Source organism: Sinocyclocheilus rhinocerous, unplaced genomic scaffold (genome assembly GCF_001515625.1).
Source record: "Sinocyclocheilus rhinocerous isolate Xijiao unplaced genomic scaffold, SAMN03320098_v1.1 scaffold20, whole genome shotgun sequence".
Lineage (NCBI taxonomy): Eukaryota > Metazoa > Chordata > Actinopteri > Cypriniformes > Cyprinidae > Sinocyclocheilus > Sinocyclocheilus rhinocerous.
Genome location: NW_015640468.1, coordinates 869,662 through 926,086, shown reverse-complemented (window position 1 = coordinate 926,086; position 56,425 = coordinate 869,662). Strand labels below are relative to the sequence as shown.

General features: G+C 36.6%; 4 protein-coding genes across 6 annotated transcripts; 1 reads left to right on the top strand and 3 right to left on the bottom strand.

The window, feature by feature from the left end:
* Positions 1–2,081: 2,081 nt before the first annotated feature.
* Positions 2,082–17,871, bottom strand: cabp1a (calcium binding protein 1a). The gene is made up of 7 exons (XM_016569215.1): positions 16,956–17,871; positions 4,839–4,869; positions 4,516–4,659; positions 4,322–4,431; positions 4,173–4,247; positions 2,306–2,378; positions 2,082–2,197 (listed from the first exon to the last, which is right to left on the bottom strand). Exons 1-7 carry the CDS (start codon positions 17,637–17,639, stop codon positions 2,172–2,174), a joined length of 1,143 nt encoding a protein of 380 aa, XP_016424701.1. The 5' UTR covers positions 17,640–17,871; the 3' UTR covers positions 2,082–2,171.
* A 4,142-nt stretch (positions 17,872–22,013) lies between these two features.
* asphd2 (aspartate beta-hydroxylase domain containing 2) lies at positions 22,014–32,033 on the bottom strand. 3 transcript variants are annotated; one of them, XM_016569213.1, is made up of 4 exons: positions 31,936–32,033; positions 26,282–27,501; positions 25,060–25,173; positions 22,014–23,198 (listed from the first exon to the last, which is right to left on the bottom strand). In XM_016569213.1, exons 2-4 carry the CDS (start codon positions 27,174–27,176, stop codon positions 23,089–23,091), a joined length of 1,119 nt encoding a protein of 372 aa, XP_016424699.1. In that variant the 5' UTR covers positions 27,177–27,501; positions 31,936–32,033; the 3' UTR covers positions 22,014–23,088. The 3 variants fall into 3 exon arrangements, with proteins under 3 accessions (XP_016424699.1, XP_016424700.1, XP_016424698.1); XM_016569214.1 differs by lacking the exon at positions 31,936–32,033 and adding an exon at positions 29,288–29,543; XM_016569212.1 differs by lacking the exon at positions 31,936–32,033 and adding an exon at positions 28,201–28,505.
* Positions 32,034–32,174: 141 nt separating this feature from the next.
* On the top strand, positions 32,175–38,434 carry ggt5a (gamma-glutamyltransferase 5a). Its single transcript, XM_016569211.1, has 12 exons — positions 32,175–32,405; positions 33,703–33,830; positions 33,927–34,022; positions 34,234–34,423; positions 34,556–34,716; positions 34,796–34,942; positions 35,510–35,640; positions 35,952–36,136; positions 36,270–36,361; positions 37,730–37,842; positions 37,922–38,032; positions 38,123–38,434. The coding sequence occupies exons 1-12, from the start codon at positions 32,239–32,241 to the stop codon at positions 38,267–38,269; spliced, it is 1,668 nt and encodes a 555-aa protein (XP_016424697.1). The 5' UTR covers positions 32,175–32,238; the 3' UTR covers positions 38,270–38,434.
* Positions 38,435–41,959: 3,525 nt separating this feature from the next.
* On the bottom strand, positions 41,960–50,151 carry ggt1a (gamma-glutamyltransferase 1a). Its single transcript, XM_016569288.1, has 13 exons — positions 50,074–50,151; positions 49,098–49,274; positions 48,874–49,004; positions 48,259–48,348; positions 46,643–46,835; positions 46,208–46,368; positions 45,961–46,110; positions 44,380–44,516; positions 43,968–44,155; positions 43,624–43,751; positions 43,420–43,532; positions 42,793–42,906; positions 41,960–42,651 (listed from the first exon to the last, which is right to left on the bottom strand). The coding sequence occupies exons 1-13, from the start codon at positions 50,100–50,102 to the stop codon at positions 42,505–42,507; spliced, it is 1,758 nt and encodes a 585-aa protein (XP_016424774.1). The 5' UTR covers positions 50,103–50,151; the 3' UTR covers positions 41,960–42,504.
* Between the last annotated feature and the right edge of the window lie 6,274 nt (positions 50,152–56,425).

Genomic DNA, 56,425 nt, shown 5'->3' with positions numbered 1-56,425 from the left:
TCTCACGCTTGAGGTATTCGGCTAATCACAACGCACTGGATAGCTGGCTAATCAGAGCACACCTCGCTTTTCAGACCGATTAGTTTTGTAAAAATCGACGCGTTTCAGAAAGGCGGGAGAGAGAGGAGAAACAATAATGTACAGTATGTGGAAAATAATGTGTTTTTTTAACTTTAAACCGCATAAACACATTTCATTACACCAAATACACAAAATAATGTTCTTTTTAGCAGCATCATATGACCCCTTTAAAGAAACAGAAAAAGAATGTTATCTCATTCATCTTTTCTTACTTATAATTATTTATTATTACTTATATAATAATAATTCATTGTATAATGAAAACATAAAATAGCGAAACTCACATTAAAATATTTTACATGTAATTACGCAATTATGTACACATTGTAAGTAAAATATAAAATAACATTATTTTATTTTATTTATTTTGTGAAATTATGAAATTATTGGATATACTCTACTATTCAGGAAGTTCCACGTTTTTCTTGCGGAATGTATGTTTTATTCAAGTTTATTCTGATTAGTTAAATTAATGCAACTACACATTCCTTTATAAATGAAATTTCTTCAAAAACGCAAAATATAGGCTTCTTTTAAAGAGCCTATATGTAGTGAGCATCATTTTTAGCATATTTTGTCAGATTTAGTAGTCCCTGATGTGACAAACCTCCACTTTAGTGATTTTTGTGATTGATATTAAATATGGGAAAAAAAGATGATTGAAAGTATGAATTTTAAGAGGAACCTTTCTTTTACCATGTTTACAGCGGTGATTAAAACAGAAATGCATGCATGTTTTAATATAAAAACCACCACCATGTCAATCGCCTGTTTTTACCACACGGCGGCGTTAGTTTTCGGTCTCTATCTTGCATTCATCATTGAAAAAGCAGGAAAATTCTGTCCCGTTTTGGGCCGGAGGAAAAAGCCCGTTGCCATGACAACACGAACATTCTGTTCCAGCCGCTGGGAAAGTGATGCTCGCTGCTGAACGATTTGGAGAACAGCTGAACAGACACCAATAAAACTGTTGCTCCTTATGCATATAAATAGCATTTCTTTAGAGGAGGTGTAAGCAAACCTTTTGTTGAGTAATTAACTAATGGAGGAACTAATAGAATAATGAAGCTTACACAAGCGTGGGGATGAAAAATATATGCTATTACTAGACACAGTTTTATTTGCTTATTTTGTAACAATGTATTAAAACCACTATAATACATATGAAGGTCTTTTTGGCATGCAAGAATCTGGTCAGATAACAATTAAGACAGATGTCTCTGACACTGGTCACACAAACAGACATAAAGAGGCTCAATTCAAATAAATAAATCTATTTCTTAAGCTTATAGTGATCGGGTTTTGAATGTTTGTAATATCTGGATGTTGTGCATTAATTCAAATGAGCCTGTGTAGAGTGAAACTGTGCTCTTGAAATTAGTTTTCTGACAAGTATGTCATGATAACTAAAAATAGTGAATCAAACATTTCTAAACTTAGAAACCACTCAGTTATGTATTAAAATTAAATGTTTAAAACTATAGAGGCTAAAGTTAACCCAGCAACAAAATTTGGTTCCGTTTTAGCCCCATCTTGCACAGTGGTTTATATATGTTTTAAAGGCATGCACTGTGATTTTAGAATGGAAACAGGCAAACTGTTTGACAAGGACAAGTAATAGAGTAAAAACAAATGGATTTAGGTAGCTGAGCTTGACTTATATAACAAATTATCTGGAAGTCAATGAATTTACACCGTTACGGTACTGCAAACAAAAGAAAACCCGTTAAACATCATTTTTTTCACACACAGAGACACATTTATACGGGACAACAAGGACAACACTTAATGTAATATTGCCATAATCAAGCATGATACTCTCCTTCAAATGTGCATGTAAAAAACAAATATTGTTTGGTCTTGCATGGTTGAAAGTGCAGAGACTCTTGGCTACAGTATTAAGTGTATACTTTTTTGTTTGTGTGTGTGTGCATGATTTTTTTTTCTCCAAAAAGTCCAGTTTTTATACCATGCACTGGCTCAGCAAGGCTTTTCTTGCAGTAGTCTAATAGTCTGTCTACTTTGACCAGCAGGAAGCAGTGCAGCATCTCACTTTCTTCTGTTGGAGACACCATATGAACGCTGCCCTCTCAGCGGGACACCATTCGCACAAACTCTAAAAGGCACAGACCAAAAAAATACACAGACTTTAACTGAAAACTACTGCACATTTATGTCTGCTTTTGCTTTTTTTATTATTACGTAGTGATTCTGACATTTTTACCTTCAAAGTCTACTCGGCCATCTCCATTCAAGTCAATGTCTCTCAGTATGTCCTCTAGGTCTCGATGACCAACCTAACAAACACAGGAATATGCTGTTAAAATCAGATGACAGGAACCGTTCACCCAAAAATGAAAATTCTTTCATTTTGAACCCCAAAATATGTTATTGTATATGAAAGAATCCTTCTGTTGGGCATGTTCCTTTCAGGGTGATTTGGTTCAGAAATTCTAAGGAATGATTCTGGTCTTTTCCTCAAACAAATTTTTCATAACACTTTGTAACACAATTCATATGGACCCCTTTAATGCTGCTTTTATTTTTGGTTTCCAAACATGGTCACTAGATCTCATTATAAAATAATAATTTTGGGTTCCTTTCAGTATGAACATTTTATTTTAGTGTGAAGAACATTTTAATAATCTAAAGAACATTTTTTTCCACTATAAAGAACTTTTTGTGGAATGGAAAGTTTCCATCAATTTTAAAGGTTCCTCATGGAACCATTGATGCCAGTATCGAACCTTTATTTTTAAGAAAGTTGCAATTCAACAGAAGAACCATTTTAGGTTCCTCAAAGAACCTTTTACTGAACTGTTCTTAAAAGAACCGTTATTATCTTAGTGTAAAAACATTTCAATAATCTAAAGAACCTTTTTCCACTATAAAAAACTTTTGTGGAATGGAAAAGTTCCACGAATATTAAAGGTTGGTCATGGAACAGTCAATGCCGATAAAGAATCTTTATTTTTAGGAGTGTATGGAAAAGAATTGTATGCAGATTCTTCAGAATTCTTCTTAGTAACAGCATTACAGGTTTGGGAAAACATGAGGGTGAATAAGGCCCCAATATACTTTAAGCGAAATCAAAGAATAAACTGGTGTGATGTAACTTCGAACAAAATCAGGTCAAAACGCAGTTCATTTGTAGAGTTCAAAACAGCTTGCCAAAGCGAACTTTGCAGAAAAGTTTGCTTCGGCTGGTTAACACCTTCAAACTACCATTGTTTCCGCGGCGAATACATAACCAGTAAAAATATGAGTGAAAACATGAACACATTGGAGAGCTGCTTTCGTATTTAAGTTGTAATTCTAATTGAAAGCGGCAATGACACTGTTTTTTATGTTTAATACTGTAAAGCAAACATATCCACATCTCTATGATCACATGCTTTTGAAACTGCCGTTTAACCCACCACGGCCATTTTTGTTGTTAATTTTGTTATTGAGAGGAAAGCACATATTTACTAATATTCATCTAAATTAATATTCATCTAAATAGAAATTCATCCAAATGCCACTCTTAGCAGCATGGGTAGCATTGGGATGTCCGATAACAGTACACAGCTACTCGCGTATTTCGAATTTCTTTTTCCCCCAAACAAAGAATGAAACAGAACCTCACAGGGAGTATATCAGGGCATTTAGCAATCACAGATATTTCAGTTTTGGTTAAACTATCCCTTTAAAGCTGCTTTGAGACAGACAGATCTTTTCTTCTGTATTGTGAAATACATTTGAGTGAAACAGATTATCCAAAAAAAAATAAAAAATGTAGGGAGCCTTGGTTTTATTCATCAGATGTTGATTGGATGGAGGCAGATCTTAATGCGAGCTTGCAGTCAATTGTATAAAAGGGGCAGAATTTAAGCGGATGAAATGATTGGAGAAGTCCTGCACACGTCACCAGAGAAAAGTCTGTCGTTTCACCGGAAGTTATAACATTTCGATCAAACATCATGAGGTTAAAATTAAAAAAATGTATGCATGGATGAATCGTTCACAATAAGATCAATAACATACGTTTAGAAAATAGTAATGTCACTTTCATGTCATTTTAAGCACACAAATGTACCAAAAGCACTAACCTGTTGTCCCAGCAGCTTCCTCATAGCTTCCCTTAGCTCTCCTGTGCTTATTTCGCCATCTCCATTTGTGTCAAACTGTAAGGCATAATATATCATTTTTATTTTCATTTTATATTTTTATATTACAATCTTTTGAACTTTCCACTCACCTCTTTGAAAGCATTTCTCAGCTCTTTTATCCCAATCATGTCTGCTGTCTCTGCTAGTAGTTTAGGTCCCATCAACCCTACAAAGTCCTCGAAATCCACATGGCCACCTACTAAGAAAAACAAACTGATGTCAGTATTTTGTATTGAATTGACATGGCTGATATGATAATGGATGTGTGCACACATAAGCTTACAGTTCATGTTGATTTGTTGGCTCAGTTCTATTAGTTCCATCTCGGTGGGCATGTAGCCCATAGTTCTCATGCAGTTCCCCAGGTCTTTACAGCTGATAAAGCCATCTTTATCTTTATCAAACTCCTTAAACGCTTCTCGTAACTCTTCACTCGTCGAGACAAACCAAACACATGAACGGCATGTTAACACACAGTAAAAAAAACAGACTAAGTGAACCATGAGCTCTAATAAAACAATAAGAATGTTTTTATTATTGTAGTTCGGTTTATACAGGTTTGAAGAAGCTAAAGTAGCTAAATAAACAACAGATTGAAAAACTTACCATCAATCTCCTCTGGTCTCAACTCTCGATTCTGCAACAACAAAAGATGAGGAAGAAATGGTCAAAACAACACTAGCAAAGGTCAAATTTTAAAGACATAACACCCAAAAATCAAAACCTTAGTTCCTCACAATAAAATACAGGCCATCCAGGAAATGAAGTTCTTCTGGAGATGGATCCATTACCAAAAAACCTTTAACTAATGGTGCATCCAAACCAGTCATAGCGGCTATTGTTTTATGCCTCTAGTCGTTCAAAGTCACTCAACGTGTAGTTAGTGCTCGTTTTATAGTGTTAAGAAAGAGCAAATGCGCGTTACTAAAAGGTGAGGTGGTCCTGGTCACATGGCAATGGCATTTCTCCAGCGTCACAGCTAAGTGAACAAATCCCGACAAGTGAGACAGAGAAACAATCTGTCTTCACCTAACAGTGACAACCTTTAAAGGCGATGGAGGAAAGAGAGGGAGAAAGATGGAGAACAGAAGCTGTAGCATTCACGAGGGAAGAAATTAGTATAAACATGCAGGCTTTACTGACGTAAGACCATGACATTCACACACACACACACACACACACACACACACACACACACACACACACATGCAAAAACATGCAACCTAAATTGTAGACCAAAACAAAGGAGCAGCATTGTATGCGATATAAATACATATGCCTACGCGGCAGCATGCAGAATAAGAAAAGCTAAATTGCTTATATAAGTAGCATCAAACATTCCAGGGCAAAGCCACACATAAGCAAGCTTTTTTTGTGGACTGTATTTACAGTAAAACATCATTCACAATGTGCATGACATTGCAGCAGGTCTGTGTTAGTGTTTGTGTATTTGTTGAGTCTAAATTAGAGTTTGCATATTCATTAATTTGTTTGGCATATGCATAGCACGTAGATGCATATTTAGGGTTATGAGTGACCTGGGACCCCATTTCACCCCCTCTACTACATTCACTTTGTGGTTTTAGACCCCTTAGTATTCCTCAACCGTTTTTGCACAAAAAAATGCACACACACACACAAAAAAAAAACACTTGTGAAATAAAATAAAATGAAATGATATATAAGTATTTTATATATTTGACAACATGTGTGCAATTTAATTCCAAAAGAAAGGCTACATGGATTTTTAATTTTTAACTATAGATATTACATTTTTTAATTGTAAGAAAATTCACAATATTTTATTCGTTTAAATTATGTATTATTACGTTAGCTATTTTCTATTTTAATATAATTTAGATGTAATTTATTGCTGTGGTGGCAAAGCGGAATTTTCAGCATCATTCTTCAGTGTCACATGATCCTTCAGAAATCCTTCTAATATGCTTATTTGCTGCTCAAGCATTAAGTTATTATTATCAATGTTGAAAACAGTTGTGCTGCTGCTTTATAAATTTGTGGAAACTGTGATACATATTTTTTCAGGATTCTCTGATGAATAGAAAGTTCATAAAAAAAGCAATTTCTTAAAAAAAAAATATCTTGCCTATGACAAAACAAATTGGTATTACCCGAAATATATTATATTAATGATTGTGAAACACATATGCATTAAAGGGTTAAAATATTTACAGTATTTTAAGGTATATATTTTATGTCTTTTTATGTATGTTATGTATATACATACGTTTTATTATGAGAACCTACAACTGGTTTTCTGGTCATTTAATTTTAGATATAATATGTCTGTGCTATAATTCCATGTCCTAGAAAGCCATGTCTTTGTATAGCTCAAAAACATATTATAAGGCCATTGCCCTAAAAATGTCCCTCTTCCCTTTGTCTGTCTCTCTGTGAAAAAACTTTTACAGCTGCACTCTTCTACACATTTCCAACACTTTTTCCCCCCCAGGCTCTTAAACATGCTCTATAAAGATAACAGATACTTTGTGTTGAGTTGAGCAGACAGACACTCCTGAGGGTGAATAACAGAGAATAGCTCATGCTATGTTCGACCAGGAGCTCAGGAACAGAGTCACTGACAGAAACACCTCGTTAATGAGGTTCCTAAGAAACATTTAAGAGGAACATGTTCATATAAGCCCACAAATCACAACAATAAGGATATGTTAACATCTAATTCAGCACTATTCTCGCTTTTCTTTGCATTGGGTGTCACAATTAAGCCTTATACTCAAAACCATCCATTAAGAAGAGTAAGTCAAGTCTGTATATCCATTTCAAAATTGTTCTTATACATAACACAAACGCATGAACTCACAAAGCATTGCTTATTTATGTCTATACACACAGCCATATATGTTGTGATTGTGAATGTCACAGAGAAAGGGCTGTATGCCTATGTGTGAGAAAGACAGATAGAGAAAGAAAACATTCCCATTAATAAAAAATAAGCAATCCAGCCAACATTTTCCATTCATTCATCATAACAGTTTACTGAACACATTGTGAAGACTGGCTCTTCAGATCTATACACTCTCACAGCGACTATAAACAGAGAGGAAGGGAAAGCGAGAGTGAGATAGATACAGAGAGACAATAAAAAACACCAAAGACATAGAAAAGACATTATCTGGTTTAATAGCATTGGGAAACCAGATCATTCAGCTAATGCACTCAGTATGATTGTGTAAGCCACAATGGGACATATCTGAAAAAGACAGAAATGTGTTTTCTCAAAAAACAGCTCGTAGATTAGAGAGAGACAATATGTCAACATTCAGATCACTTAGATGATACATTGTAAAAAAATCCTTAACTTTATGAATTCTAGAACTCTAGTAAAGTATAAGTATGCAACATGAACACACACGTGTGTGTTCTTTTCTATATAGTAAGTATTTAAGTTATGGACTAAATTGGGATTTTTCTGTAATCTAGATATTTTTACCTGATTTAACCAATATAAATGAGCTTTGTTGGTATGAATTTAGGTTGATTCGGGTTGATATTGAATAATATTTTTGACTTGAATTAAACTAGTTAATTTACATGTTACCATTAATGTCTGCTGAGTGCACTACTTATTTCATTTAAAACTATTTATAAATGAAATAAAATAAATAAATGTATTTGAACATGTATTTAATACATACAATTATGCTGTGCCTGCTTGTCGCTATGTGATTGCTCGGGTGTTCTGGGTGTATTTTTACTTGTCCAAATCAACAGAGCACCTCCAAATCTCCATTATATTCTACTGTCTACTAGATATGTATTCAGTTCCTCTTGCAATTTCTTTGAAACTGACGTGAAACTTGAACCAAGACATATGCAAATGAAAATAACTGGGGCACCTTTCAAAATGTAAATTCACTCCCTTCCTTTGTTTTACGAGCAGAATGAGGTTACCAGGCTTCCACAATCATTATGGCGTGTTAGTCAGCATTCATGGAGGCTTTGAGATTATTCAAAGATCTCCCTGAAAGCCTGATTTCATACAAAGTCTGTATGCCCAGATAGTACAAAAATGTGATGGTCTTTACTGATAAGCTAAAACTAGGACACTCTAACCCTAACTGTAGCAACAGAAAAATGGGGCACAAGAAAATGGGGCTTAGATCTCAAACACGCTGGGAGAAAACATCATGAAGCAACAGAATTTTTCATCTTTTTGTTAGAAATATTTCTTCTGTAAGTGTAGACATCATTAAATAGGGTTATGAAGGGCTCTTTCAGTAAATTGGGAATCAGTTTCATTAGTCTTATGTGCAGAAGAAAAGCAGTGGTTTAAGATAAATGAATTATAATACAATATAATAATAAAAAGCTAAAGCTCTGCAAAAAGGATAGAGGAGGGTCTAAATGAGAAACTGACTGTGTGTGTGTGTGTGTGTGTGTGTGTGTGTGTGTGTTTAGAGGAGGGGAGGAGAGTGGGTCTCATTCAGACATATTACCATTCTCACAGCTGGAGGCCTTGTTTCTAATCCAAACAATTATTTATACACACAGCTAAAAATACCACACACACTCACACTCACACACGTAGCTTCAGATTGTTCACATGCCTTGTTTCAGTCCTGCATTGACATCCTTGTGTTTTTTGAAGTACCTTATAGATCAGTGAATCTCTGGTTCCCTTTCAAGGGAACTTCGAACTGCGTCCTCTAGGTTTCCCCATAGCGACCCCTAGAGGACGCAGTGTCTCGTTCCCTACTCAGGGAACCATGGTTACATACGTAACCTGAGACGTTCCCTTTCAAGGGAACTTCGAACTGCGTCCTCTAGAGGTCGCTATGGGGAAACCTAGAGGACGCAGTTCGAAATTCCCTACTCTGGGAACCATGGTTACATACGTAACCTGAGACGTTTTCTTACCACTTTAAAAAATCCTTAACATAACATTCTGGATGAGTGGTTTATTGCATTTATTTAGATAGGAGGACAAAGAGGAAATCACAGGAGGGGAGATTTGGTCCAGAAAAGGACCTGAAAATTGGAACTCAAACTCACAACTGCCGATAAGCAGAACCAGTTTTAGTTGCTTTATTTCTGATAACACAATAATAAACTGAATTATCGATAGAATATGACGATATAAATATCATATGCATTATGAATATAAAATTAAGCCATTACCCAAACAATTCATTAAATAGGATGCGTCCTTTGTGAATACTGGTGCATTAAAGTCCTCTTGGAAAGTTTGTATTTCAGTAATTATGACACATCAGGTGTGTTTTAATAAACTTTTCTGCATTAAATTCCATTTTAACTCTACATACAAAATAATGAATGAAGAATGTGCATCAGGTGGGATTTTGCTTTGTTGTTTTTATTCAATTTATGAAGGTGCTGTAAATTGAATGGTTATATATTTTATTGTAATTGTATAATAAATGAAAAAAAATTATTTAATCAATTTTAACAAATTTACCATTAATCCAGACACTTCATCCATTGTATCCAACATGTTTTCTCACTGACACCACCCACAACTGTTCATGTCCATGTGTGTTCAACTAATAAATTAAATCTTTCCAACATGACTTGAATGCACCAAATGGTGCTATTTATTGGTGAAGAGTAAATATTGGTTCAAATGTGCACAACTCATTTTTCAGTTGCATCCCACCATTTGAGAACTACTGCAACTAAATACCATGGTACATGACTATGGTAATCATTCATTACTAGTATTTATCAAAGTACCATATTACTGAATCATCAACGAACTGACCTTAACTGAAAAATTCTCTGTTTGTTATTGTCCTCTTGCTTTATTGACAAACTATTTTCCTGTTTGACACTGTAAAGCTGATTTGACACAATCTGTATTGTATAAAGCACTATATAAATAAAGATGACTTGACTTGACATGGTATACCATCTGAGTACTCAAATTATATTATTGCAGGTTGCACTTGTGCAACTGTCCTTGTCCTTTGTTGTGAGCTTAAAAGTATTCATAAACCTTTCAGAAATGTCATAGCCATGCTTTTATATGCAAGCCATAACTATGACATCAAAGCTTATTGAGTGGATACAGAGGCCAATTAATGATGCTTCTGTTTATGTTGCTCGGTTTTCTGTGACACACAGATAAATGTTATTTTCTGGCTCTTGTTTTGTTCCTTACAAATCACTTTCTCTCACACACACATGCACATCTTTTTATCTGTCATCTTCCATCCATCTCTATTTTCCCCTCGTTTTTCTCCATTAGATGATTCATCCTGAGAAACAGATTCAGGGACAGAAGCCCTTCTCTGCCTCTTCTTCTCTGATATGTTGGTTTTATTTATCCCTCCATCCCCTTTTCAAGCTCTCTGTGAACTTCAGTGTGCAACCTACTTTTAACTGTCACCTCTCATCCTGCCAGCAGACACAGTCACAAGCTCAACATGCACTCAAATGCACACTCATTGCAATGCAATGCAAATTATCACACAATGTCTTACAGAATCCTTGAATGTACACCTGTTTCCACCTGTACAAAAACAAAAATGTGCATAGGCAAAAAATTCAACAGTAAAAGCATTTCCTAAGGTCATAATACTTTGCATTATTGCAACAGGATAAGACTTGAGAAAACACTGAATCTCAAGCAGGGGGCACTTTGGCAGTTTCCAGGGGGTATTTGTTGGAAAGATTTTGAATATGTGTGGCAATTTAAATATCTAAAATAGAAGAAAATTAATAGATTAAAATAACTAATCATGTTTTGTTCAGTAGTTCCTTTTAAAAACAATATTTCACCCCAAAAAAAATTAGCTGAAATGTACTCACTCTCAGGGCATCAAAGATGAGTTTGTTTCTTCATCAGAACAAATTTAAAGAAATTTAGAGAGAGAGTCCAAACTGTTGATAAAAACATCACAATAATCCACAAGTAATCCACGACTCAAGTCCATCAATTAACATCACAAACAAATCCATCATAAGGTGTTTTAACTATAAACTGCCAAAATATTAGTCCATCATTTATAATAATGCTTCGTCCAGTGAAAAAGTCCATCCCCTGTTGCCGTCTTACATCAAAATCCACTGACATATTGGTTTAGAACTGTTTTGGACTGTTTTCACTTGTAAATGGTGCTTGATCTGTGCACATTTCCCTCCTGATTCAGACGAGATGACTTTTTCACTGTAGGAAGCAATATTGGAATACAAATACAAATATGGTTTATGGAATCATATTTTAGCCAAAAGCAACTGTTTGAAGTTAAAAAACGTCTTGATGGATTTCTAAAAAAAAATTTCCAAACACATCTTTTCACTTCACAAGATGTTAATTTATGGACTGGCGTCATGTGGATTACTTGTGGATTATTGTGATGTTTTTATCAGCTGTTTGGACTCTCATTCTGACGGCACCCATTCACTGCAGAGGATCCATTGGTGAGCAAGTGATGGAATGCTACATTTCTCCAAATCTGTTCTGATGAAGAAACTGATCTATGTCTTGGATGGCCTGAGGGTGAGTAAATTTTCAGTAAATTTTCATTTTTTGGATGAACTATAAAATATTTTATACATATTTTATAGATGACATTCATAATAGAATATATGCGTTACTTAGTGAGACTGTTTTCCACCCAAATTATTGATTGTTCTTTTTTTGACTATAATATCCTTTTGTTATGAAAGGATATTTGAGCCTTACAGATGGGTCCGATGAAGACATAAAGGTTGGGAAAAACTGTTTTAAAGAATGTATGCTATAAAAAAGACATGAGAAAGACCAATTAAACTGGTAAGAGAGACCTGTGAATGTGTGAGGAGATGAAGATATTCAGTGAACCTATACGTATAAACACTTCTTGACTGAGAGAATGATGAATTTGTCACTGTAAGTTATCTAATGATGTATGATCTAATGATGTGAACCTATAAAGCTCTGTCCATATTGTCTGATGATGTTTAAAGTTGGCATGACAAGAAAATTCATGATTCATCTTTAAAGTTTTTTTTGGAGCCTGTAGTTCTTAATCATAATGTTGAAAAACAGTGTAATGACAGGCGTCACTCTGGTTGCGTATGCTGGAATTTCCCAATCATTCAGCCCACTTAAACCCTTTCTTACAGTCGACTCTCTTCATCCAAGCAACAACCGGTTTATAGAACCAAGTCCCCACATGTGTTTCTTTTTTAATAATCTGTTACACTCAGCTGTATGTCACAATTCAAAAGAAACAATCTTTCGCTACTTCTTTTTATTAAGGCTTGAATCTGATAGGATAACATTTGTGTTTCAGTCTTTACACTTTTATGTTATAATTATCTACACATTTTTTATGTTTGCGAATCCTCATAGTTATATTATTGACAGCATCTAGAATGTAAGTGTTTTACTTACAGTACATAGAATATTGAATTCATGGAATTAATATTATATATACAGTATATATATATACTGTTAAGTTTACCTACATTTGTAGTTTACCTACATTACCATTTCTGTTAAGTTTACCTACATTTCCTTCAACCCTAAAACACAATTCAATGCGTATTTCAAACAGGTAAATCACCTGTGAAATATTAATACAGAAATATAATAGTACATCGGGTTGTATAAAGTGCAGTTTTGTTCTGTTCTGTGAGATTTACTTACAGTACATAGAATATTGAATTCATGGAATTAATATTATATATACAGTATATATATATACTGTTAAGTTTACCTACATTTGTAGTTTACCTACATTACCATTTCTGTTAAGTTTACCTACATTTCCTTCAACCCTAAAACACAATTCAATGCGTATTTCAAACAGGTAAATCACCTGTGAAATATTAATACAGAAAAATAATAGTACATCGGGTTGTATAAAGTGCAGTTTTGTTCTGTTCTGTGAGGTTTCTGGTGCCATATTCAACTCTTTCCAAAGTATTTCTTCACTTAAACCAAACTTTAACATGTTAAAATGAATGAAAAGTCTTTCATAATGATGAGTTTTTACATTTACAGCAATAAACACATATTTCAGCGTCTATAGGCAAGTAAACACTCTGAATCGATTGTTAGTGAATCACAGGACTTTTTTTTAATATTATATAAATCCAAATAGTCTGCAAAAACTGTGCAAAAACAAAGATAATTTGTTGCACATTCATCATATATACACTTCAGCTACAATATTTACACTAGATCCATTCAATTTCCTTCATCTTTTCATCTTCACACCCTCACTCTCAAGTATCTGGTTCTTGATCTCCCAGAAGAGCATGGCAAGGTCATTGTAACCTCAAAAAACACATTAGTAAGAGAAAAGAAGGAGGGGCGTGTTTGACAATAGACACAAAAACATATCAGAGGAACGACAGTGAATGATGCACAAAGGGGTGTGAGACTAAAAATAGCACTAAAGGGAAGTGGAGACCATATCTGGTTTAACATCTACAAGATTTATGGAGGGGAAGAGTTGCATTGTCATCCAAGGACATTTTTGTCAGTCTTATTTCAACACCCCATCAATACAAGTGTTGGGAATTCAGACAGACCGATAGGGAATGTGTCACCCCTGTTGATCTGAAGCCTATTACACTGCATTTCTGGTAAATTGTGTTTACACACACACACCCAGTGAGAGACTGTAAGCCAGCCTCACTGATTCATACAGCGTCAGCCTAAACAACATACTTGCAAACAGAAGGTTTCTCCCAGTAATGTGAGATTCCCCCATGAATGCCAATGAAATACTCCAACATTTTAGACTTGAATGATGCAGTACAGGGAATAATGGTGACTTTATATTAACTAGGTAGCAAATTAGATTATAAAGGCCTATATAATAACCAGGGCCTTCGAGAAGAAAAAAGAAAAAACACTGAGGCAAATGTAAATGGACCATCACAGTATAAACAATGACAGATGGAGGGTTACAGTCAGGAATGCTCTGACCTTGAAGGCGAATTTCATAATTGGTCTCATTTGCCCATGTTTTCTAACTAGCCGCCAGATAATTTTACCCTTTAATCTAACAAGTGGTGCTTTTTATTATTTGTACATTGAGAATAGCTCTGACCTTGAAGCTGGGTATAATTCATGGGTCTGATCTGCATGGTTTCTGTTTTATGACTAACCCTCCAGTTCATTTCCAGCCTCAAAAAGGGGTTTATCTTATTAACATGGATTCTAAAATGTGGCAATATGTCAGTTTTAAAAGCTTCTGGGATACCGATAATAGTATGACCACATAGCTGCAAATGAATGTGTGTGTTTGTGTGTGTTGTTTTCTAACCGCAGCACAGCATCAAAGTCATTGTGGCGGTGCCATCAGACAGCTTTTAATCATTTATGCACCGAATCTCACAGAATCGGATATGCAAAAGATTTACATTTCACAAACAGACATTGTATTCTTCAAGCCTTTCAATGTCTAAAGCAACAAAGGAGCACCCTCCCACCCAGAGCTCATCCTTCCAGCAAAGGACTCCTTTATTATTAATGCAATTGATTTTCAAAGTTCTGTGATACGTGTACCGAAGGCAAGCTTCCACAACGTTCTAGACATCCAATCCTCCGAGGAGCACATTTAATCAGTGGCAGCTAACAGCTGTTTACTGTCAGAAAGCATTCGATCAGGAATGAAACTCTGGGACACATTGTGAAAATAAATTAATATTCATTCTGATAATATTCCTTATCATAAATTTCTTAATTAAAAAATCATCTCAGTCAATTAAACATGCAGATTCAGGTACACAGTACAGAGATACTGTTGCAAAATGTGGTATCAAATGCCAAACTATTGTGTGCGAGATATCATGATGCTCGTCTCTTTAGATTCATCGGGTCACATAGAGTTGAATGATAAACAAGTCTCGGCGGCCATTTTTTTGTAATTCCCATAGGCAGCTATTTTCAGATTTGAATGGGGAAAGAACTAAATAATTTTACTACAAAACAATAATTTGACTAAATTATGTTTCAATATCATATGTCAAATCAGTAATATCTGACAATGGCATCGTTAATTGTGTTTCTATATGCACAAACAAAACAGCAAGTGTAAAGAGTACCTAAAAATCATACTTGAGTAAAAGTACAGATACCTTACAGTGAAAATTACTCCACTACACGTTACAAGTCACCAATTCCAAAACAACTTGAGTAAAAGTCCTCATTTCAAATGTAGTGGAGTAAAGAGTACAGATACTCATTCAAAAATGTAGTGAAGTAAAGAGTAAAAGTTGCTAATATCTTTGATACTCAGTACAACTACAAAGTACCCGAAAAGATACTCAAGTACAGTAACTAATTACATTTACTCCAATACTTTACACCTCTGCAAAACAGCATTTTTCAGGATAGTTCAGCTATAAGGTGTGGTTACATTTACAATTGTTTTGCAAATTTTTGTGGATAAAATCCAATGATTTCAATAGGAATGTACATGATCGGGATTTTCACACAGATTTTGCTGCGGGGTGAGCTTTATGTTAATAATAGGCAAGGGGCCTTTTTGGCCCGCAAAATTTCGCTGAACATTTTTCAGAAATGTTGCTAATGTGAATAATGCTAATGCATCTTAACGAGGAAGACGACATACTGCGTAAGGATTTTGGCCATATATATGTACAAGTTGACCGTCTCTGCCCAGTATAGCCAATTTTGTGGGAAAAAACACTGAAACAACACTATAGCTGCACCTGAAATCACATACTGTCTATTTGTGACCATTAAAAAGTATGTTCTATATAGTATGAGTTTGGGTATCATGCATGAAATCCGGCGTACTATATCCGCCACTGTCACGTGACCTATACCAGGCTCAATAGTGTTGCTTCACTGTCATTCACAACTCGTCTTTTGTGGCCTCATGGAATAGTAAAGTGTCCCCTGAATTCGAAGAATCTTGGTGGAAGTAGCTGGTCATCCGTGAATTTTTCACCTACTATTTTTTTTTTTTTTATTCAATGAATTTACTCTTTTTTGCTTACTGTACTGATGTAATAAGACACAGCATATGCATATGACAAAACTTGTTACATGTGTGCCCTGGGTACCTGAAAGGTTCAGTGACAGCACCAGCTTAAAAACACTAAACTGATAATATGTTTGAAACTTTCTGATTCATTTTGCCCTCTTTTGATTCATTTGATTATATGGAATATGATAACATCCGTTTTTTCTGCACAAAATGGCATTGCCTGTCCACCATTTTGAATTTAATTGAAAACTTTTTGAACTCACATGGTTATTAGATTTTCAACGCATTTGTGTCTGATAAGGCTGGACAAAATATATCAAAAGCTTTTCGATAGACTCTAATTCTCATGGAACACATTAAAATAACTGAAACCCTATACCTATTTAACTCAAACCTATTCCTGCCTCTAAACATACCATAACTCTGACTTTATTACTAGTATAGGCAACTCTCGCGATACTTTTATCAAGCGTTCCCTTCTAAAACCGAGTATTTACACGAAACTTTTTCTCATTAGCAAAATGCTCAATGACTAAACCATTTAAACTTGGTAAGTTAACTGTAAGCATTTGTATTATACGTAATTTTACCTATAAGACGTTTAGGGCTTTCTTAACTAAAATCACGACTGTCTACTGACATTTAGCCTACTCGTAGCATAAATTTTATGTCGATGTCTGTTGGGCCCCATAAAAGCATCTTACAGCTATTTAAATAAGACCCATTATAAAACCGGTATTCTCATCATCGCGTGTTCAGGCCTTACCTGTCCAAACACTGAGCTGAGGAACGGCCGCAGGTTGAAGTCTGCTTCAGAAGATGCTGCGCTGGACCTCCCCGATCTCCGGGAGGAGCGGCTGGAGGATGCGGGCACCGGCGAGGATGAGGCGGTGGAGGCTGGACACGCCTCTCTGCTCGATGAAGACCCCGGTCGAGCCAGTTGAGGTGATTCAAAAAAGAGAGCCGTTTCGTCCCTGGACTCGGAGAAAGACTGAGTTCTGGTGGGCATGCGAGCGGCGTGAGAGTGCTTGGGTCGGGGCTCCTGAGGCAGGTCGTCCCGGGTGGATCGGTGGCGGTGATGGTGATGGTGATGATGACGGTTGTGGTGATGGTGGTGATGATGATGGTGGTGTCGCCTGGCTGTCTTGCGCTCCCTTTCACTTGGAAGCTCCGACAGGTCCTCCTGACTGTGAGCCGTGGGAAGAGCGTGTCCATGGGAGTGGGAGTGTTGTGGGTGGCTCTTCTCTGCGCTATTCCGAGTACCGACCAGTGAGGGGTGACAAAGGGGTCTCCGCGAGCTCGCATCGCAATCCGCCGCCTCCGCTCCAGATGTCACCGCCGCGGAGCGCTGATGGTGTATCCGCCGGACTCCGGGATGATCGGGCGGCTGAGCCGCGCTCCTGGCCGGTGCGGAGGATCTCGATTCGCTTTTGGGGAGTGTGAAACTCATCTTTAGCCTAGTAAGATGCCCTTGAAGGTAAAGGCTGACCTCTGAGGTGTCACATTATTATCGTTTGAATATAATAGCCCGGTGTGGAGTGCTGAGAGTACATCGGAACCTCTTCGATGTCATGTTGCGCTTGAAATGATGCTGTCGAGATCTTCTCCTCTTGGAGTTGGTGCCACCTGATTGCTCCGTAAGGCGGTATAAGCGCTATTCTGGTAGGACGCGTAGGTAAGGGGAGATGGGCTAGGAAATAAACAAAAAAAGATTCAGAGAGAGAGAGAGAGAGAGAGAGAGAGAGAGGACACGCGGAACGTATGGTGTGCATCATCAGATGCCTGTGGGTGGCATAACACAACATGCAATGTATGGACCAAAACATATGGAAAGGATCTCTCTCATTGTCTAAGCTTCATTTGTGATATTTGTTTATAGCCTAAAGGGTACTTATGCAAAAGAGAATTGGATTGGACAAAAAATGCATTGTGACCAATGTCCACCCCCTATTGACATGATTAAAGACTTTCCTGGACGTTTAGAAATTAAGCAAATTAAGTATTTATTCTGAGACATGAAAGCAAGTAAAGCACATTTATTCATATGCAAATTTCTGAGCTAACACGTGTATCAGATAAAGTATCATTAGAATAGTTTAATGTAAAACATGTATTTAATATTTAATCATGTTCTGTGTAAACTTCAGAGGTATCAGGTTGATCAGATATACATAAAATAGCATATAATGCATGTTTAATGAAAAACTTGCATTTAATATTCAATTATGTCCTGTATATAATTCTGAGTTAACAGGTTTATCAGATAAAATATAATTAGAATAGTTTAATGTAAAACATGTATTTAATATTTAATCATGTTCTGTGTAAAATTCAGAGCAGGTTTATCAGATATACATAAAATAGCATATAATAAATGTTTAATGAAAAACTTGCATTTAATATTCAATTATGTCCTGTATATACAACTCTGAGTTAACAGGTTTATCAGATAAAATGTAAAAAAAAAAAAAAAGTTTACAATGCATGTTTAATGAAAATATGTTAAATATGTACTATGTAAAATTCTGAGCTAACAGGCTTATCAGATAAAATGCACATAAAATAATAGTTTACAATGCATGTTTAATGAAAAACGTGTATTTAATATTGAATTATGAGTAATGCTGATAATCACACTTTCATTTAAAATTGTTATAGGCCTTTAAAAATCTATTCATAAGAGTAACCTTCTATAATGACAAATATAAAAATTACATCATAAAAAATGCTGATCATGTCGGCGTCATTCTTATAACCTAAACTTTCTGATTGTATTTCTAACCCCCAAAATCTTCCACTAATGACCAATTAATATTATGAGTTTGAGTTGAGTCTGATACATGGCAACATGTACTGTTGCTAAGAAAATCTAAAATAAAATAAAAATAAAACAAAAATCTAAAATCAGTTACTCGCTTTTCTTAAGTAGATTCAGTGATTACTTTTTACAGTGTGTGCAATATACTATACTATGTATAATCGGCTTGAAGTAACCAGATCCATGAAGTATGACTGTAACAACAATCAGCATTCAGATATTCAGAAAAGTGATTGATTAATAATGTTTTTCATTGTTTACATTTTATTGTTCAGTTCAGTTCTTACTATTTTTCATTAGACTTCCCCAGTCTTAAGTGTTTGGTAATGTAATTGCCTTAAACTAAAAAACACATTTTCATGAACTCCAAAAAAAAGCCTCCCCATCCACTCAGGGTTTTCAACCATCTAGAATGTGCTCTGTGTCCCCAGGGTGATAAAGTTTTCAGAACACATCATGTTGAGGAGTTCTCTTCTCTCGCCCACAGATTTTCACTTGATTAAACACAGCACCCTATTGCGCTGCGTGTGCAGGACATCCCAGCCTCAGGCCACTCCACGGTCCATTTATTCCTTATGAACCAGAACTGAGACAACCTGCATAAAACATGACATTTAGACCCAAAATTCCACCTCTGCCTTGCTCATTCCAAGCCTTATTTTTAAAAGCCATCTTCAAATGTATGCAAACATTCACAACATTAATCCAAAGGGCAAGGCTATAGTTCAGTCTATATATAGGGTCGTAGTAATATTAGGAGACTGGGATATTATTTTTCTCTTCTGCAATTGTGCAGCAAAACATGCATGAAAAGAAAGAGTAGGCCTAATTAACATTTTTATTAGATTTTTATTATAATAGTATAAACTACTAAAATGATTCTGATTATCTTTCAGTTTAAAATTAACCTATTTCTCAGTCAAAATGCATAAAAATCTACTTCATTTTCCTTTTGTTTAAACGTGTCTGATCATTTGAATGTATATCCGTTTTTTGTTTTGTTCTTTTTTCTTCAGCAAAGGGCCTTTAGTTCGTAGGCCTTTTTTAGTTAGGCCTTTAATAACAGGGGTTGATGCAAATTACAGGCTTATGATGTGGTAATATCTGCCCTTTGAATTTGCAGATATCTAAACAGATGGTTAAATTGTTCTAAATATTCATGAATGTTGCCAAAATAAACGTATTGTAATACAAAATTTCATTTGATATTATTCAGCATACTTTTCTCCTGCCTTTCTCACATCTTTTGCATTCAGCAATGCAGGGTTGTTAGGAAAAAAATGGTTGTTGTTGTTGTTGTAGTGTGTGTGTGTGTGTGTGTGTGTGTGTGTGTATGTGTGTGCTGAAGCACAGACTGAGAGCTTGTCTGCTGTAGTGCTCAGAGAATGTGCCCTGCAGTGTCCCTGTCTGCTTCAGAATGTCGCTGCACTATGTTGCCAACCTCCAACATCCGTCACAATTTTCTCTTTCAGACACTGCTATTGGTAAAATGTGCCCTTTTGTGCTGATATAGGCCTTGCTCATCCAATTAAAACTCTTAACCTTCACCTTCAGAAGATGAGTGGAAACATTCATCCAGACTCGTTTTTAGCTGCTTGTACAGTCGCCCTGTCATATCCACCGAGAAATGACTGTCTAGCTCCCCCTTGCGTCAATGATGCTATATTGCAATAGGTAGGTGAACGTTTCAGTGCTGGTACATTCACACAGAACGAGTTTTTTTTAAAAAGAAAACAATTATTTTAATCTAATTTAGAACGCCGTTTCACGCGAGACACGAGCTCAAACGCGAATAGCGTGTTTACACACAAAAACAATGAAAAAGCAGCGCAGTGTGGTGCGGTATGTAAAGTTTCCTTTTACATACATTTGAATGTATAGTGCTCTTTGCTAAATTTATATGGCCTGGGTCCAAATTATTACAAAACCGACCGCTTGGGAAAATACATTTTCAGTTTTTAGAAAGGTATTTAATCCGACTATTCATCTGAAAGGTAACATCTGTGTCTGCCAAAAGTGGATCAACACATTTTACATGTAGGTTCGAAGTCCATTAATATAAGAAAACGATCATGTGAGCCTTTATAGGGATATAAGTATTGCTTGTAATGCTATTCTAATGATTTTCTGTATTATTAAAGACTTACGAACAATAAACTGAATATTAGATCTGCAATTTCTGCAAAATGCCATCCAGAGAACAGATATAGACCGTAGGTGGATTACATCTGCCGTTTCATTAATCTACAATTTATCTCTCCCCTCTGTGTTAGCAAAAGAGGTTAGTTATGTAAATCTCCAAAGCTGCAGTCTGATAATGGCTGCTGTTTGCAGCACTACCCCTCTATCTGCCACCCCCATATACAAAATCCTCCAAACAGCCAGTGTTAATGTTTGTCGGAAAAGCAGGAATGTTCCTGTGAAGAAGCACATTTTGTTGTTGCCAGATCTCTTTGTTCATAAACACCCAGTTAATTTGCATTAATACAAAACACTATTGTGCGTTATGCTATTTTTGAACATATTTAAATACAAGCACCCACAAATTACACAAATCAAGATATTATCCCTCATGTTGTGTTCCTGTCATTTTGACCCAGAGATAATTTTTTCTTTTTTTTTTTTGTCATCACTTTGGACAAAAACTTACTGACTTTGCTCATACATTGTATAACAATGTGATTGTACAACATTGTGATGTTTCCATTCAAAAATGACCGGCCTACAAAAAAATTGCTTGTAAATCTCTCATTATGCTATATTATCATGAGATACGTTCAGATCAGTGAGGTCTATGATCAATCACTCGCAAAAAGAAATACAAAATCTGTACTAATTGAAAGAAACAAGTTGACAAAAAGACTGAATCCAAGATTTGGTGGTAATAATGAGAGAATTACAAGCAATTTTTAAAAAGGTTGGTCATTTTTGACCAGGAAAACCAAATAAGGTAAAGGATTTTCAGCATGGCACAAGGGTTAAATTAAATCTTTATTAAATCTACAGAATTACTCATCCATTGCAAAGTGAGTCCATGGCACACAATTTGGAAACATGGACGTAGGAACGTTGTCATAAAATTGATCTGCAACTCCAAAAGTCTCACATTGATATAAAATGTCACTTCTCACGAAACGGTCTCAAAACTGCCTGTCGGCTTACAAAAGGAATGTACCAATATCGATGAGACAACCACGAAAGCTCTGCTTCCAAGCAGTACGACAAAGCACAATAAGGTAGAACCTAGCACATATTAACAGCCAGAACGTTGTGTTTTCCAAACTCAATAAGCGTCGTGTCCCTCTTTAAGTTTCAGAGATACAAAGCGATTGATAGCGCGTTTCGATATGATTCGAAAATTCAGGGTAGGAAAGAGTAAAGTGGAAAGCAGGCTGATTTGATGTGCTCGTATTCTTCCCCATTGAAGCGCTCCGACCCTGACTTAGGTGTGGCGGCAAAATAACTTGCCACTAGTGCGTTTAATGGTGGTCATTTTACACAATAGTTGGTAGTGCTTCAGCTCACTTCGCATAACATCTCTGCCATATATCCACGTTCCTTCGCTGTAAATGTCAAATGCCCTGTCATTGCAGCATGTCGTTTTACGACTGTTTAGCTTAGCTTCTGTAAGCCTAACCTCAGTAAAAATGTACAGACCAAACAATGTACTGTGCTTCCTATACAATCCTACCTGGCTGTAATGACCAGGCTTGGCCAAAAGTGCATTTCCATGTGCGGCTGACTGTCAATGCTTTAGGTGAAATGATTCTATGACACTCACTGGGTATAAATGTGACCCTGCAGCTAACAACATGAACACGAGGGCTTCGTCTCAAGCACAGTTCACCAGCAGGTTTTTGCTATGGTTAGATTTGAAGAGTTCTGTAAACACTGATAATGTACAATAGTGACGGTACATTGAAGTCTCTACTGAAGCAGTGGCAATAGGGAACGTGAGAGTAAAGGTATGTATGCTAGAGGAAGAGACTTATGTTCTCCACACTCTGTCTTTCCCTTTGCACTCATCTCATACTGTTAATACAATGGAAATCATTGACCCTTTTCTCTTTACGGCTCTCTTTCAGCGTCCAGGGGTGAAGATGTAGTCCAGTGCCTGTCTCTCGGCTGCGGCCACGTTTGGATGCCACAGGTCCACCATGAATACCACTCTTGGGCCATCTTCTGGAGAACCTGAGCACACATATATGGAATTCATGACGGAAGTGGTAAATACGAACAATGCGTATCATTCACTAAGTGTGTGTATGCACATATTTGTGCATAAAATCTGCAAACGAACTGCTATATTTTCACAAACCAATAGCATCACCAATAACATTCATACTAAAATATACTCTAAATTTATGAAAATTACAACTGAATAATTGAATCCACACTCTGCATAGCTTTATAATCGTGTTTAGATTACATTTTTATATTGGATCTAAAGTATATTCCAATATAGACTATATCTGAGAGGTTTATCTGTACAACACAGATGCGTGTATGTTACAGCTAGCTAATCAGTGGACTTTATGAAAAGTGTTCAGTGTATTTGAACTGGTTTTCAGGATGGCACACTTGGCGTTGCTTGAAGATCTTGCTGCACGTCTCTCAGACGAGAGCATGTCTTTTGAGAGCATCATATGTTTGCTGAGAGTTAAAAAAGACTATAAAGGAAAGTTTGTGTAAAAAAAACTTATTTTGAAATGGTTTGGATGTGTTTTATGCAAATTTCTCATTTAGAATATTCCAAATTTAGTAACATTAGAATGAGGTTAAGAAAAAATTAATGTGCATAAGCATGTGTTATGAATTAGGTGGAAGTACGAAAAAATCCACAAAATTGAATAAAACCCATTTTCTTGCCCCTGAAAATATTTTCAACATGTTGTGAGTGGTTGCCAGGGTGTTGCTTTATGGCTGCTGTTCAGAGTGGTTTAAAGCAGGGATTGTTTTGGGCTGACTACTGTTGCTGTTTATGAATGCAAAAATGCATCTTATGTAAACTCCCCTTAACGGGACTCGTTACAACTGATTTATTGTAGACGCAAAGGAACTCCCATTCTTCAGCTTCATTAGTTTACTCTTTTTGTTTAACAGTTCTGTCTAATAACTGAAAGCTATATATTATAGCAAATGCTATATTTTTTTCATATACTCTCGACATTCAGCAAATATGCATTTTAAAGAAGTCTTTGAATATCTAATGAACATTAATGCTAGGAACCTTGCAAACTTGGTCATATCCAGCTGTTAGAAATTCTAGTGGGCATAGCCTCTGTAAAAATACAATTAGTCTGTGCGTAACAGTCCATCTGTGTGGAGTGGATGCAGACAGGTGCGTTCTGTTGTCACTGGGTACTCATGAACGAGCAACTCTAAATCCTTAATTTCAAACTATGCTTCACACTAGCTGGTTTTTATTTTTTGAAAATAAGATTCCCAGTGCAACACCAATTTACCAGATTACTGAGTGTACCGTTGGTTACAGTTTAATTGCTTTTATATTTAATATTTAAATATTTAAATCTTTATATCTTAAATTAAATAGTGTGATATCAAATATTGGCTTTATTTCAATCACAATGCTATTGAAAAAATATCTTGGGCATCAAAAATCCGTAACTACTGCATGCTTTTTTTCCTTAATACTGAATAGACGCCTTATGCACTACTATCTGTTATAGTTATTCTACACATTATTTATTTTTCTCACCATCATGGAAAGCAGTGTGAAGAAAAGAGTCATCGAACAGCAGGCAGCTTCCCTCAGACCAGCACTGCGGCTCTCCACCTACTACCAACTCACAACCAGAGGGCACCTTCAATCCTGCGCACACACACACACACACACACACACAGAAAATGGCTTACACACCTTAAACAGCCACACAGATCGCTATATATACACACACACAATGCTATTGAAAAAATATCTTGGGCATCAAAAATCCGTAACTACTGCATGCTTTTTTTCCTTAATACTGAATAGACGCCTTATGCACTACTATCTGTTATAGTTATTCTACACATTATTTATTTTTCTCACCATCATGGAAAGCAGTGTGAAGAAAAGAGTCATCGAACAGCAGGCAGCTTCCCTCAGACCAGCACTGCGGCTCTCCACCTACTACCAACTCACAACCAGAGGGCACCTTCAATCCTGCGCACACACACACACACACACACACACAGAAAATGGCTTACACCCCTTAAACAGCCACACAGATCGCTATATATACACACATATATATATATATATATATATTGCTGCACTCACATATAACTCTTACATTACCAGTCAGATGTTTGGAGACATTCAACTGAATTTATGTTTCTCATGATCTTACAAACCTTTGATGCAAATACAAACTGTGCCCACTAATGAAATTCACATTTACAAAACTAAAACGTTCTTTAAAAATATTTTTTTTAGTATCTAAGTGTCTAGAATAAATGAAGACTCCTTCTAAATGGTTTAAAAAGCATCTCAGGATGCACCTCATGAAGTTGCTTGAGTGGGTTGTGAATTTAAACAAGCTCAAATATATAATGATTTGTTTTAAATACATTAGCGTTCAAAAGTTTGGGTTTGGAAAGATTTTTTTAAATCGCTTATGCTCATTAAGGCTGCATTTATTTGAGTAAAAATACAGTAAAACAGTAATATTGTGAAATAGCATTATTATTTAAAAATAACTTTTCTATTTTAATATATTTTAAAATGTAATTTACTCCTGGGATGGAAAGCTGAATTTTCAGCATCATTACTCCAGTCTTCAGTGTCACATGATTCTTCAGAAATCATTCCAGTATGCTGATTTGGTTCTCAAGAAACATTTCTTATTACTATGAATGCTGATTATTATGAAAACAATTGTGGTGTTTAATATTTTTGTGGAAACCATGATTATGATTTTTTCAGGATTCTTTGATTAATAGAAAGTTTAAAAGAACAGCATTTGTTTAAAATATTTTTTGTAACATTATAAATGTCTTTAATGTCATTTACTTTTAGAACAATTTAGTGCAGTCTTGTGAAATAATTTACATATTAATTTCTTGCCAAAAAAGTTCTGATCCCAAATTTGGAATGGTAGCATAATTCCATACATTTTCATAATTTCCATACCTCCTTTTGTGATATATCATAGTTTAGATGACTTTACTTTGATTCTAAAATGTGAAAAATAGTTTTAATAAACAATGAGTAGCTGTGCCCAAACTTTCGACTGGTAGTGCACATATATTCACATCCTTTGACCTCTTACCAAGGTGGCAGCGCAGGCGTACATTGGTTGGCCCGTAGTGCTCAGTGATGGTGGCTCCGGGACTGAGCACCGAGAAGCAGGCGTTTCCAAACACATTATTCGCAATAAAGGTACGGAGCTGTCCGAGGACCCTCCACGTGCGTGGACACCGCCTGGCGTTCAGCACCATCGGAGTACCCTGGTTCACCATATAGAAGGTCCACCACTGGCCACGAGGTGTGCTGTTGGCCTTCCAGCCAAGTGGAAGTGAAGAGCTGGTCCGACTGGACGGCAGCCGATACACGCTCTCAAATTCAGCCAGCAGTGCAGGAAAACTTCTTTCCAGGAGCTCCACGTCATGCTTCTGTGCCTCCCGTGAGAAGAAAGGAGCAGATGGAAGGTCCGGCAGAAAGAAGACCTCGGGTTTTTGGATAGATGGGCGGCTGCAGAGCAGATATCGGCCTTGCTCACGTACGCCCTTGTGCACACGGCCCATGCCGGCCCAGGTGTAGCGCTTGGCGTACTCCTGCAGGCTATGGTAGAGCCGCTGGTTCAGGCCCTCGCCGGGTTTGGCGCAACGGAAGCACTCAGGCGACTGACAGTAGGCGAAGCCGTTGAGTTCTTCCTCGCCGACTCCGCTTCCTCCAACCCCGCCGACCTGACGGAGTTTCAACGAGCCTCCGCGGGCTGAGAGGTCCGAGGCGAGAACTCCACCAGGAACGGCCCCGCCACGTGGCTCTGGGCTGAAACCGCCGTGGAGTAAGGGTGCGGAGTGTTCGCATCCAACACGGTAGCAGTACCAAATAAACAGAAGGGCGAGACAAAGAGCAGTGCCTAGAGCACTGGACTCACACTCTCGCACCGACTGCATGCCACCTGCCACCCATTCCCTCATCCGCTCTAAAGACCACTCCATCCCTGCATACGAAAATACATACACACTCTATCTCAAGCGCACACACTCAGACGTACATGTAGATATGGGTTAGAGATTCTTATTTGTTGGATTGTGCATTTGAAGGCTTGATTTGACGTTTTAGTGACGTGGCACAGCCTTTGCCTGTCATCAAGGAGCTTTTTGTGCAGTCTAATTCGTGCCGACCGCTTTGGTTAACGCAAGCAAGCTTTTCTCTTCCGTTTCAATGCATTTGGAAATGTTGACAGTGTGCCATCGTGAGATAATTCAGTTGCTTCTTGCCTCCTGATCCAGACCAACAGGGACACAGTGCACCCGAGGGCACCTGGGAGAGAGAGAAAAAGCAGATATAGACATTTTGTGATAACGTGCAGCAGAATATCACTACGCCAACATTGCCGTTGAGGCAAACTGCATCACACCTGCCTTGAAGGCCTGGTTTGACCACATGATCATTTCTATATACCACCCACACTCATTCGGCTACCTCTCCCCCTCCCCACACTCAAGCACAGACCGACAAGCAGCTTGATAGAGATCGCAGCACATACGGGTATGGCATTTGAAATTCAGTCTTTGCAACACCTCCGCACTGCACTTTTTAAAATCATGAGTCATGAGAGTATTCCAAGCCATCCTGCAATAAAAGCATGCAGACAGTCAACACAAACCTACAGCAGGGACAAATTTGACCACAGAGCCTAACTGCCTGACATAAAGACAACAGGGAATTGTTGCATTACTGTTGCATTAAGATCCTTCAGATGGAATGCAACCTGACAGGCTAGTAGAAATGAAAGCTAAAAACAAACCTAAGGTTTAATGCAACATCTCACGACGGCTGTCAACACAGATTGAGAAAGAGAGTGTAACAGCAGCAGGGGAATGCGTACAATAATATAGCACAAAGAAAAACTAATCCCAACCACCTAAATGCAACATTTAAATTATAAGATTAAGCATGCAAAGACTATAAAGGACGATGTCAATGCGCTAATTAACGCCCATTCAATTGCATATTTACCGAAGGCTTCTCGGCACTTCGTGTCTGTCAGATTTGCAGCGACTGTTGTTCCGCCCTGCGTTGCCAGTTATCCTGCCTCTACACTTTCCTCTCAGACGCCTCCCTGTCGCTGTGTTTCATTGCAGTCTCTAGTCCTGCCCTTATGTCTGTAAAGCGCTGTCAGGCGACGTCCATAATGCCGAAGACAGCCGGAAAGAAAATACCATGACAGACGTCCGACGTCTCATCTCTGAAATCTGGGCGTTTATATAACAAAGACGCACAACTGACTGACTGGCTACTAAAACCATAACAAATGCTTCATTATACTATTAATATCTATACTACTCCTAGTTAGTAACCACATTAACACGAACAATAAAAAATAATAGTAATAACAATAATAATAATAATAATTATTATTATAAATGTGTAATAGTTATTAAAATAGAGCCTCCTCATACAGCCCACTGATGCATGCAGGTTGTAAACCGCATAAGGAGGGTGTTCACGGGCAGTAGTGGGGGGATTTCGAATCATCCAAGTGAATCGAATCTTCATGCGTTCACCAAAAAGATCCACTTAAAGACAAATTCAGTGAGCCTTTCTGCGTGTTACAGTTTATTTGTGCTATGAGCGAGCCATTGAATCCTACACGCAAACGATTCCTTAAACACCGAGTCGTTGACCACAACAACCCTTATTATCTTTCATCATAATTTGCTTATCTACAAATCTTCAGGCTTTAGAAAGTGTTTAAGCACTCGAAACAGTTTCCTAATAAATGACAAAAGCAATGAATGATTTCTCTTTAATTTTAACATAATTAAAGACACAGCTAAACTGAATACACTATGAATTAACAATAACAATATTATCAGTCATTTTCACACGTTGTTGTGAATTCAGTAACGTTACTCAAAGGTGAAAAGGTTTTCGATCAAAACACTGATCAACTGAAATTCGCAAAAGATGCAATCAATTAAATGCCTTGTTCCTAGAGGCAAGAAAGCAGTCCTGTTCTTCAAATGGTTCAAACCCGAAAAGTGCTTAGAAATCAACGATTTGTTCATTTAAAGATTCATTCAACATCCATCTGCACACTTACCTGTACGGCTGCTCACGTAGCCTTTCTCAGTCAACAGATAAAAACCCACAGTACACGAACTAATCACGAAGAAATATGACAAAGAACAGAACAAAGTAAATTAAACTTCTGCCAGGTAGTTAAGATATACGACAGTTTCACTCTAAGAGTGCGTGTTATTTTATAATAAAAAGCATTAGTAGTTGTTTACAAGTGACACCTCAACGGCCTACAATTCCCATGGTGCATTGTACGCCAAACAGTCAACTTCCTCTGCCGTCACGCTCGTGAGCGTTTAGCACAAGAACCCCCAACAGATGGAATCGTAACAATGTAACGCTTTGTGGTTCGTTTGGAAATTGCAACGTGGCGTTGTTACTATATTTCCAATGGTCTTCGTCGATTAGTTCTTGCTTTTATTTATTTCAAATTCGTGCAGAAATCTGCTTTACATTGTTTGAACCTGTAAGCTTGGAAAATGTCTTGTTCAAAATGCAGTTATGCAGGCGTAGCCTATTAATTAAACCTATTAAGAAAACCACAGTGACAGCGCAAACTAAAAATGACCGACAGTGCCTAATTTGAAACTTGCCTTCTGGTGACACGCGAGATGAACTGCTTCCTGATGTGCTGTGTGTTTGTGTCCGTGGGCGAATCTTCAAAAATAATCTTTCTAGATTTCATGAAGGACCTCCCCCTTTTCCAAGCCCTCATATGAGAAGATGCCAACAAAACCAACTTGAAAAGCAGACAATGTTTCTTTAAAAAAAATAACATTTAGGTTTAACTGGTTAAATGTATCTATAAATACAGTTTTGCTTTCTAACAGCTTAGAGGTTGTAAATAATATAATTTAGCCTCTTGAAGGAAGACCAAACATTCTGCTGAAGTGAAATTAACTTTTATAAGTACTTTTTTCTCATGCATGCATTAATTATCTTTAGACTTTATCTAATAGTAGACACATAAATACATCTATTAATATGTAATGAATCCATACATTTTCTAATATGATGGCAATGATGGCAGTCATCCTCAGGTTTCACGGTAGTACAGATTTCACTTTGGAACATCAAGAAATGGATAATTGAGGTCTCTCTGATACTCCAATACAATGTTCCAGTCTTGCTAGAAAACTTTAAAATGAAACACCTGTCTGGCAGCACCCATGTTTTTGCGGCCTCCAGTAGGCTAATTTGTTGCTATTCCATCTCCTCTGTTTTGGTTTTCGACTGTAAAACTTACATACAGTAGTTTGTGTGGTTAGAAAATATGGCTGCGTGCATACTACGCTGATGATGAAATTTGTCACATGCACAGTACGCATACCTAAAACTGAAGTATACTTTGTGGTTTAGAAATACAAGTTGCACACGTGCAATATGCTGCACACAATGTTTTTGTCTCGTACACTATATGCATACAGTAGCATATGCGTTAAAAACTAATTATACTTTGGGCTTTACAGTCCCATGAGGCCAAGTCATATTTGCAAATGGTATGGGGACATGACATTGCAAACATGGAGAATGTTTTATGTTTGGATTATACTACATATGCGATTTCCCCCCCCCAAACCAGTTCAGCGCAAATGCATACTTTTTAACAGCTGAAAGTTTTTCTTTATCTTACATGTAAAAACTGAAGTCGATTTTTTTAGTTTAGAAAAATCAGGGCTGCACATGTATAGTACATGTGAACTGTGCTGATGACAATATTTACGTCACATGCACTATACATCAGCGTACGCATAAAAACCAAAGTATACTTTGAGCTTTATTGTCCCATGAAGCCATGGGAGTGGAAATGGGAATGGAAATGGCGGGGAACAATAACTGACATCGTAGGTCACATGATATTGCCAGCATGGAGAAAGTATATGTTCGGATTGTACTTCGCTCATTATTTTTTTCACCAAACCAGTTCAGCGCAAATGCATACTTCATAATGGTCAGAAAGTTTTTCTTAAGCTTACACACGAAAACTTTAGTATACTTTGGGCTTTAGTAAAAATTAGGGCCGCACACATATGGTAGGCGCATACTATGCTAGTGATGAAGTGTCACATGCACTGTACGCTAATGCACACGTAAAATCTGAAGTATATTTTGGACTTTACTGTCCCATGAGGCCACAGATGAGGAGTCATAGTATGTTCAAATTATACTACACATGCAATTTTTCCCCAAACCAGTCCTTCTTTAGCCGTGACTATATTAACAATATAGCACAGGCTCTTGTATCACATTATTTGAAGACACAGCACCAACAGATGCCGACAGTAGTATGCCACTTTTTAGGCATTTCATGAACAGACAAACGCTGATTAAACATGCTCAACATGTTCAAAACAAGTGCTGACCAACGGCAGGATATGCCAACAGGGGTAACACACTGATCTGACAAATGTGACAAATGTGTCTGTTGCTGTTGGTCGACCTGTGTCGGTGCAGTGTGAATTAGCCTTAAGAGAGACATTTCAAAATATGAATGATGATTTTTGATCAATTAGTTTGTTGACATACAGTTTGATAGGGAAAAAACATATATTCAGGAAGCCTACACAAGTGTGCACCATGTGGTAACAACTGGCTACATTAAAAAATGTTATGTAACTATTTAATTTATAAGTCAAAACATTATTAAGAGTCATGAAGGTAGTAGCTCACTTTTGGTGTGGCAGTAATGTGATCCCATCCCTCTGAGACACAACATATGGTGGTCCAGCAGTCCACCCCACGGTTGCAGGGGCAATGTCACTGTAGAAAGTGAAGTTTGCCTACATACCATTTACGGGGGCGAAAACACCTCTTACAAAAACACTTTACACAATCCAATTTAGACTTCACCTCTACACCTTGACAATGCGCTTAATTAGGCGTTGACACTGTGAAAGGGGAGGGCTAATAGCGCACTTCTGCTGTAGCCTACTCTAGAAGTTCAACGATAAAGCAAAGCCGCACTTGGATACAATGGCCAGACGAAAAGAGAAAGTTTGCTTGTGCATAAGTATTCCGATTATATGTATTATTATAATTATTATTATTTGTGCGACTCACTTTAACGAGGAGTGCGCTGACGGACTTTACAAAAAAGCAGCAGTGGCAGCGGACTCGGAAACCTGCTCAAAGATCGGGCGGTGAGTGATAGTAGTGCCTTGGGCTACATGTAGTAGGCTACACTATGAATGCGTTCGTTTAAATAAAAAAATAATGTGCTTACGGATGATTAGATTAAATATTTTAGTGAGTAGCCTACTTTAAAATCTAGCATCCAAAACTTTCATTTAAACATGCAAATGATGTGGAAGATGGCGTTTTCCTGGAAAATGACAACTAGGTTGTCGTAATCCGTATGTCAGGTAAATTTGAGGATAGGAGCAGCTACTGAGCTGAAACGTCCGGTTAAATGGAAACAGAAAGTTTGAAGTTAATTAGGTGAAGTATCTTCACAGCCTAATCCTCTTGACACCAATCTCTGCCTTCCTCTTACTAGAGGAGACATTCCTGGACAACAACTAATGATTTAGACCTATATCGCTAATTTCTTAAGTATACGATTACTTTCACACTATTTCATATTTAAGTTTGTTATTATAAAGAAAAGTCAATTGTTTCTGTAGAAGTAAACGATAAAAAAATATATATTTTTGAGGGGTTGATCGGGTTTATACATTTAGATGTGGGTCTTTGAAAGGTGACAGTCTGTAGCCAGAAAGTAGGCTAATGTTGATAGACTATTTAAATAGCCTATAGATCATTTGTAAACATAAAAAACACATTAGTTATGCCAGCGTCTGGCAGAGACTTCTGACATGTCTTAAAGCAGGTTTGATACGTGACCGCCTGCAGTTATTATGCTACTGTAGGTCATTTTCCAAATTACTTTTTTTTTTTGTATAGCCTACTCCCCATTCTCTCTCTCTCTCTCTCTCTCTCTCTCTCTCTCTCTCTCTCGTGAAAATTACAATTCTGTTCGCCTCCAGTAATAATTAACTCCCGCGTTTTTGGAACCTTTTCAATACTTGTTATGAAGCTTGAGAAATAAAAACCAAAGGATTAAAAACTGAAGTACAAAATTGATGTCAGCAGCGCTGTCATTTTGCCGCCTTCTCCTGAGTTGTTACCTAGCAACAGAGGTAGACAGTTGTGTTAACGCACCATTAGAAAGAATAATAATTGTGCGAATCACTATACACATAAATGTCAACTTAGCAGAAAGTGAATACTTTCCAGATAGTATTTAAATAAAAATGTACTACAATACCAGTACAGTTATTTAGTTTTGGAAACAGCCTATTTTCTATGTACATGATAGCTATAGCTGCTTTTAAATGTTAGGGAGGGGGCTCTTAGATAATCATATTTGGAGATCTTTGACATCAGATAGTTTGAAACCCCAGCCATAGCCCATTTTCAGTCTTTTTTTTCTCCTAGAGATATACTGCAGCTGGGTGGCTCAGCGGTAGATGGCGCCATTGCTACTTTACTGTGCACGTCAATCATAAATCCTCAGAGTATGGGCATTGGTGGAGGCTCTATATTCACAATACGGGAACAAAGTGGTGAGGATTATCCTACATTTAATACATTGAATAAATCATTATTTTATTTTATAATGCATATTATTGTTAATGTTGCTCCACATCTCTATTATCTAGGCAAAGTGAGAGTAATCAATGCCAGAGAGACTGTCCCAAAAGCTTTTAAAACAGACCTTCTTGCCATGTGTCCAACAACAACACAGCCTATGGAAGGTGACAGTGAACAGTGGATGAACTTTTTTTTTTTAAATAGTTAAATATGTAAATATTTATATTTAAATATGTGCAATGCCCTGTGGCAAAATATGTAATCCACTATTCCTTTCTTTAAATACAGACCTTGTTATGCCTTATTCAGGAAGTAGCCTGAGTGTACTGAGCACTTGAAGCACACATGGTAACTAGTTTCTCTCTCTATCTATAGGTGCTCACTGGATCGGTGTCCCAGGTGATATCCGTGGCTATGAGCGAGCTCATAAATTGTATGGACGTCTGCCTTGGGCCAGTTTATTTGAGCCCACTATCAAGATGGCTAGAGAGGGCGTCCCTATTCCCTATGTGCTCTCTCGATTTTTGCCACTTCTCTTAAAGGAGAAGCCAGAATCCTCATTACGGTAATACATGTACTCACATTCTGAATGAATTCAGACTTATAATGTTCCCTTTAATAGAGCTTTTAAAAAATGAAATCTGTCACATCCAAATATAAGAGCAAAAAAATTCATCTGAATGTGTTTCTTTTATAGTCAGTTATTCCAGAATGAGCAAGGTGAGCTTTTGAAAGAGGGAGAAATAGTGAGATTTGAGAAACTAGCAGATACGCTTGAGATCATCGCAAAACATGGGGCAGATGCTTTATACGTTGGAGACATCGCCAAAGAGCTTGTCAGTGATATACAAAACGCAGGTAATTCAGAATGTCACTATCTACAATTCTGATTTCCATAAATATACATGAATCACAGTTTATTTACTGTGTATTTCAGGCGGAACAATTTCTCTGGAGGACTTGAGGTCATTCAGGGCATCTGAATTTGGTGCCTGGGAGGTGACTCTAGGAGAGTATGACATGTACTTTCCTCCACCGCCAGCAGGGGGAGCTACACTTAGCTTCATACTCAATACTATGCTAGGTGGAAAAACTAATTAACCCGTTTGTCCTTTATTAGTAGTACTTGCCGAGGCAAACTTCACTATCACTATGCTTTGCTAGTTAATATTTAAGTTTAATGATTAAAATAAAACACTTTAGAATTAAATGTTGGTGCAGAACTTTTCCGGGCAAGAGTGACCCAACTATATACATTACTGTTAATAAATTTGCGGTTGGTAAGATTTTTAAAAATGTTTTTAATGCTCAACAAGGCTGCATTTATTTGATTAAAAATACAGTAAAAAACAGTAATATTGTGAAATATTTTTTTGCAATTTAAAACAACTTTATTTTATTTGAATGTGTTTAAAATATAATTTATTCCTGTGATGCAAAGCTTAATTTTCAACATCATTACTCCAGTCTTCAGTGTCACATGATCCATCAGAAATCATTCTAATATGCTGATTTGCTGCTCAATAAATATTTCATATTATTGTCAGTGATTAATATTATTTATTCTATATACATATTAATTATAAGTTCACAGAAGTCAAACCTTTTTTGTTTCTAAACTGTTACACTGATTTATTTCTCTTTTCCTCAGGTTTTATCCTAAGTTCTGCATCTCTGGAGGGGGACGAGAAGGTCTTAACATTTCAGCGTTACGTAGAAACCTGTAAATTTGCCAACGGTCTTAAGAAGTTCATGAAAGATCCCCAATTTTCCTCTCAAACGGTAGGCTCTGTAGGAGGAAAGTGTTCGTTTTCGATTTTTAACTTGTCTGTAAGTGTTAAAGGCACGATACCATTGGTCAGGACTCAGGCTGTATTTTAGTAGCTCAACAGAAACATTACAGTCATTACACTCTATGGAGGCGCTGGTGTAATCTGCTATAATGACTTAAGTGTTGTGTTCTGGGTGATCATTACTGCAGGCAGTAGAGTACAGCACAGCAACACTGCCATTATTGCTGGCAACCCACTGGTTGGGACACATAAAGTCATGCATTAGTTCACCATCCTCGACGTTCTGTGTGGCTTGAATAGGAGGCAGTTGAGATCATTCAGAAGCATTTTGCGGATAAAGTGAGAGCAAAAATCAGCCCTGACCGCACTTATGATGCCAGCTACTACAACATCACTCCATACCTGGACTCTCATGGCACCACTCATGTGTCCGTGCTCGCTGAGGATGGTATGGCAGTATCTGTGACCAGCACCATCAACCACATGTATGTGCACTTAAGTAACATTCAATGCATTTATACACACAGTGAGATAATATTGTCATTATATTATATTATGCAGTAATTCAATTGTGCTTTAGAAAGTGTCAAAACTGACCGTTTCCTTCTCTCTTCTCAGATTTGGATCCAGAATTTTCTCCCCCAAAACAGGCATCCTCCTCAACAATGAACTTGCAGACTTCTGTGGAAAAACAGACCAGATTCATGCTGGTCAGTAAACATTCACAAATTAAATCTTGACATAGCCAGCTACCAAAATTAAAAGAATATTTTAGGATTGATACACATACTATCAACATTTGCAGTTGCAATTGGACACTTACAAGTGGATACACACTATTTAAAAAAAATGCACAATATATAAGTACCATATAGGTTAACAGCCAAGATTAGAGATTTGACATTTTGATATATTAGAGATTGGATATTTAATTGTGCATGCTCTTTTCACCTATTTTTTCTTTTAGATTACATGCGACACTCCCTTAATATACTAATAACCTGAAAAAAAAAATGATTAGGATTTACTTCGAAACTATTTTAACATAGAAATTGCTAGTAAATTGCACAGATAATTACGAAGAAACTGCAAGTAACAATTTCAATTAAACATGACATTTTGAAGTAGAAAGAGTAAAATAATTTTCTTGTAAAATGCGCACCAACAATCTTTTTTTTTATTTTTTACAACTTTCAAAAATCATTTTTTTCATTGTTATTGAATAACAGTTATATTATAAATGTAATGTTTAGCAAATCTCACATTGATTTAATTTAGTGTTTTATTGATTTATTTAGACAAAACAGTACAGAATTTGAATCCCTAGTATGTATCACTTATCAGGCATAATATAAACATAATCATCAGCTTATCTGTATCACCTAAAATTTTAATATCGATACAACCATTATTGAAAAAAAAATAGAGCCACTTGGCTCAAACATTATACCTTTAGGTAATCTAAAAATGTCCTTCATGTGGTAACGTCTAAACTAATTGGTTTATTCAAAATGCTATTTAACTTAAAACATCAAAAAACGTTTGCACCAGTAGCGTATGCCACATTTTTTATTTCTACAACAGAATGTGTTTAAAAATATATGGTCACCTTCAGGTGCAATGTCTTTTTTATATATTGGTTGTTGTTGTTGTTTATGAAGGATAAACCAAAAGACATGCAACATTTGTACCAGCTACAAAAGATTAATTATGTCATCTTGTTATTTAATCAGACTAAATCAACCTGACAAATTAGGTTACACTAACACAAGACATTTTTATGGGTTAGATCAAATAAAAAAGAAATCCTTCAGGAAACAACTGCAATTTATTCAGTGTAGAACGATATCCCCATCTCAGAAAGGATGATTTATGCAGCTTCACAGTTCAAATAATCCATTAATTTTTACTAAATAATTTCTGTAAGTGCTTAAAAAAAAAAAATACAAATGCTCGATAGAGTTTAACTTGTACTGAATACTGAATAATCCTTTGAATAAGAATGGAGGATAGAATATTTTGACACTTTGTGGATATGTAGTATGTGTAATATCTGTTCTGTGTGTATCTGTGTGAAGGTGAGCAGCCCCCATCCTCCATGTCTCCAGTGATCCTTTACTCCCCATCTCAGAAGCACATTGTGGTCATAGGAGCCTCAGGTGGCAGTATGATCACCACCGGGGTGGCTCTGGTGAGTCTAAACTGCACTTTAACAGATTGAACACATTGTGATTCAGTAATCCAGCTCTAACCGAAACCCTTCTGACTAGACTCTCATGAACTTCCTGTGGTTCAGCAAGACTCTGCAAGATTCCATCAGCGCCCCTGTAGTGTTTGTGGACTCCAAAAACGTCCTCAACTTTGAGCCCTTGTTTGACAAGGTAAGTAGATACACACGTCTCCATGTGGTAAATAGTTTGTAAAGGATCAGGTGAAATTTCTAAACCACTTTCATCTCATTTCTTCCTCAGATTGTTCTGGAGTCACTTTACAAGATTGGGCACAAGGTCAAAGTCCCACAGATGTTTTATAATGTGGTAAATGCTGTATCAAAGGAAAACAACTGCATAGTGGCTGTATCTGATTCGCGGAAAAATGGAAAAGCTGCAGGGTATTGACCTGGAGTGCAGCTGGAGACTGTAACTCACACCAGCTCTGCTTGATGCATCTGTGCTGTGTTTGTATGCAGTAAACCGGGCGGATGACAAACTGACAAATAATAGCAAGCACCATCAATATGTGAAGTTTTGATGTTTTACTGTGAAAAAACATGAACATTTATATTCATTATATCCATTTTACTGTGAATAATGTGTGTTGTAAATACATTATGTTGATGAATATATATATATATAGAACAACAACAGACCTTTAATTTTTGGGTGAGCTATTCCTCTAAAGCAGCCTAATTTAGCTGCTGTTAAAATTTGTCAATAATGTTAATCAAACATTAGAAAGAAAATCACTCATTGTCCTCGAATGAATCACTTTTGTAAAATAAATAAGAATTAATGTATATTGAATTTATACAGTGAAGACTATTCAGTTTATTTGTACAATTATTGTATACAATATAATTTCTTATTCAGTGCTTTAAGTGTTTCAAGTAGGTCTATTTTTTTTGTAATTTGTAATTTTGTCTGTTTAGTTGTCTTAAATATAAGCTTGTTTTTACTTAGGCTATATTATTTTTTTATTTTTTTTAAATATTGAAATTGGTAACAAGAATAAAATTTCAATGCATACATTTTTTTTATGAACAAATGTATTCATAAAATTTTGTATATTATATTTTTAATAGGGGGCCCTGCAGTAAGTCATAGCCCCGGGGCCCAGTAAGGTCTTAATGCGGCCCTGAGCATGACACCCAGCATTTCTTCATAATTAACGTCCAAAGCCCTGAAAATAGGATGCGTCTGACTCATGAAAACGCACAGCAAGATCAGAGGCTATGAACAATGTGAGTGATTGCATTAGCTTTGGCATCATAATCGGAAGGATAAACAGCATTATTAGCTCTAGCTATTCCGGAACACAAGAATAAACGTTGTCGTGTAATCGCTTGGCATAAGCAGTTAGTAGAACTTGAGCGCCAGTCAGCAAACCCTTCGAGTCCACCGTCTGTGCGAGTCTAAAGCCCAGTCATTTCCATTTTAAGTCCACAGGGGAGTTTTGTCCTGATTCTGCCTGCTGGTACCCAAATCTTTCTCACTCTCATTCCTTTATGCTTTCCATCCTGAAGCTGAGAGCATATAAAAGCCAAAGGGTTTCCTGTCTGACAGTAGAATAATAGCATCGACACGGAATCATCTCTCCTCAGCCCCCTCAGCCCAAACTTACAGCCATCCTCAGCAACCGCAGGCCGGGCGACAATACAACTGTCAGACGCTTGTGCGCTTTTGGACGTCGCCTTTTGTGAGTCAATCAGCGAATTTCCTTAGTTTTCAGTTCATTCAAAGTGTGAATGTGCTCTTGAAAACTCTTTGACGGAACATTTATGAGCACTCCAGAATCTGAACAAAGCCCCTCTGCAGTGAGTTATGAGCTTACGATGGTGACCACACTCCTGTCAGTGAGCAGCTGCAGGGCTATTGTAGAAAATAATGATTTTCTTGTTTCCTTGAATATTTTAGTTTCGTCTTTTCCCTGCTGATTTAAATCAACATGCGGAAATACGTGCAAATCATACACAGATACAGCCCGAGGCCTTTTAGATGTACTGTACATGTTTCCACAGGCTGCTACTGCATTAACAGTAAATCTTACAAGATACAGTAAAAACAACAACAAAGTTAAAGTCTTTACGATCATGTTAAATACATAGATACATATGCTACAACGAAAAATGTAATTAATTAAAATAGAATTAATAAAATATGACAAACCTTGACCAGTAAGAATCTGAGTGACGGGGGTGGTACTGTCTGTTTGACTGACCAATGACATGCAAGGATGTCCATATATATGTACTTCCCTACTTATATGGGGAAAAAGGTAAATTGTCTAGTATGTGTACATTGTAATTCTGATGCCAGTGGTGCAGAAATTACACACCACAGATTTTCATTAGTTCAGAGAGGTTAAATACTTGTTTACTTGATGCTTATTATTCTTTCAAAGATGAGCAAGTTTGCTCTTCTTATAATATAAAATTTATTCACATGAGGCCACTGACTGGATTATTTACCATGCTTTCCATTTTTCAAAACATCTTTTTGCCTCAGAGCTGTTCAAATGGCACTCTTTCATAAAATACTGCTTGCATTATTTAGTAATTAGTTCTTACAATATTTATATCAAAACATATGAATGTGACGGCAAACATACATTGGTCCAAAAACAGTTTAACACAGGACAGTGGATATTTAAAAAATATATACACAAATGTATTTCTCTGAATGCACTATACATTACCACCACAGTGTCACTTCATGATAAACAATAACATCCCTAGCTTCATGAAATAGCTTAAATGTGATCTGTACATTATACAGCGTGACATTGCAGCGTCAATCTTAAAGGAAGAGTTCACCCAAAAATGAAAATTGGCAAAAAATTTACTACATGAGTTTGTTTCTTCATCAGGATTGATTTGGAGAAATTCAGCATTACTTGACTTGCTCATCAATGGATCCTCTGGAGTGAATGGGTGCCGTCAGAATGAGAGTCCAAACAGCTGATAAAAACATCACAATTATCCACAAGTAATCCACACGACTCCAGTCCATCAAGACATTTTTCACTTCAAACAGTTGCTTCCGGCTAAAATACAAGTCCTTCTACATAATATTGCTTTCTCCAGTGAAAAAGTTGAACGGTTTTATCAGCTGTTTGGACTCTCATTCTGACGGCACCCATTCACTGCAGAGGATCCATTGTTGAGAAAGTGATGTAATGCTAAATTTCTTAAAATCTGGTCTGATGAACAAACAAACTCATCTACATCTTGGATGGCATGAGGGTGATGGTAAATTATCAGCAAATTCAGTTCATTTTTAGGTGAACTGTTACTTTAAATGTAATTCAACATAAAATTAGACTAACATTAGATAATAACACAGGACTTCTGGTAAGTATTCTGAAGAATATCTCTATACACATTGTGTTTAATATTAGGTGAAAATCTATGAGGGACCTGGGCACCTCTTAATGTTACCACATATTGCTCTGTAGAGTCCTAATGTGTCCTAAATATTAAACATATTTAGACCTGAAGTGAACACGTTTTTCTGCCGTGGAGCTCAGGTCTGTTTCACATACACAAGTCATTTACTCATAACAGAATAACAATTGTTTTTATCATTCAGCATTTCACATTATCCAAGTCATCTCAAGAGAGGATGGCTGTATACAGAGGCGAACATGTCCAATGAGGTAATCTGATGCTGTGCATGCCGTTTTCCATGCTTATGAATGGCTCTGATTTCAATAATAGCTTCTCTTCACCATAAGAATATTATCATTCCAGTTTACTTTTTAAAAAATGAATAGGTTGCTGCTTTAAGTGAAACATTCGGCTAATAGATTACAATATAATAGTTTCCCACACATTTTAGCAGTGTCTCGTTATTCAAGTGTGTCTACCTTGAAAAAAATAGAAGCTTAAAGAGATAGTTCACTCTCATGTTTTTTCCAATATGACTTGTTTCTTCCAATGAACACCATAAATTAAATTTCACCGATTTAGTATATACAAGTCATACTGACATATACTGATCATTTTATGGTGCTTTTTCATCATTTTTGAAACTTGAAATCTCCAGTCATCATTCATTGTTACTGCATTTTCACAGAAGAATGAAAGTCTGCAGGTTTGGAATGACATGACGGTGAGTAAATGATTATTGGGAGAACTATCTCTTTAAAAGTACCTGAATTCCATGCAATTAGCATGATTTGCAAATAAAAAAAACTGTAATATTTTTATTACTATATTCATTACATACTCATTTCCCTGACTTGGTCACTTTCACAGGCACTTTTTGTATTGCTCATTTTGAAGCACTCTCAACATCCATTACAAAAAAAACAAAAAAAAAAACGTACAATGGAATCAGGCCAAAGGACCCCCACATACTGATAATCAATTCTCTTTCTCTACACCTTAAAAAGAATAAACAAGCTTGGAAATATCATAGACCGTTCAATATGAAAGTTAGGCACTGTTGATACCAATGAAAGATTTTCCCATCAAAAAGAAAAAAGAAATGTTAATAAATACAGGGAGTCTTTGTGCAACCTTGTGCATTGGACTACTGCCTTACAATGTGTATATTCGATTTTCTTGGTTCTTGATTGAGTCACCAATGACTGAAGGTCCACAAAAATTGAAAAGGGAGAGAGGGAGTGCTGTTCAATATCCCGCAGGATAGCCGCCTTTCCTGGGGTCAGATTCGGCGCAGAGTTTGTCTCCTTGTCGCACAATGGCCTGGACTACTGCTCCTGGCGTCCTCTGCAGCTCTGTTACATGATTCTTCTGAGCCAGGCCATCAAGAACACTCTGTAGCATGTGTGGACATATTCACAAACAGCCAAAAACACATAATAAATAAATATTAATAATTGTCATTTTATTTACTTAATGAACTGCTTTATTATGTCTTAAATTAAGAAAGTTCAGTTGTCAAGTCCTGGGACCCACCTGCTCAAAGTCCTGTTCCACTACTGTCATGTTGGGGTTGAGTTGGTTGTGGACTCTAGGCTCTGTAACCGCTTTCTTCAAGTCATAGTTAAAGAACAGCGAGTTCAGTATCACCTGGGAGGAGTGGGAAAGGAGGGGTGAAAAGACATGTTTTGATATATCAGGCCAATTATAATTTGAATTTTGAAAAATAATGGAAAACCTTCCATTTACTTTATTAAAGACCCCCAGGATATTCCTATTTGTTGTATTTAGTGATTGCTTCTAAACTTTTGTCCTTAACCATCATTTTATTTATGGGCAAACAAGGGTTAGTTTTATGGAGTAAAGGCTAAATTTGAAGGGTTAAATTGATAACATATATAAAATCCTCTTAGTAAAATGTATATATGTGCATACTTATATGATTGTTTTATATATGATTGAAGTATTATATGTAGCAACTATATATGTCAAAAATATATATTTTATTTGTATATGCAACTTTATTAAAACAACATATATACAAAACATCTGTATGTTTATATGTTTTTGTAAGTATTTTTTAAATACATGTCTATCTTTTATATTAGGACATATGCATCCAATGAGTATATAGTTAAAAGCTGTTTTGGTGTTTGTGGTTACCAGAGCAGTTGCCGTGGTGATTTTTGTCCCACCTGAGGCCCCAACTACCATTTTGACTCTGTGGTGTTTGTCAAATATTATCGTGGGGCACATTGATGAAAGAGGTCTTTTACCTTGTCAAAAGACAAAAGTTGTATGTTAATATATGCCGTTATTTGAATCTGACCTGTGTCCATAGAGATAACTTGTCAGATTTTTAGGCACCTGGCTGAATGAAGTTGTTGGGTGAAGGGGGAACCCCAAAGCCATTGGTAATGTAAGGAGAGCTGAAATCATCCATCTCGTCATTAAAGATAATGCCAGTTGAGCGTGACATCACCTTTGAGCCGAAACTGTGAAAACACAAGAAAGATCAAGACAATCCGATCAAAAGGAAGAGAACAATAATATAGCATTCCCCCCTCGGGTTCAACTTATAACGGTTTTTGGCACCAAAAACAATCATAATTGTCTTTCTCAGGGCTCCAGACTCACACATGAGAGCATACTATATATTGTAAGAAATAAATAAACAGAGAAACACAGATCTAGTGCCTGTTTTCTCTTACTAAAGGTTGATGGTGCTGGTGGCTGCCACCGCGCTCCCATCCTCTGCGATGACTGACAGGTGAGCCGTGCCGTGGTCATCGGGGACAAAGTACTCCGGATCGTAGTAGTTGTCTGGGTGAGTAGTGTCATCTGTGATTTTACTCCTAATGTTGTCTGCAAAGTAGTCTGAGGTCATGTTTTGGATGAGCTGGGAAAGGAGATAAATGAAAATAGATTTACAAGAGGCCACTGAACTCTCAGGTGCATGAAACAGGAACAGTTTTTTGTTTGATGTAACAGATATTCATAAATAACTCTTTGAACCACTTCACGGATCTTGAGTTAAACTGTATGAGATCAGGTTGCATTAGTCCTCAAAACTCCTTGTGTAAGGAGAAACAATTAGTTGTACATATTAATGTAATTACTCACATCAGTGATGTTGAGGTAACGTGGGTCTCCCAGTTTACTCCTCTTGGCATAAGCAAAACGAAATGCCTCTAAAATACGATGATATGTCAAAGTCTTCTGCTCTGCTGTGGACACACTGCTGTCTGAGAAGTTGTAACCTAGAAAACAAGAATTTAATTCTTGATGTGAATTATCACTGTTATACTTATATTAGGATATTCAAATATTTATTTTGCCTTACATAATTCAGAAAGCCTTTGTTCACACATAACACATTTTTTCCCCCATATATATACGGTAGACGGATATGTTTGACCATCGCACTCACATTTTGTGTATTTTCCAGCATCACACAAGAAACTCAACTTCAACTTTTTAAAAAATGCATCTCTGGGCCTTGCATTTTTTCCCCCCACTTTACTGCTTGCACCTTGCTTTTCCAACACAGAATGTGTTTTGAGGTTTAAAAACACAAGATGCATGGCAGTCTGAAGGAAAAATGAAAAAACTAGAGACCTAGTTGAACTTATTGTGCCTTGAACGATATTACATAGTGGAATGCAAAACCAACTCCCTTGAATACTGGAATTCGGCAGTCATAATTCCAAAAATTATTTGTAGTCTATGGCAATTCTGTGTATCATTCCATTCTTTTGGGTGACTGAAAGTGGCCCTACATTCATGTCTTGTGCACTCATTGTTCTAGTTTCATATAAACTCAAATGGCACCATCTCGCATCTCACTTATCGAATGCTGTGAAAATTACCTTAAAGGACTTCAGTATAAAAATTTTGTAATACTATTGCAGTGTTCATCTTTTTGCTAAGATGCTTGTTTTGCCATTGTAAATAAAATATAAACTCAAATAAATATTTAATTTATGTTTATGCATTTGGCAGACACGTTTATCCAAAGAAACTTATACTGTATTGAAGGCATTCCTGTTTAAGCTACAGGAAAGCGTTGGTTCATTTATTTGTTGAGTGCATAACAGTCAATCTGATCATTAAGCCCTTATCCTGCTTACCTTGTTTGCGTTTATTTTGCAATAGTGATCAATGTACATTCTTTCTTAATGCAGAACATGATGCTGCTTGCCCTCATGAATGAAGCTCTTTTGCGCAAATCCCTGGTTTACTCATGAAGACTGCGCTCTGACATCATAGTGTCTATAAATGAGTCAGTAAGTGTCTGTTGTATGGAGGATTATTTCATAATCATGTACTTGAGTCCTGTAAAATTTCCAACTCATAGAACAACATGCCCTTTCATAGTGATCCATAAATACATCTGTCGGTGTAAACACTTTTGTAAAATGTATGTAAAAACAAGAACAGGTGTACTGTACATTCAACTTGTCTATTAAGTATAATGACTATATAAGAAATGGATTCTCTGAAATACATTTTACTTAGAACTTGTAAATCATATTATGCAAATCATATATATCACATACATATATGTTGTCATTCCCAATGCTCAAAAAGTGGTTAATCACATGACATTTCTGGATAAAAAAAAAAATTCTGGAGGTCTGCCATTAAGATGACTGGGAGAGATCCTTGATGCAAGCACACACACAGGAACAATATGAGACTCACCATCTACTATGTTGAGAATCAGAGCGAGTACAGGTCCACTGGATGGAGCATCAGGAATATTAATGGTGTACTCCCCCACATTTAACTTAAGCGGAGTCTCATTCAACACTGGTTTATATTCCTTTAGGTCCTCAAGTGTTATAATCCCTCCTGTAGTGACACAATGATTTGCATTTTTTATTAAAATGAGGTAATCTCACCTTCAATGCATGTCGAAAAAGGTCAAATCAAGCAAGTATGAAAAGACCTGCAGCCTGGATATCATCCACTATATTCTGGGCCATAGATCCGCTGTAAAAAACATCCGGCCCTTCTTCCGCTATCTTCTCATAGGTGTCAGCGAGTTTGGGAAATCTAATGATATCATTTTCCTTCAGGAGGTTTTTGTCTGAGTCACAAAACACTTCACTGGAGCAAAGACAGAGAGAGGAAAAAAATCAATATGATGTCTTTAAAACTACTAGTAGAAGCAGTGTTTGGAGGGTGGTGAGTTAGATTAGTTATTTGTTTGACATCAGTGGAATTAGTAATGTATGACGCAGTATGAGGCAATTGCAAATTACACAACAGTACACCATGGTACACTTGTTACTTGACACAATGTACTATTTTCATATATGATAAGTGGATTTTCTCACAGTCTGTCCAGTTTCTGTATAGTGTCCCAAAGATAAATCCTCACCACAATGTCACATCACTCAGAATTGTGTCCTTGTTTTTTGCAATGGCATTGGCCAAGGCTCTGCCAATTGGAAAACCATTGCGTGCCAATTCTATACTGGGCTCAAACAGTTCCTTCCATGGAAGTCTCCCATGTCTTTTGTGCGCCATCTCATAACCGCGGATTTCCCCTGGTATGGCAATGGACAACCCTCCTGCCATTCAAATAAGACACAGTAGAGTTATTATTCAATGGCCAAAACTGCAATAAGGTCAATGACGTGAGGCTCATTTTCTGTCCTATCTGTTAATATTTTCAAATATGTTTTAATGCTATTTAAAAGGCTTATTAAAAGAACAGAATTATTACAAATAATTTTTAATCTGAAAAAAGTTCATAATTGTATTCATAAAAGATGCATTTAAAGGGATAGTTCACCCAAAAATGAAAATTCTGTCATTAATTACTCACCCTCATGTCTTTCCAAACCTGTATGGCCTTCAATCTTCTTCGGAACACCAATTAAGATATTTTTGATGAAATCCGAGAGCTTTCTGACCTTGCATAGACAGCAACGCAACTGACACATTCAAAGCCCAGAAAGGTAGTAAGAACATCGTTAAAATAGTCCATGTGACATCAGTGGTTCAACTGTAATGTTATGAAGCTACGAGAATACTAAAATAACTAAACTAAAATAATGACTTTATTTAACAATTTCTTCACGCATGTGTCGTGGTTCTCTCATGAATGCGCGTCGAAGACTGACACGGAAGAGAATAAATTGTTCAATAAAGCCGTTATTTTTGCTTTCTTTGCACACAAAAAGTATTCTCGTAGCTTCATAACATTACAGTTGGACCACTGATGTCACATGGCCTATTTTAACAATGTCCTTATTACCTTTCTGGGCATTGAATGTGTCAGTTCCGTTGCTGTCTATGCAGGGTCAGAAAGCTCTCGGATTTCATCAAAAATATCTTAATTTGTGTTCTGAAAGTGAATGAAGGTCTTACGGGTTTGGAACAACATGAGGGCGAGTAATTAATGACAGAAATTTCATTTTTGGGTGAACTAACCCTTTAATTGATCAATTGACATTTATAATGTTACAAAAGGTTTCTATTTCAAATAAATTATGCTATTTTGAACTTTCTATTCATGAAAGAATCTTGAAAATATGGTTTGCACAAAAATATAAAGCAGCAAAACTTCTTTCAACATTGCTAATAATAAATGTTGACTGAATTTTCACTGATTTTAAATTGTAATAATATTTCATGATATTATTATTATATTCATGATATTATTATCATTACTGTTATAATGTATTTCTGATCATTTTTGTTATTTTTTTAGACAAATAATAAGTGTATAAATTAAAAAGATTTCACTGCTTTTTAATATTTAAAAAATGTTTGTCCACCAAATCAGTCATGTGATGTGACCAACATGCAGAATGCCATAGAGAGGAAGTCTAGACTCTAATGACTGTGTGTCAAGGTCAGTAAGTCTTTTAAAATATCAGATAATTTGACCTATATGACAAAGCAAGGCTAGTTCACAGGCAGATTAGCTCTATTTATTTTATAGAATGGAGGCTGAACTTGGTGATATTTACATGAATGGTAATGTACCTTTCCGTGACAGCTGGGTGTTATTGCCAAACATGTCCTCTGAAGCATTCATTGGAGCGGTTTCTCTGGCATCAATTGTCTCCACCTTTCCTGTGGATGAACACAGGGAATTTTTTTTTCATTGTCTAGACATTTAATTTTCAGTGTTGTTTGTCAAGACTAAAAATCACTTGGACAGTAGCCTAAGGCTTGTGTGTCATCATGTGTTATTTACTCTTGTTAGCTTCTCCTGAATAGTTGTTATTGTGGTTATTCACATCATTTGATGACTCTGTGAAGCAAGATTTGTGGTCACTATGATGTTGAGTAAACACTGTGCTCTTTTGCCAGGCTGCTCCAGGGTCATGTCACTTCAATTAATGTACTGTAAGTCACTTTGCATGACAAGTATCTGCTGAATGGCAAACAACCTCTGTGTCATATTAAACTCCTAAAGCCATGTCCTTCAGTGCCAGACTGACTAGAAAAAGATGTCAATATCAAGGAGCCCTTACAGAAAGTTTGAGTTTTACGGGTTTTTTTAGACCATGATGTAAGCAATACCAAGGTCATGAGTTTGATTCTTAGGTAAACATCTTCAATGCATAAATGAATGCATAAATGTAATTGTTTTACCTGTTGAAGCATTGTATATGGTGAAGAACAGCCCTCCTCCGATGCCCATGCTGTGTGCGTTGAACAGCCCGACACACAACAGAGCAGCAATGGAAGCATCAACCGCTGAACCATTGCGCTTTAAGATGTCCCTGCAAACATGAAGAATGTTGGGTGTGAGTTGACGTGCATGACGTTTAATGACAAGCATGGAAACTCTTGGCTCAATATATTTGGACTCTTACCTCCCAACCTCAGAGCACTTCCCGGCATCTGCTGCCACGGCTGCTTTCAAGTAGAAGTGGTCCGAGGATACAGTGAGTCTCTTATTTCCAATCACCAAATACACACCCAGGAAAAAACCCAATGCAGCCACAAGCAAGACCACCAGCCCAGCAACAAGAGACTTCTTGCCCATTTTCCTGAATAGGTACAGAACATGAATACAGGATGTTGAGATAAAGACATTTGAGGTCATAGTTTGATATATGATGAGTGACATTTATGAGATTATTTTTCATTACACACATATGATTACATATATTTTGTAGAATGACATGCTTATCATCACCACTTCAATGTAATTTACTTCATCATTGTCAGTTGATCAATGAACGGTATCCACAGCAACACTGAGTTTCAAATGCATGCAGCAGTATATAAGCCTTTTCAACATGTGCTGTTCATGAATAGAAGGGTGGGTGTAAACCTTTGGTAATTTTTTAGGTGAAATGGACAACAATGAAATGTCACCCAACTCATCGGACCTGTTGGATAAACCCTTTACAGTTACACAGCATCATCATCACTGTTTACAGTTGTTCTTTGAGTTTAATAATAAAGTTTAGCATTCATTCTACAATGTCATGACACTCCACATATTGTTTTTATATCAGCCTTGAATGAGCCAAGCATGCAGAGTTCAGAGAAGATTCATCCATGTGTAAATCCAAACCATACAACAGTCACACACTATTCAAGCCCCAAATTTTATTTCCTAATTGTAGTCCACTCCTTATATTTATGTCAGGACAGTCAAAACAGCTGTTGTGGAAGTAATTTAAGGCAACTGACAACATCTTAAAACCCTTCACACTTCAATTAGACAGACAGACAGATCGACAGATATACAGATAGATAGATAGATAGATAGATATAGAACCACTCTTAGATGGACAGACGGATGCATGGATAGACAGGCAGACAGATATATAGACATACCTCACAGTTGATTTAGTCTGGTGAGCCATAATCCAGAGACTGAATCCTTTTTCTTGTATAGGTGGATGTATGTGTGGATAGGACTGGGGACAGATATAATCTGTGCTAATTAAAATTGAACTCCAGCGGTTACAAATCAACCTGGTCTCAACCTTACATGGTGATTGGCTAAAACAGGATGATTTTTAAATTTTTCAGTCCTGACGGTAAAGACAGGTATTACTCACATGAAACCTCACCCTGTTTTTAAGAGCTTAGGCGCTTCAGAGGTCAAACTACTGCAATGTTGTTGACAATGTATTCACTCCACCCTTAATCTTACACATTTACAAAATAAATAAATAAAAATAAATAATTAAAATAAAAATACACAGTAAGGTGTAAAGACCAGATTGAAAATATGGGATTTTTTTTATTTTAAAATGCTCAGACAGTTTTACAAAGGAAAAAGGAAAATATTAATATATGAAAGATTTGGAAGCATTTCTAGGTCACTAATCAAATAAGAAAATGTGTAACATTGTACAAAAGGTCACATGTTATTTTTTCTATTGAAGAACAAGATGCTCTTTGGATCATTCTAAAATTAAGATGGATAACATGGATCATTCAGTTTTGAACAAACTGTCCATGCCAGCTTGAGTTACAGCAAGATGTCCCATACACATACTTAGAAATTGTTTGAAATTGTGAAATTTGTTAATTTATGTATTAAGTCATTCATGGGATGTTATCCAAGTTATTTCAACATTTTCACTCAAGATTTTTCTAAAACAAAATGCATAGAAGCATCTTCACTGGTGGTGTCAGACTTTTGGACATTATTACTGTAGTTTAGTTAAGCGAGTCAGCATTGTCTGTTACGTAAGACTTTTAAGAAACATCTCTGATGCAGCATGTTGGTGTTGACTCACAGCTGAATTAGTGAAAAACTTCAGAAGAAAGATTCTTGACTTTGAAAATGTCATTTTTATGTTTGTAAAACCTCCAGGGACTATATTCAAGAGTGAGGAATGCTAAAGATCATTTCAGTTCCTTGGCACTTAATACCAATGACGGAAAATTCTAGAACCTTCTTACAGTCACAATACTTGTAACTAGCATCAAAGAGCACAGTTACGTAAAACTGCCACAATAAAAACAGCCGGTCAGCACTTTTCAGCGTAGGACAAGACACTTGAAGCATTATCAGACCTGTTCAAGAGAACTTTTGTCTTCAGCTCCTTATGTAGCACACTGTCCAGGATTTATTATTATGCTGTCATTCAGCAGTCCCTTCATGCCATAAAACCTCAATTATTGTTGAATAAATGGATAAAGAGCGTGTCTATGCATGAGTATTTATGTGTCAGTAGTTTTTAGGGAGAGAGAAAGTTAGCTACTCACCTTTCACAGAATTGATTTGGAATTAAGTTTGGCAAACAGATCATGACACATTATTTGATTAATTAATCCTATTCTGATGTCTCAATCATTCAAGTCAGTTTGAAACTATTTAAACAACTGTTAATAAATACACTTCTGCCCTTATTTATCTTGCTATTATATGAATTACACTGTTAGTGATACCAGCTCTTAACGCCCATTTCAAAAGTATAATCTATCTTTCATTTTGATATATGTCTTGTTTGGTTATTTAAGGTGGGCAGCGACTTGAACAGCCAGATTTTTGGAAATGAACAATCATTAAGCCACTGGGTCAGCTGAGACTGCACTTAATATGAAATAATTTCACAACAATGAATTCCACTAACATTACAGGATATCAAAGCTATATGAAATTATTCATAAATGAATATATAAGAATTGTATTTCATTTATTTACATAGCAGCACATTAACGTAGCTCTCATTTATACACTCTTATAAATAAAGGTTATTTATTGGCATCTATGGTTAATTTAAGTAAATTTTATGTATTCCACTCATGCCATCATACTGCAACAATTTAATATGCAAAAGCTTACTGACAGGTTTTTGAAAACTAACCCCAGAAGGAACTCTTCTTTTTGTGTCTATCTTTTAAGCTTGCCTTCACATTGGAAATAAAAGACAAATGGAGTTTCAGCAGATATTTTGAAAAGGGCTGAGAATCAGATGGGGACATCAGTAAGGTCTATTGCTAAGGTCTATTCCATCTGTCATGTCAATTTGGACAGATAATGAAAAGCTTTACAGCAGCTGAATAACAAAGGCTTAAAGCAGTGGCTATAGGCCACAATATCAGAAGGTCTCCAATGAAACAAAATATGTCATGGCCATTTAATACCAGAAAAAGACCTGTGACTCTTCATATATACGAAGATGTGTCTAGGACATTTTCTAGACTATCAATGCTAATGTGGAATTTAGTTTAGGAAGCACATCAGGAAAACAGTCAGCACCATTCCTTCGCTTGTTAGAATGGATTGCTATCTATGTCTTAGTCTCGCGTAGCCAGACCTTCAGACTGACGGCAGAAGGTCTGGGAACCTTGGGCGCTTTGCATGGCCAAGGACCGCCCAAGAGGCCATATGACTGACAGGTAAAGCAACCAATCAACGTTTAGTTTTGTGCTGCGTCATGTTTAGGGGCGTGTTAGGTCATATGACTGATGTGATCTTATTTTAAAGATTCTATGGCGCGAAATATTTCAAATACTTTTGAAAATCCAGCGTTTAGTTGATCCTGATAAGCACTCATTGTCACAGTTGTAAAGATGACAGCTTTCTTCTTCCATGAGGGGGTTTGGAATCACGGCATCTATGTTTCCAGGTGGAATGTTAAAGAACGCAACACACACATCTCCCAGAAATCCTGTAGAATTCAACCAATCAGATGACGACTTCGAAACTCCTGAAGTGTTTCCAATTTTGTGTGCTATATGCATCAGACGTTCAGCCAAGTTTTACAAAGGAAAAAGGAAAATATTAATATATGAAAGATTTGGAAGCATTTCTAGGTCACTAATCAAATAAGAAAATGTGTAACATTGTACAAAAGGTCACATGTTATTTTTTCTATTGAAGAACAAGATGCTCTTTGGATCATTCTAAAATTAAGATGGATAACATGGATCATTCAGTTTTGAACAAACTGTCCATGCCAGCTTGAGTTACAGCAAGATGTCCCATACACATACTTAGAAATTGTTTGAAATTGTGAAATTTGTTAATTTATGTATTAAGTCATTCATGGGATGTTATCCAAGTTATTTCAACATTTTCACTCAAGATTTTTCTAAAACAAAATGCATAGAAGCATCTTCACTGGTGGTGTCAGACTTTTGGACATTATTACTGTAGTTTAGTTAAGCGAGTCAGCATTGTCTGTTACGTAAGACTTTTAAGAAACATCTCTGATGCAGCATGTTGGTGTTGACTCACAGCTGAATTAGTGAAAAACTTCAGAAGAAAGATTCTTGACTTTGAAAATGTCATTTTTATGTTTGTAAAACCTCCAGGGACTATATTCAAGAGTGAGGAATGCTAAAGATCATTTCAGTTCCTTGGCACTTAATACCAATGACGGAAAATTCTAGAACCTTCTTACAGTCACAATACTTGTAACTAGCATCAAAGAGCACAGTTACGTAAAACTGCCACAATAAAAACAGCCGGTCAGCACTTTTCAGCGTAGGACAAGACACTTGAAGCATTATCAGACCTGTTCAAGAGAACTTTTGTCTTCAGCTCCTTATGTAGCACACTGTCCAGGATTTATTATTATGCTGTCATTCAGCAGTCCCTTCATGCCATAAAACCTCAATTATTGTTGAATAAATGGATAAAGAGCGTGTCTATGCATGAGTATTTATGTGTCAGTAGTTTTTAGGGAGAGAGAAAGTTAGCTACTCACCTTTCACAGAATTGATTTGGAATTAAGTTTGGCAAACAGATCATGACACATTATTTGATTAATTAATCCTATTCTGATGTCTCAATCATTCAAGTCAGTTTGAAACTATTTAAACAACTGTTAATAAATACACTTCTGCCCTTATTTATCTTGCTATTATATGAATTACACTGTTAGTGATACCAGCTCTTAACGCCCATTTCAAAAGTATAATCTATCTTTCATTTTGATATATGTCTTGTTTGGTTATTTAAGGTGGGCAGCGACTTGAACAGCCAGATTTTTGGAAATGAACAATCATTAAGCCACTGGGTCAGCTGAGACTGCACTTAATATGAAATAATTTCACAACAATGAATTCCACTAACATTACAGGATATCAAAGCTATATGAAATTATTCATAAATGAATATATAAGAATTGTATTTCATTTATTTACATAGCAGCACATTAACGTAGCTCTCATTTATACACTCTTATAAATAAAGGTTATTTATTGGCATCTATGGTTAATTTAAGTAAATTTTATGTATTCCACTCATGCCATCATACTGCAACAATTTAATATGCAAAAGCTTACTGACAGGTTTTTGAAAACTAACCCCAGAAGGAACTCTTCTTTTTGTGTCTATCTTTTAAGCTTGCCTTCACATTGGAAATAAAAGACAAATGGAGTTTCAGCAGATATTTTGAAAAGGGCTGAGAATCAGATGGGGACATCAGTAAGGTCTATTGCTAAGGTCTATTCCATCTGTCATGTCAATTTGGACAGATAATGAAAAGCTTTACAGCAGCTGAATAACAAAGGCTTAAAGCAGTGGCTATAGGCCACAATATCAGAAGGTCTCCAATGAAACAAAATATGTCATGGCCATTTAATACCAGAAAAAGACCTGTGACTCTTCATATATACGAAGATGTGTCTAGGACATTTTCTAGACTATCAATGCTAATGTGGAATTTAGTTTAGGAAGCACATCAGGAAAACAGTCAGCACCATTCCTTCGCTTGTTAGAATGGATTGCTATCTATGTCTTAGTCTCGCGTAGCCAGACCTTCAGACTGACGGCAGAAGGTCTGGGAACCTTGGGCGCTTTGAATGGCCAAGGACCGCCCAAGAGGCCATATGACTGACAGGTAAAGCAACCAATCAACGTTTAGTTTTGTGCTGCGTCATGTTTAGGGGCGTGTTAGGTCATATGACTGATGTGATCTTATTTTAAAGATTCTATGGCGCGAAATATTTCAAATACTTTTGAAAATCCAGCGTTTAGTTGATCCTGATAAGCACTCATTGTCACAGTTGTAAAGATGACAGCTTTCTTCTTCCATGAGGGGGTTTGGAATCACGGCATCTATGTTTCCAGGTGGAATGTTAAAGAACGCAACACACACATCTCCCAGAAATCCTGTAGAATTCAACCAATCAGATGACGACTTCGAAACTCCTGAAGTGTTTCCAATTTTGTGTGCTATATGCATCAGACGTTCAGCCAACGGTCCGTGGGCGTGATGTCTGAGGCTGAGACTATCTATATCTCAGATGTTTCCCCTAAAAATGCATACAGCTACAACCTTTTTTTGTGTCGGGTCACAATTTTGATAAGTAAAAAAATCTAATGGCACACCACTAAGCACTGAAATATAAAAAAAGGGGGAAAAGGTTTAGGCCTATTTATTTTTTTATTTTTTAAAAATGGCTAAACACTGCATAGTCAGAGTTGGTATTGTGGCTTTATCTATGATCAGGACATGTGCACTTAACATTTTATGATAATCATGCTCAAATAATAGAGATGGGAAGTTATGATAATTTTCTATTGCACACCTGACAACCTGTGGTTGGGAAACTACACACAGTTTTGGCAAACTACACATTCCCTGCGACCCAATGTTCATATTATCCATCCTAAATAGTATGTGAGATTAGAATAAGTGGGTTGGAAAGTGTAGTATGTTGAAAAGAGTATGCCAAAAGTCCCGGATGGTCTAATTCAGGTCGATTTTTGAAGTGTGGATCCGTGCACACTCTAATGGCTAATATTACCCACAATCCATTGAGCATTTACAAATGATTCGGTTGAGAACTACAAACACAAATAAAAGCGTTAAAGGCACAATATGTAAGTTTTCGCCGATAGAGGTCGCATTTTCAAAACAATAACAAAGGCAAAGTTTGATGACTCTATGAAGGAGAGTGGGAACTATGATGTCGTTTTCACCATCCAGAGATGTCCGAATGTCATGAATTAATTATTTTTTTTACCTGTACCTTCCAAAGTTATTCGAACAGTGAATAAATTATATAGAGAAAGCGAGCAAATAACATTTAACGTTACATTGTCAAAGAACAGTATGCCTGACTTCAGTCTAGTGCGAGTTTAAGCACTCTCAAAAAACTCCCCTTATAATCAGTAAAGCTGTCTATACACTGTTTGATGAATGAAGCTCCTACTTACATCATATGTACATCTGCACTTTGTTGTTTATGATGAGAGAATACACTCAGCGAGCGC

Bases quoted from the DNA above. Each gene is read 5' to 3' on its own strand.
- asphd2 (XM_016569213.1), bottom strand. From the start codon at position 27,176: ATGGAGTGGTCTTTAGAGCGGATGAGGGAATGGGTGGCAGGTGGCATG. The intron at 25,174-26,281 runs GTAAGAGGTCAA...GTGTGTGCGCAG, and splicing joins ACGCCTGCGCTGCCACCTTG to GATTGAAGGTGCCCTCTGGT. The intron at 23,199-25,059 runs GTGAGAAAAATA...ATGTGTGCTCAG, and splicing joins TCACACTGCTTTCCATGATG to GTTCTCCAGAAGATGGCCCA.
- cabp1a (XM_016569215.1), bottom strand. From the start codon at position 17,639: ATGAGTTTCACACTCCCCAAAAGCGAATCGAGATCCTCCGCACCGGCC. The intron at 4,870-16,955 runs GTAAGGCCTGAA...TTGTTGTTGCAG, and splicing joins TCAGCTCAGTGTTTGGACAG to AATCGAGAGTTGAGACCAGA. The intron at 2,198-2,305 runs GTAAAAATGTCA...TGTGCCTTTTAG, and splicing joins TGGCCGAGTAGACTTTGAAG to AGTTTGTGCGAATGGTGTCC.
- ggt1a (XM_016569288.1), bottom strand. From the start codon at position 50,102: ATGGCTCACCAGACTAAATCAACTGTGAG. The intron at 46,369-46,642 runs GTGAGGATTTAT...TCTTTGCTCCAG, and splicing joins CTGAGTGATGTGACATTGTG to TGAAGTGTTTTGTGACTCAG. The intron at 43,752-43,967 runs GTAAGAGAAAAC...GTGTTTTCACAG, and splicing joins ACCAGCACCATCAACCTTTA to TTTCGGCTCAAAGGTGATGT.
- ggt5a (XM_016569211.1), top strand. From the start codon at position 32,239: ATGGCCAGACGAAAAGAGAAAGTTTGCTTGTGCATAAGTATTCCGATT. The intron at 34,023-34,233 runs GTGACAGTGAAC...CTCTATCTATAG, and splicing joins AACAACACAGCCTATGGAAG to GTGCTCACTGGATCGGTGTC. The intron at 34,943-35,509 runs GTGGAAAAACTA...TCTTTTCCTCAG, and splicing joins CATACTCAATACTATGCTAG to GTTTTATCCTAAGTTCTGCA.